The sequence below is a fragment of the Ambystoma mexicanum genome, chromosome 1p, assembly GCF_040938575.1.
Source record: "Ambystoma mexicanum isolate Mex_15411 chromosome 1p, UKY_AmexF1_1, whole genome shotgun sequence".
NCBI classification, from domain to species: Eukaryota; Metazoa; Chordata; class Amphibia; order Caudata; family Ambystomatidae; genus Ambystoma; species Ambystoma mexicanum.
Window position 1 is genome coordinate 80,684,021 of NC_090921.1, and position 72,089 is coordinate 80,756,109.

General features: G+C 44.9%; 1 protein-coding gene across 1 annotated transcript; it reads left to right on the forward strand.

The window, feature by feature from the left end:
- Positions 1-7,454: 7,454 nt before the first annotated feature.
- LOC138566363 (msx2-interacting protein-like) lies at positions 7,455-37,397 on the forward strand. Its single transcript, XM_069643526.1, has 2 exons — positions 7,455-9,272; positions 36,669-37,397. The coding sequence occupies exons 1-2, from the start codon at positions 7,672-7,674 to the stop codon at positions 37,198-37,200; spliced, it is 2,133 nt and encodes a 710-aa protein (XP_069499627.1). The 5' UTR covers positions 7,455-7,671; the 3' UTR covers positions 37,201-37,397.
- Positions 37,398-72,089: the final 34,692 nt, after the last annotated feature.

Consider the following 72,089-nt stretch of genomic DNA (forward strand, 5'->3'; position numbering starts at 1 on the left):
GACTCAAATTCTGAGAACCACCAAAATTCCCAAATAACCAAAGTGAAAAACAGTGGTATTATTGGCATCCTGATCCAGCTTGGATTGCCGCCACTCACTGCATGCTGCTGCTGCCATCCTGCTACCCTGATGACCTATATTATCCACTGACCAGAATTGCCAGTCCAGAAGTGCTACCCGGTAACCAGTCCCTGCCCAGCTGATCCTGTCCCGCTGATTTTGTCCAGGTGTCCTTTGTTGGACCAGATCTGTGTGGTGACCAGAACCGCTGACTGTCCAGAATCCAAAAACTAAAAAGTGGACTGTGAGTATCAATAGAAACCCATAGTCTACCTTGACTTGCCTTGTCCTCATCCCACTCTCTAGGTCATCCTATCCTTATCCTGATAGACTTGTAATATTATCAAAAATCATTCTTACAACCCCACCATTGATTTCTAGTGCTCGCACCAGCTCTTTTAGTAATTTTGTCTTGTAAAATCCTAAACTATTAATCCTATTTCTAGTGATCGGACTGGTTCTGCCAGGGCGGGCGCTGGGGAACTCGGGTTGAATTTGCGAATAAACCTTGGAGCTTACTGTGTCCCTCTTTGGTATCCTAGCCTGAATGCTCTATTGTAGAGTAAAACTGTTCTTGTCAAAACTGATTTCCTTTCCTTTGTCACCACTCCATTTTACTCAAAACACACCTTTCTAGATCTTGCATAACTCACTCAATTTACCAGCCAGAGACTGGTACACCCAACACAATCGACACTGCGATTTACACTATTTCACACGTTTTTATTAAAAACCGTTTTGGTAAATTCATGCGGGAATTGCAAAGTTTGCTAATTTTCCAACCTGTCATTTGCTGCAAACATGTTTTAAAACCTGCCACTCATTTTCGAACTGTATGCTCTTGGTTATACATTGCTTGTGGTTTTTTTACTTCTACATGGTTGCTGTAGTGAGGAATAATATTAGTTTCAAAGTTTTTATACATATTCATTCATTTATTCATCCATTTCCGAGTCTCATTTTTAGCATTGCCAGGGTTTGAAATCCGTTTTTCTCTCTTGTTTGGGGAGGGAAGGTCCGATTTCAATTCTGTTTTCCATGTGTCATTCCTGATTACCTGCTGCTTCTGTTTATCCACTCAAATTGATTATTTGTGGGTTGAGGGACCATTGCAGGTGGGAATTCTAACTCAAGTGCTATCTTGCCTGAAGTAAAAAAGGGCTCCTATTCCCTGGTGTTTTGCAGATGTGTCAATAGAAGGTTAACTAAGTGCATTGCTTAAATTCCTATTGTTCTTATCACCCCATTGGTGAATGCTGCCCCATATTAAAAATTGTATGATTCTTTTGAATTTTTAAAATTAAATAAATATTATATTTTACCAACCAGCCTGGCTCATGGTCCATTGTGGACCCGGGTATTTGAAAAGGGTGTGTGATATGAGTGGTGTACCATCTCAATAATGAATCTAACATAAAAACATAAGCATTTCAATTGTGCACTGCATACTAGGCTGAGACTAAGGTGTGCGTCGCCTGATTGAAATCCTTAACAAATTGAGGTAGGAGGAGGTGAAATAAGGCCATTGCCTAGCAAAGTACAAGCTGTAAAAAAATGGGCAAACCCTACTACTTAAACCCAACTTAGAGCCTTCTTAGGTCTCAGTGGTTATTATAGGCACTTCATAGAGAACTATGTGAACATAGCTTCTCCCTTGAATGTGGTCTCCTCACCCAACTTCCCCAAAAAGGTCAGGTGGAATGAGGAGTGCACTAGAAAGCCCTTTGTCAAGCTCCAGTCTTAAGAGCTCCTGACTAACCTTCACTGTGCAAACAGATGCTTTCAATACAGGTATAGGTGCAGTTCTGAGTCAGCTGGATGAGAAAGGTAGGGCACACCCAAACTGTTTCATCAACAGGAAGCTGAAGGAACCTGAGACAATGCGGGCAACCATTGAACGAGAGTGTTTTGCCATTGTGTGGTCTCCGAAGAAGTTTAGACCATGCTTGTATGGATCTACTTTTGTGTTTCAGACAGACCCACCAACCCTTGAGATGGTTAATGCAGATGAAAGGGGAAAATCCTAAATTGTTAAAATGGTCAATCAGCCTACAGGGGTTTGATTTTACCATTGAACACAGGTCAGGGATTAATCACCAAAATGCTGATGGTCTCTCCAGGATGTATGACCGACTGGAGTAAGGAGATTCATCCAGGGGTGGGTTAAATCCTCCTGTCCCTTAGTCTGGGGGGACGAGTGTTAGGGAGAATTCTCATAAATGTGCTAATTCCCTTCAGCGTAGAGACCCCCAGCAACTTTGCTGAATTTTGAGGACTTGATTTTTTTTACCTGGAGAGAGTGTGCACCTTTTTTCCCACTCTCTCATGTATTTTGATGTGTGTTTTACTTGAGTGTTCTTTGATTATGCAGATTTAGACAACTTCATAGGCATCATCTTTTCATGTGTGTTACACAGCACTGTCAGTGTAGTAACACGGGGAAGCCTTTCTAGGCTGTCCCAAGGTTTAAATACCTTCTCTGGGATAAACTACTGTTTCCCAGAGAATGTAAAGTTAAATTGACTTTACTAGTCTTTTTAAATTCCTAGACCCAGCACACACTATCTTACAATAGAGTGCTGGAGGGGTTAACTAGTATCCCCTGTGTCTAGAAACTCATTTAGCAGTCAAATGCTACCCTTTTCTATCGAAATGGCTGGTGGCAGTGGTTTTACAACAAACTACCATGATTTTTCGCGACCGCGAACACCAGTAGCATTAAATCGCGGGAGCCATGTTTTTCAAGATGGCACCTAAGCCTCCTTTGTTTAAATAGGTCCCGGTATTCTTTTTTCACCATTTCTTTTTTTAAAGGTCCTTCTGGAGTTTGTCTCTGCGCGCCAAGCTAGGTTTGGTCCCTTTGTTTCTATGCCTTTGGCGGGCTTCAGGACTGAAGATCTCCTCTGGCACCTGAGTGTCTGGGGTGGCAGGAAGTGAGGGAGGTGCCTGAAACTCCCTGTGCTTAGTCTCCTAGAAGACCCAAATGCACTCTGGCGTGATTGGCTGGCTGACTGTCTGGCAAGGACAGCCACCCTGCTGGGTGAGTGGCAGCTAGGCTGGAATGAATCTGCGAAAACTGTTTAAAAGGTGAGTCTCTTGGCTTGGAAGGCAGAGTCGACCACTGGAACGAAAGAACCGAAGACGAGCTGGAAGAGGACGGCTGCTGCAACTACTGGATTGTTTTTTTTTTTCTGGTGGAGCCCTGCTGCAGGTCCGAATCATCAAGTTCATCTGCACAGAGAAGACCAATCAACTTGTAAGCCACCTGGATACCATTCTCGAAGCTGGTTAGGATTAACCAAGGGGAAGGATACCAGCTTGTGTGCTTGAAGAACAGCAACCGGAATCAGAGATTTGGAAATTTACCAGCTTTTGACCCGTCCCTGTGCAGTGCAGGAGTCGCCCAACGTCCTCCCTCTTGTCCCCACAATTGAGGCTCAGGAACAGCGAGATTTGCAGGAACTGCCAGGAACAGAAGTCTTCAGCTGCATCTTTTTCTTCAATATAATGTACTGTGAAAACCTGACTGAGAGAACTTACCTCTCACCGCAAAAGTTTGTGGAACTTTGGCAACTTGCAAGCCTAGTCAGCTTGTGACCCGACATATGAACCTTTCTTCCGTGAACTACTTCTAAGAACTGTGGCAAAGACTTTTCCGTTTAAATACCAGAACCGTTTTTACTTATACAAGACATTAGCCCATTTACTTTGGCCTACCTATTGCATTAAATCAACTCCTCTGGTGAACTCAAACTACTTGCACTGTTTTAGAGTAACTGTGGTATTCGTTTTATCTTCTGCCCTTTTGCTCCTCCTTCAATGCTATTTTGCTCTGACTTCAAGGGAGCTCAACTGCTTAGTAATCAGTATTGTAGTAGCATTTCTATGTGATATTGGTTGCCTCATTTAGTGAATGCTTTATAAATGATCTTGTAATAATATAATAAGTGTTTTTACCAAGAAATCTTAAGTATAAGTGTCTATCTGAATACTTGCCATTGTAGACCTTTGTGTAACACCCTTACAAGCTTACATTCCCTCTTGAGATCAGCCTGGCTGGTCAGCTCGCTACCAAAAACTGTGTGGTACAGACTTATACTAAAGGTTGGTTTTGCTTACACCTGTAATCTTAGTTGTGTGTAATGGTCCCAAAGGGTACTGCATACAAACTCTGCCTAATACACGGAAACAAGACGGTGGATTAAGGATGTGTGTAGACCTTAGGGAGCCGAATTCCAATATTTGGGTTGATCGTCATCTGCTCCCCATCATCAATGAATTACTTTTGACAATGTGACACGCTGAGTGGTTTTCCACTTTTGATCTGTCATCGGCCTATCACCAGATTAACCTGCATGAGGAATCGCGACCATTGACTTCATTTGTGACACCTTTTGGGGCATACAGGTTTCGTCGTATGCCATTCGGGTTAGAATCTGCGTCTGCAGTTTTTCAGCGTTTGATGCAGGAACTGTTTGGGAGTGAGCTACTTTCAAGATGACAATTTGCTGTTGGGTAAGAACAAAAGGGAACATGACGAGAGGGTGCATCGGGTCATGCTAATTCTGCAGCAGAGTGTTTTGACAGTGAAGTTATCAAAGTGTCAGGTGGGGGTGCCCAGTGTGACGTATTTAGGGCACACACTTGATGCTGGTGGCATAAAGCCTAGAGAAGGCTTGGTTAGAGTTATGAGGGAGGCTCCGTCCCCCAGTGAATAAGGATCAACTCAGGTCGTTTTGGGGAATGACTGAGTACTACGTCAAGTTTTTACCTTGGTATGCGGAGAAGACTGTGTGCATGCGTGCTTTGTTGAAGAATACCAGGTTTGAATGGTCTCAGGAGTGCCAAGCTGAATTTGTTTAAGGAAGATGTGGATAGGGCACCATCTTTGAAGTCATTTGACCCGAAGAAAAGGATGGTGCTCACTGTGGATGCCAGTGATGTCGGCTTAGGGGAAGTTTTGGAGCAGTGGCGGGATGGTGTGTGCAAGCTTATTGCATTTGCGTCTAGGGCGCTTAGGGATGTTGAGAAACGATATGCAGTAACTGAGAGGGAGGCGTTTGCTGCTTCTTGGGCTTCAAAGCATTTAGGACCTTTCTGTGGGGTATTCCATACGTCATCAGGACAGACCACATACTGCTTGTATATGTGCTCACCACCAAGGGTGTGGCATCGGTGTCCCCTAGGATTGCGAGGTCGATGGTGGACCTGCAAGAATTTAATTTCAGGGTGGAGTACTTACCAGGCAAAAGGAATGTGGTAGCAGATTGTCTATCACGATTGCCGGTGGAGCAGAGTGGTGCACCCGCAACCAGTGTACCCTGTGGATGTTTCCAATGAGGTATGGTCCAAGGTGGCGGTGGACATTATGGGTCCCATGGAGTGTTTGGAAGGGGGTTTGAGATTTGTGGTTGTGTTGGTTGACTATACCTCTCAGTGGGTTGAGGCTGCTGCTTTTGAGTCAGCAACCACTGATAAGGTGACTGGTTTCCTTAAAAGGATATTTGATAGGGAAGGTGTACCCGCAAGTATGGTCACAGACAACAGGGTGCAGTTTGTGTCCCAGCAAATGCAGGATTATCAGGCAGCTTTGTACAATCCGTGCGCCAATGGATTGTGGAAAGAATTAATGGTTTTGTGAGGGGGCCATTCAGCTGGCCATCGCCAACGGGTTGTGTTGGCAGGAGGTGGTTTCAGAGGCTTTGACGGCATATGGGCAGACACCTTCGATGTTTACGGGCAAATCACTGTGTGAACTCATGAGGGGTAGGACGGATGGGTCAAGGTTGAGGACGGCTGCTCTTGGTGGGGGTGTGATCACAGAGGTGAACATATCGGAGGTGCTGCAAAGGGTGCATGCTCACCAGGATCGTGTGAGAGCACAGCAGAGCGGGAAAAGACCCATTAAGGTTGAGGTGGGTGATTGTGTTTGTGTGAAAAACCCTGGGTGGGGACAGGATATGTGGTTCTTGATGACGGGACAAGGTGGAGCAAGAGAAGGGTTTTTGTATTAGGGTGTACTGCTGTGACACCATCAGTTCAGTGTGTTCTGATTTGGAATCTCAATTAAGTGATTTCTCTGTGGAACAGCATGTGGGTGGGACCACAGGAAAGTTGGAAATGGGACGTAATGAGGTATCTGCTGGTGACAGTCGTGAGGATGGACTGAGTGTGGCATCTGAGGAATGTGTTCCTCCAGCATCGGGTAGGAATGGGGGACGTCCATTGAGGGAGCGTGTGCCTCCTGTCAGAATGGATTATGTTTGGGAGGGTAGTAGGAAATAATACGTGTGTGTGGGTTCATTTCAACAGCGTACGTGTGTGTTATTGCTGCAGTGTGCGTGTGAGCTTTTCACGTACATTCTTTGCTCTAATCTGTTTTACCTAATGTTCCCCCTTTTCTCCCATCAACACAAATGTGTGTTATTTCAGTTAAAAAGTGCACCTATTGTTCCATTTATTACCCATTTTTCTGTTGTTGCTTATTTCGGTATGTGCTAAGGGGGGGGTGCACTCTGGAATGCTGGCTCGCGTTGCTACGCGGTCAGCATTCCAGGTGCTGTTGTACGGTTGGGAGAAGGGCTGATTGGCGGTGTGACCACGGGGTCTGTCCTAGTGAAATAAAGGACTTCTGTGATTTTTTCACCTCCCTGAGCACCTTTACATCATGGAGGCCGGACTGGCCGACCCCCATAACACATACGTTTTTAAGCTTTTGTCAGGCACTGCTATTAGATGGCAAGGTACTCGCACCATTCTGCACCTGCTAACAGCAATGGGTAGTTAAGCAAGCCCCTTTCCCATGCCTACACGAAAGTCCAAACGCTTGGCGTTGCCAATGCTTGTTTTATTAGATGGTGCAGCCAACCCCCCAACAACAGCTCCACACCTCAACATCAAATACGAAAAAGCGTTGCTATGTTCCACAGATTCCGAAACTTACTAAGGACAAGTTAAGCGTTATCAGACACGTTCGGTTTTTATTGGAGATGCATTTGTGGTTGAGATTTTACAAACCGTGTCATTTACCGGATACACAACGCTGATCGTATTAATCATGTTAAGAGGTATAATGTTTATATATTGGCACACGGTCTGTTCAAATCTCCAGGAATAAATGCCGATTGACTTCATCATACACTGCTTCGAAAACAATCATAAGTGGTATATTTTTTAAGATGACCGGTCCATTTGCACACTTCCGCCACAATTTCGAAATTCCGTTCACAACGTCGCCGCCTTCTGCGCATGCGCCACTCATCACGCACTTACGCATAGGGTCTCGTTTTCACTTCCGTTCGCCGCCTTCTGCGCATGCGCCACTGACAAACATCATCACGCACTTACGAACAGGGTCTCGTTTTCACTTCCGCTCGCCGCCTTCTGCGCATGCGCCACTGACAAACATCATCACGCACTTAGGAACAGGGTCTCGTTTTTACTTCCGCTTTTGCGCGGAGCCAATCAATACATGTGCGGACATTTTGTGGCGAACCGGGGGGACCGAGGGCTGTATTTTGTGAGCAAGAAAGGAAGCATAAGCTCCGCTCATCCATAATTGTGCCGACACACGCATCATATAACCCCACAACAACCGCCGCAAAGCCAGAGATGGGAGACCGTGCTCCGCCCATGGGTTTTTTCGAAGGCGGCCGCCCGCCCCGGGGCTTTGACGATCGCTTTCCCCGTGGCCGCGAAATGGCGGGCTTCGGGGACCGGCCACACGGACCCAAACCGCTCATGTCCCTTAGAGGTGGAGGGCCCGAGCCTGGAATGAACGGGGCCTTTGGCCCGGGTCCTCGTGGCAGGCCAATGGGCCCACACGATGGTCCTAGAGAGCCCTTTCCAGGTCGACCTTTTGGGCCCCGGAGTCCCAGCCCGCGGGGCCGCTTTGACCCTAGAGAGCCTGGTAGACCCGGACCTCCAGTTGTCCGGGACATGGTAGAGTATATTAAAGACCGCATTGCGCATGAAGTGGAAGTGCGTAGGCCTGACCTGATAGAGGACACCAGAAGAGACTTCCCCATGGACATGGAGGGTAGAAGGGGAGATTTTCCCAGGGACATGGAGGAAAGACGTGGGGACTTTCCCAGAGAAATGGAGGCAAGGCCCCGGGGAGACTTTCCCAGAGAAATGGAGGGAAGGGCACGAGGGGATTTTCCTATGGATAGTAGGCCGAGAGGTGACTTTCCCATGGAAGGGAGGATGCGAGGGGAATTTCCAATGGAGGGGAGGCCGCGTGGTGATTTTCCTAGGGAGATGGAAGGGCGACCCGGGATGGATATTCCTAAAGATCTTGATGCTAGGCGAGGAGATTTTGGGAGGGAGCTGGAGTCGCGGCCTCGTGGGGACATGCTGAGGGAGATGGAGCCTAGGCGGGGAGACTTTGCAAGGGGGCCAGGCTTTCCAAGAGAGAAGGAAGCTGTGCTCAGGGGTGACTTTACAAGGGAGATGGATCCTAGGCGTGGCGAGTTACCTAGGGATATGGATGCAATGCGGGGTGACTTCGGCAGGACAATCGAGGGAAGGCATGGGGATCCAGAAGGGAGGGGTTCAGAATGGCTGAACGAGCTTGAGGGCCGCCGGTCAGACTGGGCCAAGGACATAGATGGCGGGCGGGCCGATTTGACGAAGGACTTGGATAGGTGCCCAGAATGGCCGAGGGAGGCCGGGGGCCGGCGGGATTGGGACAAGGAGCTAATAGCCCGGAGGGCTCAGTTGCAGAAGGAGATGGAGGGCAGGCGTGGGGCGGATTGGCTGCAGCCTAGGAGCAGGAGCCGGTCCCCATTGAGGCATCCTCACCCCTCCCCAATGGGGGTGAATCCAAGCCAGCGCCCTGCTCAGGCTTCAAAGGCCTTCGAGAGCCGCATGCGTGCTCCAGACAAACCCCTACAGACACACGGCCTCAAAGTGCAGAACTTCCCCGTTGATGTGCCCGACGAGGTCCTCCAGCAGACCCTCTTCCAGAAGTTCCGCAAGTACGGCTTTGTAAGCACTGTGGAAGTGCACGGCCAGGGCGAGGCGCGCTACGCCCTGGTCTTCTTCTACCACCAGCAGGATCAGGTCGACGCGCTAATAAAGGGCCGCCGAGATGAGCTCTTAGGCGGGCAGGTGAAGATCACGCCCTATATAGGAAGAGAGTCGAAGAGTAGCAGCCGCCCCCTGAATGACTGGGATGAGAAAACCGACGAATTTCATCCCAAAGCTAGCAGGTTGTTCATTCCTTCTTTCTCCATCCTTTTTATTCTGTTCACGCTGCCCTGTCTCGTTAGCACTGTTATTTTCTTTGCCTGACAGGAACACTGGTTAATGCTTCAATTCCACATCAAATATGAACCTGTTTAATGGTGTGTGATGCAGCTGTGAACAAAATAACATAAAAGGAGTTCATCCATATGTCCTGTAGCTCGGTGCTCCAATTGTATATAATCTTGAGGTCCAGGGTGTGCCCACTGCCCATCTCCAAGCCCTTTCTGGTACCAGGAGTGACACCTGCTGTTGGTTAATGTGGCACTGCAGTGTCTAGCTCAGTATGGACTGTGTTGGCATAGCACAGTAAATGCCTGTCCGTTTCTGCCCGTAATCCTGCTAAACGGATGTACAGAAGCTGGAGTGGTGTGTGGCCCCCAATGGACTGGTCATATTACCAATGGCTGTTAATTTCCTCTTAAAAGATGGGGTCACATTTCTTGTGAAGGTGGTATTGCAATTTATTACTTTTGTAAAAATCCACCATGGCATTGTCCTCTGCTTAAACCATGAGATGCACACTTTTTAACTGTCCATTATATACAGTTCATTATGGTTTCAATGTCTTCTAATCGTCGTGTACAGAAAGTTAATGCCACATAGGTATGTTTGCATGGCACACGTTTTCCTCTAGAGCCCAATGTAGGTCCTGGTATTGGTTGGTGGTGCTGTACAGGTAGGTAGAGGGTTTCCTTTCCCTCCATGCTTTCATTGTCTGCCCAAAACGATGGAATATAATACTGTTGCAGTTCCTTTGAGAGTTCAGTTCTCCTTCCTTTGCCGATCACATGTGCTTCGCTCACCCCCATAGGGTGCACCTAGCTTTACATTGATGGCGTTTAAAGGTTAGTTGCTAGTACAAGCTACTTTGTGCTCTGTTCCTGGCCCGACAAGCGCAGCGTCGAAAGCTTTAATAAACTTGAGCTAGTCACGATGGCCCTCGCAGGTAGAGCCGGTAAACTGGTGTAGGGTGTGCCCACACACCGTGACCCAGGATTCTGGTCCCCTAACTCCCACAGATGGACAGAGTAGTCTTGGGGTCTATGTGGTTGCAGGACCTCTGTCGGTCATTGGAGATGCTAACGAGAGCTCGATTCCTGTTGCTTTGCAGTGCCATTTACTGGCACTTGGAAGTGGCCTCTGGCTGGGGTGCAAGCTATGTTTCAAGTACAAGTATTGAGAAAGGGCTGGTTGTCGGTCATGTAGGGTCTTCGGCACTACTAAGCAGCGAGTGTCGAACACTTGTCACAATACCTACCACTACTGCATTTGATTTCATCTGATTTGCAGGACATGACCCACTGACCTGTTGTCGTAAATGTCCTTTTGAAATCTGATGACCCTAGATAGGTGGGTCTTGGCCAGCCCTCTAAAGCACTACAGTTGGCATTTCAAAGTATCGTCTTTTTGGAGTATGTCGGCCCTTTCGGTGTATACATGTCCCTGCCATCTCCTAGAAATACAAAACCCACCCTGACTTACCCTCCTGTGGACCAACTGACATCGCCCGACTCATAGGCATGCATCGACGTGCTAAACGGGTCGCTTTTTACTTTTAAAGGCTACTTGGGTTGCTTCTCGTCTTCTGTGCTGCATGATGGCTTTGCATTCCCAGAACAATACCCTGTATGTTCCTTTCCCTTTGGAAGCCCCTATTTTATCGATATCCCTTTGAACTATGTGGTTATAGGAGGTAACTTGAAATTTGGCTTTGCAATGCCTTATTGAAGTGCTTTGACTCAGTAACAGAGTCATACACATGACCATACTATGCTCCAGCCTGGCCAACGCGGTATAATGATGAGCCTCTGGTAGTTTTAGATCTGGAACCTCCTCCTTGCTCAAACACAGCACACTTGCCGGCCATTGGTGCCCAATTCCCTCGTGTGTATCCTCCGACACTGCACATCTCCTGGATTATCATTTAGCCTGGCTTGTGAATCCATTGAAGGTAGTTCATCCAGGGGACTGGGACTGTTGAAACCGGAGAATTTGAATGATTGATGTGGTCCTTGAAAGCTGTCACTTTGCGAATGAATTTTCTTGACCTTTAACCAAGGCTTCCTCAGAAGTTCGTTTATATAATCTTTCCTTTGTTGAACCACATCTTTGCTATAGGCTGTCCTTCACTTTCTTTGCCCACCATCTTCCTGGCATTCACATCTTATCCTCTAACTGCCAAGGTAGCAGGACCGTAAGTTTGTTGGTCCTTTTGTACTCCCAAGGTAGTTTTGACTTCCTTGTTGCCGCATAGTTGGCTTTCAAACCGAAAGCACAGCCATATTTTTTGGGGGGTTCTGAGGAGTTGATCGTCCCGTTTGACTGCCATTTTTTTCTACTGTGCATTCAGCGCGTGAATGCGGGTGACATACAGACTTTCCATGTAGATGGAACGTATTCCCACGATATGTGTGCAATCCCTACACTGCCCTGTCCCGTTTATCCACATTTTACGGTAATTTCTTCAATATTTGCCGGCCAATTAAAACTTGCATTACAGCATTTAAATGACATCAAATTCAAAATTGCTGTATCCATGCTTCGGTATGGTAGTGAAGGGGTACCTGCGGAATGTAAGCCTGTGTCTTGTGCACTAGCTTATGGACATTTCAGAGTTGCACCATAGCAGCAGTCCTGCAGGAACTAACTTGCTGCTTTATCTGATGAGGACCATCATTTAATTGCATTTGAATTACTACATTTTGACTTATGGCTCGTTTAAAACCCTCATTGGAGAGTGGAATTACTTAATAACATTACTTCCAAAGTAAACTGATAGTGTGGTAGAGAGGAGTCTAACCAACTTGGGAAATCTTAGATTGTTTGTTAGGCACCTGATGGAACAGTTGACAGATGCCAAGGAACCCACTTTTCATTTGACTTTGGACCAGGATCACTGTCAGAATCGCGTGCCAAAGCTTCTAGTTGATAAGATCATGGGGGTCATAACTTGAAACATGTGGAGAGCTGCAGGTTCCAGACCCCTGGATTAGATGGATGTTCTTTAGCAGAGATTTCGGAACCACGTGTGGCGAGCAGTTTTGTGCTGACTCATCAGCATATGGCTAGTATGCCTTTTAGGCAGGCACCATGCTTTTTTTGTTTTGTTCCAATGTCACGTGTGACTGACCTGCTTAGAATGTATCTTGACCCTAAAGATCTAACCAGTTCACAGCATCTGTCTGCTGCAATCGGGCCTCTGCTCGTGGTTATACTAGTTCTAGTCTACTGCGGCAGGGCCAATTGGGCTGCCGCTCAGAGCTAGAACCTTGTCAGGGGGGCCCTCTGCACTGGTACGTTCAGGGCGAACAGCATGATAAGGAAATCGTGGTACAAAATCTGCATCGAAGTTCCACCAAGTCTTTAGTTACTAACCTCTAGCCTGCCTGTTAAGTGAGAACAGTTGCCAATATTTCTAGTAAATTTCTTGCCGTGGTGCAAGTTGTAGTGTTTTTCTCATCAATGCATACTTGTCATGGCTTTCCTTCACACGGAGTGGGGTGCTTTTCACAGCTTTGTCTTGTGGGCTGTACTGTGATGACCAGCTTATGCCCAGGTTATTGGAGCAGTGTCTGGTACTAATTCCTAACTTTCCTCGTATGATTGTGAACCTTTTAAAGGAACCTGTGAACCTTTTAAAGGAACCTATCTGGATTGCCTGACTTGCGCCTACCACATGGGTGGGTGTATGTGGTACATGGTTTCATTTGAGTGCACCTCTAGTGGACCTAGGGTGGTCTGCTTGCGCCATCAGGCTTTGACATGCGTCACACCTTTTTCAGGATTCTGCAGCACAGTGGATTTGGACAGACTTGCCGAACGCTGATGCTTGGGGTTTTCTACCGCACCCAGATCGCGGTTGCACTGGTAGTTGGGGCTATACATGTCTATTGCCTTGTATCATGGTTTCCTCCGGCCCCCTCAAGTACAATGGCTAGCTAATTTGTAATGGAAGCCCACAACCACATCTGCTAGAAACAGTGATCGGTTACTTTCAGAGTGGCATTCTAGGCAGAATCGCTATACTTGCAGTGTGCAGAATCCTCGTTGCCTCTGTGAAGCCGCCTTCAATGCACAGCTGGTACTTCATTTCAAGCACGGAGCCAGGCTGCGAGAAACTACCTTTCTGCCCCTGATGGGAGAGGTCGTCATTCCTTCGTGGTGTCCATACACAGGTAAGACAGTTTAGTCTGCCCGCTGTCCATAATGGTGTGGTTAATAGGCGTCTGTAAACCAAAATTCCACAACACTGCAGAGACTACCCCCTTCACTTGGTCTGTCCAACTATGCCACCTGCCTAGAGAGTCCAAAACTTATACTTTTGTCTTCTTCCCATACCCTGCTATCCAAACACAACCCACATTTCCTGCGTTTTTGTTTAAGAACTAGAACTATAGGTCTGAGAATGTCAGTATTCAAATACTCTAGTCCTTAGCCCTGGTATATATTCCTACCCGTGGCCCGTTACCACCCAGTATGTTACGTCCAACACTGCGGCTGCCCCATCTGTAGTTACTATAGCCAATTGGCAAACAATGAGCTTCTGGGGCATTTTCTTCCAGTCGGGCATCCGTTTTAGGCCAACAAAACAGCCTGTCTTTTAGAATGGTATGTTTACGGAACTTCGAATAGAGTTGCTACAAATTAGTTTTCAAATGCAAAATGCACTTTGACTAACGTGAGTAAACGCTGGCTATACCTCCAACAGAGGGCCCGACACATTTATTGGTTTTATTATAATGGATGTGGTGTTTTAACGGAAAAAATTCTTTATGAAAATATTTCACAATAAAAAAAGTCAGGAGTCTGCAACCTGTGGCTCTCCTCTTTTTAAAGTAAGCCTCCCATATGGTCTCACCATTGACTGGGCTGGTTATATAGATGATGGGAATTTTAGTCCAAAACATCTGGAGAGCAAAGGGTTGCATACCAATGCTCTTCACCTACGTTGCTGTCTTGATAGTTGCCGATAGTTCCGTCAGGATCCTATTGTGTGGAATGGTAGTTTGAAAGCTATTGGTTACTATGGTTTTTAGTTTGAATGTTTAATGCGCCTTTGAACCTAATCATTTGCACTTCGTAATGGGCCAGCGGCTGTCACCAGTTACTGACATTTGATGATGGTGCCAATTAGAAATATACTTTATAGGAATCGGCTTTTACTGAGGAAGGGGCTCATAAAATGTACTTGGACAGTGACGCAGAGGCCACCCAGCAGGGTGAAGTCTGCGGGGAAAAGTTGCAGTTATTGGGCTCACACGGGGTGTTGTGCAACAGCAGGAGGAAGGTGGTGAAGCCTGCATAGGGGGGTATACCAACACCGAAGTGGCTGAGAAGCAGGTGAGCAAGACCTATGGTGTTTGAGACCGTTTAGTGACAAGTGAGTCTGCTGGTGCATAGGCAAATTCCGCTTCAGACGTTTACCAGCCCCCCCCTCCACTATGCAAAATAACTGTAAGCGCCAGTTAGTAGTAGGACCCATTGTACCAGGTGCTGATACCAGCACTAACAGGGGGTGGCCCCATAGCCCTGTAAAAATCACGGGGAGGCATACATCTTAATTGAAGAGAACCAGTTCCTTGGGACCAATCACAGCCTTTGGGAGATTAAGGACCCGGCCGATAAGGCAAGGAACCATCCATTGTTGCTGCCGAAATGTGGATCAGCGACCTGTAGCCCTGAGTATTGGGGGAGGCAGGAGGGGGCCATTTATGTGAATGCCACAGCTGAGATTGACACAGTGGAGGGTCAGCTCTCGGGTCACCCCAGTGCTTTAGGCAGTCGAAATGTATGGGCGAAGATAATGGAGGGTGTCGAGTGTAACCACAGGGCTTTGACCTATTGAGGCTTTGGCTAGCAATAAGCTCCTGGCATTGATAGCCAGGGCACAGATCTCAGCTTGGTATGGCATGATAACCAACAAAGTGAAGGGGGGGGGGTCACACTGGGTTTTAATCTCCATAAGGCAGCCAAACTGGCAACAATGGGGAAAGCAGGGAACCTCTGTGTACTTGTTCTGTACAGTGTGTGGTTGCCTCTCCATAATTAGAGGATATTGCACACTGCACTACCCAGGTGAGATTGTCTTTGACTTCCTACACATAGAATTCTGGGACTACAGAGTGGCCAGTGGCATTATGTTGATAGGTGGCTTAAGATCTAATTGCATTATTGTATTTGGCGCACACACCGAGCCCAACAATGCCTGTAACATAAAAAACGTGTCTCAACAAGTTTTGTAATCGGGTGCCACTGCAGTACCAGTGGAAGGGGAGAACGGGCAGGTCCAGCGATTTCGGGGAACCTGAAACTTTGCAGAATGGAGGAGAATGTAACGGACATATATGCCCGTTGATCAATAGCTGGGGCTTGAGACTGTAACAGTCACATCGATCTATGCTCTATGGAAGGATATAATATGTTTGTCATCTGTTTTGAATTTAATTATGTGTATCGATGTACTTTTTATTGTTGAAATAAAGTGATAAATGTTTCAGGAAAATGCACTCAATGCCTATTATTGCCTCTTAAATGGTCAAGATACCGTTATAAATCTTGTCAAACCTAAAATAGTACATATATTTTTAACCGGAAATGGTTACTTTTGAATGGCTTCTTAATTCCCTATATATTTCTGATATTGGGGAGCATATTCCCTGTGTTATAACCTGGGATTGATCCAGGGGGATATGCTGTCTATTAAGAGAAATATATGAAGAACCAATTACTTCCCTGGGAATGATGGATGTTCCTCCTACATAATTCCTCATATTTAATATCTCCTTCCAGCCTCAGCTGCTTCTGAAATGTTTCTCGGTGGAGGGTGCTGTCCTCCGTCAGTGTAATATAGCTTGCGCCAAACCAATTACTTCAGTTCCAGCATTTTCCTCTCCTCAAAAGCAGACCTTTGCAAAGTCGAAATGACCAGTGAAAGAGGTGGGCTTAATGGAAATTCATCTGAGGGGCGGGATGGAATACGTGGGAGGAACATCCAATCGAAAGAACATTACCACGGGTAAGTAATTTGTTCTTCGAATGGTTTGTCATCCTTATTCTTAATCTTTGATAACACTCCCGAAGCAGTCCGATGTAGGCAGTGGAACACTAATTTATCTATTAACGCAGTGCAAGACCACTTTCCCAAATGTTGCCGACTCGTCCTGACGCAGATTCCAGGCAATAATGTTTTGCAAATGTATGCAGAGAGGACCAAGTGGCGGGGGCACAGATGTCCTGTCCTGATACTCCCCTTTGTCAGGCTGATTCGTGGCCGCACCCTTAGTTGAGCTCATCTGTAAGCCAACAGGAACATCTTTACTTGCTGAACTGTAGCACTCTGATATGCAAAGTATAATCCAGTGGTTGATGGTTTGCTTGGTCACAACCAGTCCATGCTTATGACCCAGGCAACCCACTTGTCATCTTGCCTAACCTTTCGCAGCCTGGAGAGCCTTCTTAGGATGAAGACTATGAAGTCTCCTTGGAGGGATGTAGTGGTGGGTAAAAAGTAGGACGCAGAATGTTTCGAGTTGGTTGAACTTTTTAAACTTAGGTAGAACGGTAGGACTGACTTAAAACAAAGCCTGCAATTTCAGACTACATGCTGATGTAGTGGCCGTTAAGAAAAATGTTTTGATGGTCGACCCCCTTGGAGGACATGCGTGTAGTGGCACAACCGTGTCCAGCAACCAGATTTCAGCAAACCGTTACATGTCACTCATAGGGCGTACATGACCATTTCAGAAGTTCCTAGGAGCAGCAATGCGCGAGCGACTCGGCAGAGATGTTATATATATTTTCGTCATGCCTGGTGACTCAAAATGGAGCAACCATGAAGAAAATCAGCACACAGTTCAGGTCCCACACTGGTATAATTAAAGGGACCTGTGGGAACACGTTAGAAGGCCCCTTAGATCTTAAAGTAGGATCCCTGTTCTGGCGAGCGCTTAAAAATAGACGGCACTACTATGTAGCCTTTCATAGTGGCAACCTGAAGTTCCCGATGGACAAAATCGAGCTGAAGGGACTACACCACTGATGTTGCAAGCAAAAGGATCCACATTATTTGCTCTGCACCCGATGCAAAACATATTTCAACGCCAGCAGTACAGAGACTTTGTTGCTGGTCTTCTAGCCGAAAACGGCACTTTCATTGTCTTCGGGAGGTTCCAATCTCTGTATCTCAACCTCTCAGAAACCAGGCGTAAAGGTTGAGCCATGATCTCTGGGGGAAGAATGAGACCACCCTTTTGAGGGAACAAGTTATCTTTAGGAAGGAGTAATTGGATGGTAGATGGTCCAGATACCACACCCTCCTAGCCCAATCAGGATCATGGATTTTCCGAACTTCCTTAACCTCCCGATGACGCGAGGAATGATGCGCACTGGAGGCAATGAGTACAGGAGCTTAAAGTTCCAGTCCACTACAAACACATGTACCAAAGCTGCTTTGGGGAAATTCCATGGAGCAACACAGATCACACATCCCGCTGACATCCGCCGCGAACAGATGCACCTGAGGGGTTCCCCAAAGGGTGAAGAGCTCTTGAAGTAAGGAGTCAGTAAATACTGTAATCTTCAGCCATGGTCAGCGAAAAGGCCTCCCCCACACTACCCGTCCCCTTCAGACACGTCCCCATAGGCCCACCACCGGAGATCTGCGCAACCTTCGGGGCTTGAAGGTCTGTCTTCCTGTCAACTGTGCCCGTTGGAATCTGTGCGCCCACTGCAGGGATCTCCTCCTCAGATGGGCATCTGGCAACAGGAAAATGCAGGATGCCATGAGACTGAGCAACCACAGAAAATCAAGGTCGGTAGAAGTTGGGCATTCTGAAACTTCATGACCATCTGCTGAATGTGCTGAGCCCTCACCTTGGGTGGTGAGGCTTTTCCTGGGGAAGCATCCAGGACTGCTTCAATGAATTGCAGCTTTTGAGAAGGTGTCATGTGGGACTTATTGAAATTGAGGGAGAAGCCTAGTCTGTAGTGGCAGGTGATCTGAGATGTCCCAGGGCCTGTTCAGAGAAACGGGTCCTGATCCGCCGATTGTCCAGGTGTGGGTAGATGTGAAATGCCCCCCTCGACTTACTGGCACTACCACCACCAACTTTGTGAGAACCCTCGGGGTGGAGCTGACCGCCCCCCCTTGCCTCCCCATGGCAGAGCCTGAAACAGAAAATGGCAACTGCCAGTGGTGAACTTTGCTTCCTAACTGTGCTTGTGATGTATAGGCATATGAAAGTAAGCATCCCAAAGATCCAATGTTAACATCCACTTCTGGAGCTGGAGGGCCTGAAGGATTTGAGTGACCATTTTGAACATTTCCTTCTTGAGGAACTTGTTCGAGCATCTCAAGTCCCCTTCTACTTGGTCCAGAGAATCAAAAAACATACTTCTTCCAGACTACTCAGATCCTCCTACAGTCGCTGCCTTCTCATCCCGAGATTCAGATGGAGAAGTGCTGGGGATCTAGCTTCCTGTTGGTGGTAGCTAACCTCTAGAACAATTTACCACTTCATCTTCAATGCCAATTAACCAACCAACTAACAACTTCACCCTCTGCATACACCTCTCAAACTCTAACCAAACACAACAATCTGCACAAACTTCACTACAACAACAAAACAAAGCACACATGAGCCACCACAACAGAACACAACGTCTCCCAACAGTATAACGCCCCAAGCCCAGCCAACGGAATCCCGGCCGATGCCGCCAACAGCACATCACTGCTCTCTTGCACTTCTCCAGCTCATCCCCCCCCTAACTTCCCCTGCCCCTCCTTTCATTCAGAGCGCCAGGGGACCACTCTGGTAGTGATAATGCGCGGTACAAATCCTTTAACATCTTCGAGCCCATCTACCATCTCTGTTCTGAAAAAGGTTCTTTACCACTGATGTATGTGCCTACAATCTTATGTCTGTAGAAGCGCCTAGATGCCAGATGGCTTTGTGCGCTTCTATAAATGGAGAAATAAATCCCAAATGGGTCTTTTTTGAGATAAGAAAATAGGGGCATACCAAAGGGGCCATTTCATATATTGATCATGATTTGAGCTAAACTCATGTATTGGATGATACCTAACTTAATATTTAGATAGAAGATGCAAGCTACAATACAGCTGCTGCCTTCAAAAATGTGTTTGGGCACATGCAACAGGTTTGTTGGGCCCCTCCAACAAAGATATATTTTGTTGAGAAAATATTTCGGGTAACATGTACTGCTGTTTTTTACAGGATTTATACTAACAGTATGTCTTTCTCATTGTCGGTTTGTGCACCCTGAGGCCTATGGGCATGTGGTGCATAAGAAATAAATGTTCATGGGGATTGAGCGCACACCCCAGGAACATTTTGGCTGTATATTTCAGTTTGAAAGCTATATTACTTGCAAGGATCAATTGCAATTTTGAAAGCAGCCCTGCAGCTTGGTTGGTTTGCCCGCTGCTGTATGCCCACTCATTGGTTTTGTACTTCGCACATTACAGGTTCAGTAGTTTAGCCTGGGACAGTTTGAAAGGCTAAAATGTTACTGTCCCTTCTGGACTTAATGCATGGAAGTTGTGAAAGTGTAGGAGATTACTACTATCTCCAAATCCTCAAGTTACTGGTTATGGGAGCCGCAACCATGTTGAATGCGGTTGATTTGTTTTAGGGGTAGATCTTAATATGGCATCTTTATAGGCTGACTGGTCTTGCATGTTTACAATTGCCATTCGCTTGGACCTGTGTTTGCTGTTGATTAGGCTGGGTGCTTGCCCCAGTCCACATTGGGTCCGGCTGTAAGTGAATGGCCTGAATGCACCGTGCGCCTGATTGGTTGCCTGCCTGCATGAATGCCCTTCTGATTGATTGGTTGACTGAGCTTGGCTCAGCAGTGTGAATGAGGGCCAGATCTGTATATCTGGGGAATTCTCGCTTACCAAATTGTTCAGAACAGTGTTGCCAATTTGGGGGCCCTTCTGCTATATTTTGAGAAATGACAGCCCCTAGTGACTTTGTGGTGTAACAGCGGCTAGCGAGAAATCTAGTCACTCTTTTCTATTGGTTTGAAGACTTGCGTCATTTACGCAAGTTTCCAAACCAATAGATAAGTGTAAGTCTCCAAAACAATAGAAGTAATGTTACGTTGGCCCACAGTGCTGTGGGCCTCATTTGGAAATTGTGAAAGGCTCCTAGAAAACGTTATTGGCATGGTTTTAAAGTTACTGTGGACGATGTAAATCTGTGAATTGGGTGAGAAAGAAGCTAACAGGGGGCTTGCGCACGGAAGGCACTGGATCTATGCTGTCTAGCAATGACTTGCTTCTATGTTATGTTGGCATTTAAATAGTGCTCTATATATCATTGGTATGACCTCAAAGCGCTGGTAGGTTGACCGCCCTCGGGATGCCCTCTGGAACCGTAGTTCTGGTCAGTAGAGGGGTGGAGTCTTAGGGTGCGTGGGTGCACCAGATGTGTGCAGCTGATGTAATTTCCTAGTGGAAACTGCATCCTAACGTTAGGTGTGGTGCTGAAGAGATTAGTTGGATGTGTGCAGTCTGGTGGATGGACACCCAGACTGCGCTCTGGCTGCGTTGGGCCTGAAGGACGCATATGTGAGCAACAAGGCTGGAATGTGCTCGGCTAGCTGCGTTTTATTAGGGTGATCCGGTGTATGTGACCAGCTAGGCCAAATTAATCAGGGGTATAGTTGTATTCTAGTTGTATGATGGTGTATAGTAGAGTAAGTGTAGTGATGGGATATGATTCTCTTTAAAGCGCTCTAGACCAGGCACGTGAACAGGGTGGCAGGGACCACAGCGACACACAGACACTGACAGGGGGCTGGGTTTACAGCGACAGGGGGGGTGCAGGTATATAGCAACAGCATGGGAACGGGAAAGCAGGGTACACAGTGATACACGGGGGCATGTTAACATTTACATTCGCATTTCTATCTAGATGTGATTCGGGGTAATGTTTGTAACTCCACCCAAGTGTGGGGCAGGCTAACATTTGCAATTCTATCTAGAATCGCCTCAAGCGATGTTCACGATTTAATTTAAGTGAAGCACCTGCTTCCACCCACAAGTCCAAGTGTGGGACATGCTAACTTTTCTATCTAGAAGTGACTCATGTTTCCGACTTCACCCGGGAGTGGCACATGCTGAAATTCACATTTCTATCCAGATGTGACTATGGGAAGTGCTCATGATGATTTCATCTAAGTGTGAAGGAAGCACCTTGGAGGGAAGACATTAGATCAGATGTGGACAAGTACTACAATAGTAGAAACGTGAGTCGGGAAGCTCATTTCGGTGTTCTAACAGAGTGCGGCATTGCTAACATTCACAGTCCCATCTGGTCTGGCGCAGGGCAATGTCCACAATACCAACCGAGCTCGGCATTGCTAACATGGGTCTGGGCAGGCTAATGTTTACAATTCTTACCAGGTGTGGCATTGCAAACATTCACAATTCTGAGTTAAGGTAATGTTGAGTGGTAGGATTTTCTGGCGTATAGTGATTGCTCTACTCCCCACACATGCCACACTTACTCGCTCGGTTGCTACTGGATGACGGCTGATCCCTGGCTTCACTGGCTACCCCTGCGGACACCTGCTGACACTTTCTGGGGCCGCCTCTGTTGGAGCTGCCCTTTGCCTTGGGGTCCTTAGCCGCAGGGGTTGCCGGGCAGAGTGCTGCCCTGGAGAGTCCTTGTTGAGGGAGCGGTGCAGATGGGGGTGGGCGGGAGCAAGAGAAAGCAGGGAGAGGAACCACACGCCAAGTGTGCTGTTAGGCACACTGGGACTGCATTTTTGTTTTAAAATGAGGTAGCGTCAGGAGACTTGCCTTGTGCACGGTCTCTGGGAATCGGTGATGGCATGTTGCATGGCTGGGTGGTGGTGCTCTTGGAGCTTGTTCTACTTTAATAGTAATGTTATGTTATTTGGCATTTATATAGCCTCTGTATATCATTGGTATGACATCAAAGCACTTGTGGGTTGAACGCCCTCGGGGACTGTAGTCCAGGTCAGTCAAGAGAGGGTATCTTTGGGTGCACTCAGTATGTGTGCAGCTGATGTGATGGAGGCTGATGGTAGCTGCATCCTAGCATTGGGTAGCATTAGGTGTGGTGGTAGAAATGTGTGCTGTCGTTAGGTTGGTTCCGAGACTGGGTTCTGGCTGCATTAGGCCTGTGTATGAGGCTTGTGTGCAGATAGGCCGATTTTTCGTGGGTATACCTGTGTTCTAGCAGGATGTTTAGGTGTTCATGGAGTATTCTTATGTGAGCAGCTAGGCCGAAATGGATTGAGGGGTGTAGCAGCGCTCTGTTGTGTGTTGGTGTAGAGTAGAGGGTGATCGTAGTGATAGGAGGGATGAGTGGCTGGAGTGGAGGTTTTATTCTTAAGAACCCTCTGTTCCAGATTTCATTTACGCGTTTTGAGGTTGCTGTATTCACAAGTCTAAATGTGGCAATGGCTAACATTCACAATCCTGTCTTAGATGGGATGCAAGCTAATATTCACGATTATATCTAAATGTGGCGCAGGCCAATATTTACAATTCTGTCTCGATGTGGCACGGGCTAATAATATGCAGTGCTCACAATTCTATCTAAATGTGTTAATGGCTAACATTTACGATCTTGTCTAGATGTGACGCAGGCCAACATTTAGAATCCTTTCCTTGGTATTATTTAAGCGAATATTCAGTTCTAATTAAATGTGGCGATGTCTGATAATGCGCAATCTAGATGTGGCACTGGTTGACATTCACAATATACTCTAGAAGTGACGGGAGCCAATAATCACCATTATCTCTGTTGCATTGGCTAACATTCACAATCCTATCTAGAAGTACATTGTACCACAGTTCTATGTTGGTAATTCTGCTTGCATTTGTTCTGCTGCCCATATTTGCATATTGCATTTGGTACACAGTCCAGCAAACGATGCGTGAGTTGCAGTAAATATGCACATTTTTTGAGTTCTGCACTGATAAGAGCGAGTCTGAGGTTGGTAGGTAAGGTGGTGACTCAGTCAATACTCACGGAAGGCGATGTTCTATGGCTGTAGAAGGAGTCAGCAACTGCACAAAGAAACAAAGGTGCTGGCTGCCCCAGAAGGTTGTACATCAGCAATAGCAACCATGCCCCCGGCAATCACCCAAATGCAAATTAGGCAATGCTGTCATTTAGCTACTTCTAGCTACTTTTTGGACAGCCAATAGCTACTTTCCTTACTGAGGATTTGGCAACACAGTTCAGTGGTAAGAAGTTGAACTTATTCTTGAAGGTTTGCTGCTGCTCCCCATCGACGAAAGCTGTCATGTCTGTCCAGGACTGATCCAAGAGAGGACCTGTTTAGGAGATCTCTCCCCGAGCTATGAGCGAACATCATGCAGAAGCTCATCAAGGCATCCTGGAAGTAGTCCCAAAAGGTTGTTGACCGGAGACCGGGTCGAAACATTGAAGTGAAGCACCAAGGACATCGAGCCGTCGACGTCAATTCAGAGGATTTCCATGACCGATGCAAGCCCATTGAGTCGTGTTGCCCAGAAGCAGGGGCGGCTTGATGCCGTGCTGCTCGACGACCGGAGCCACAGTGCTCCACCATTGACAAATATTTAAACCAAGGGCTCCCTTGCCATCACAGGCAACCGCTTTGTCTTGCCGGAGAAAGTCTAGGTCGCCGACGGCCAGGGAAAATCTGCTGAAGGGTTTCCTGCCACCCGAAGTCCACGCAGAGTGGTCGAGTCACGATCGCCGACGCCTGTGTCGGCTGCTGGGCATACGCTCGTCAAAGTCTTCTTTGCAGCACCAAACGTCATTGAGGTTCACTGCATGCCTCGTCTACACAGGACGTCCGCGATCGATCTAGCACCACGAAATTGGAAGCTGCTGTCTGGAAGGTGTTTGCATTTTCTTCGCAGAATCTCAACGACTGTGGCTGCGCTTTAAAGGGAGTCCACTCACAAGGAATCCACTGACGAGCCGTCAAACTCTAATTCGGGTACATTGGGGTAGTCATTTTTTTTTTTATCCAGCCAACAAGCCTATTTACACATAAATGGAGTCTGCTTGTTAATACACTTATTACAGGTTGCCCAGGTTGGGGTGCTCACTAAGAACTGCAGCAAGCGAACCATTCTGCCATTGTTTAACACAGCTTGTCTTCCTTCCTATGTCCTATACTGATGCGCATTACTGTTTGATTTGTATGCCATCCGTATTTGGTGCATTTTAAAGGATTCAGAAGAGTGGTCCCACATAGATATTGTATATAATTTGCCATATTAGATTTACCAAAGTACAATTAATTGTGTAAATACCTTGAAACATTTATATATAAAGAACTGTTGGCATATAACAGTGTGTGGACATTCTTTTGTGGGGGGCTTGGGCTACAGTGTACTCAAGAACTAGCCTGCATCGCCGCCTGAGAGCTAATGCCGTTACAGCAGTGCCTGGCCAAGTGCCTTTCCCATGCCTACACAAACCCAAATTGTTGGCTTTGCCAATGCTTGTTTTGATTTTGCAAGTTATTGTACAAACCCACCACCAGATGGCCCAAGCATGTGACTGAGATACTAGCCACAAAGATGGCTTGATACGTTATGTTCACAATTAATAAAGTTCTGTGGCACTATAAAATGTCTAATTGGAACATAAAACTGTTTTATCAGAATCAAAATTCCTGACATTTGCTAGCTTAATTGCTGATCCAGATGAGGTGCATATCTGGCACTTTTACGCACTGAATTCTTGTGAATAAGGCGCCTCTTTTCCTATTCGTATCCATTATAGGATATTCTTGGCAGCACCCACATAAATCATGGAGTTCACTGCTGACATCTAACTGGGTTGAGTCATGCTAAACACTTCCCAGCGTTTGTTATTTCATGTAGTGCATACTTGAGTAATATGTACTAAGTGTTTGTGTGCTAAAACGTTTACCTTGACTACCACTTGAGGCCAATTGTTATCCCAAATCAGAATCCCTGAATGTCTGTTTTGAAAATTGCTTTGACGCTTTAGGAAGCTTCATTAGAATTGGCATTCTTATTAAGCCTGATTTTTGAAGATTGGTCTAGTACAGTGATGGTGTGTTGCAGCTAGGCCTGCCTTTTTATCACCGCTATTTTAATTGGTTTTTACTAGAGGCCGCTCTTATTTTTTCGGGTTTACTAATGATTTGCATAGGCATTTCATACTGTTTTCTCTTCATCTCTCAAGCACATCAGTGGCATTAGGTTTTTTGATGCAGTTTTAGTTTTAAGAGCCTCTGAGCAAGCAGCTGTTCGCCATATCATATTACGTAAGGCTTTTGTTGTCAAATTAGGTATTTTTGGTATAGTGTTAAAATATTGCACGTGTCATTGTGTGTATGCATGAAAGTACACATTCACTTGTTAGTCACACCAGAGCGAGCAAGGAACAAGTTACTTTTACTGCGCCCACCGAGCAAATATAATTCATACATATAGTGAGGGTGAAAATCTACCAGCATACTTTGGAATTTTCATATAATTCTAATGGGACATTGGCAGCCCCCACCCCCTCAAATCAGGACTAGCTATTTGCTTAAATGAGACCAGGTGAACACTTCCCAATACAGCAGTACATATTTTTATACATATTTTTAGTCTGGTTGACGGCACTAGTACTTCTAACCAGCTCTGCAATATATTTAACACTGTATTCTAGCTGGTCAGCCGAGCTACCATATGGGACAATGCACTATTCACAGCAGAGCTAAAGCACATTTAACGGCATCATAGCCAGCCGCCTTAGCAGCGCTGCTGTGTTTTGGAACAGTACCTACATTGTCGAACAGTGGCAATGTAATGATGCAGTGCAAACGTGTTTGCAGTTTCAGGATGTAGCTAAAGCACTAAAGAGAAAGTGTTGGCTCCCCCCCACACCCCATCTCCTGAGGTAGTTGTATGCACACTGGTTGACAGTGCGAGGAAGAATTGCCTTGGTAGGCTTCCATTCTACTGGTTCTCCAATGTCTACCAAATCTATGTAGGTTAGCTCATTGAAAGACATGGAGCTTGGGATGAGCCAGTTATGTCAGATAAGCCATGCATGGGACTACAGATGCCCCAAGCCTTTCAGACAAGTTAGTTTCCTGACCTAAGCCTGTCGGGAAACCTAGTTCAGTGGGTTGATAAATCTGTGAGTTCCAAACCTGTCAATAGCTCGATGTGATCATGCTCAGTGATGTGTTGAGGATGGAGATAAAAGGTTTGAATTGTAGCAGAACTGGTTTAGAACTCGCACATCTCATCAGAGCTGCCATACTTGGCATTCAGTGCAGGTATAGCATTGCATAGAAACGCATTCACCATCTGCAATTTGCAGCCTAACTTCCAAAGGTAAATGTGCATACATTTAAAAGGAACCATCCCCTAATTTTCAGCTTATCACATTATTACTATGTCAAATTCCAAATAGAGACAGAGAAATTACTGACCTAGGAGACACAGGAAAACAAATGGCTGAAGTTGGGGCAGGCAGAACAGAGAAAATGATGGGAAGGAAGGTAGCAGACTAATAAAATGTGGGAGGAATTAATGTGAATGAGAGGCACTAGGGTTACAACAATGGGGAAACAACTTAGCAACAGGAAGGGTAGACCCAAAACATGAGGAAGAGGCCATGAAACGTGGGTAAAGAGGAAGCAAGTCAAGAGGGGAAAGGCATAGTAGTGATGCTGGTAGAGAAAGGGACTTTAAGTACCCAACTAGTTGGTAAATGGTTCTGTAGCTATAGTAAATGAGTCCTGTGTCCTAATGTCATGAAGATGCAGCTGGCTAACACGTACCTACAAGTTATTGTGTGGGCTTTTTTCCACAAGTGTAATCTAAATACGACTATACTGTTTCTCCAAACATTTAACTTTATGCACACATTGGATGGATGTCCAATACATTTTACTCTTCAAATCTCAAAATGGGGAGCACCATTCTCCCACTTCAAAATCCTATCTGGAGCACTGGCTCCAGGATATATGTGCATCAGTAGTGTTGGGCGGGAGGGCACCTCCCACTCTGCTAGCGTGGAACACCAAGCGGGAGAGCAACACCCGCAACCTTGGCCTTCACGCTAGTGGGTCTGAGCGGAAGCAAGAGTTGGGGGCGTGGCCTTCTGGGGCCATAAAACAGGAGATGCACGAGCAGGAGTGAAACACCCACACCCATAGCCCTTGTAATGAATCTAATGGAGTCATCACTTCTCTCCCACAGGTAGCCTCTCCCCAAGTGGCCACTTACCTGATCTTGACCCTGACTGTGGCTATATGAAGGAGGATCATATGAGGGAGGTGGCCCTCGAGGGCAGCCCTACAGATGAGGGGAGCATTAACCACTTATACTCCCTAAAAATAGGCAACTGGTCCCCAAAAATGATACTCCCAACAAAAAATGGGGAATGAACACGTAGGACCTTGTGCTCCTGCTTTCAACCAAACCGCCCCATAGATGTGTTTGGACCAGTAGTGCACATTGTACCACAGGAAGAAGCTATTGCTGCCTGATTGGAACATCCTTTTAATATAATTACTAGGTGCAAAGGACTCATTGTTACATTTTTCATTTTGCAATTAAAACCGCTTATAAAATACTTAGATTGGGAATTGGGTTTACATGTTGACTCCCTAAAAATGTTTACTCCCAACACAACTTAAAAAATAGGGTGCAAAATACTACACTTCAGAATCATCTGGAGCACTGATGTAAGGGTCAATACCAAATGTTTTGAACTCCCTTGATAGTTTTACTGTTGCCAGCCTGGTCTCTGGCCCAATTGCTGCAGCCTTTTTATTGGCAAATCATTTGCCCATTTATTGCAGTGTAGCAATGCATACATGGCTATCTGTTTTCTGTACTGGAAGCCCAGGGTTTCATGGTTCTATTTTTGCTGTTCACGGTTTTGCTTTTATTACTGCTGAGTGAAATGGGATCTACCCCTGGGGTAACCTCTCCCTATATGACCTGGGGATGGCAGCCGTTGCCTGGTCCTGACCCTGGGGGTGGCTATGAGGGAGGACCACCTGAGGGGGATAACGTCGATGAAGGAAGCTAAATACCTCCTTCCCTTTTTAGGGATGTTTCCTCTATTCCACATGTCTTAATGCCATATTGCCACACTATTCCTCAACCTTTTATTAGATCTGCTCTCAGTATTCCCCCAAAACCCCACAAAGAATAGTATATTGTCAACTGGGACAAGGATAAGCGGGGTGCAGAAATCATTCCCAATGAAAAGTCTAGTATTGACGTCCTCAACGTCATTCAAGAAATACTCCTATGACTGGGACAAGAAAGAACAGAGTAATGAAGGTTACTAAGACCAGGCGTCCAACAGGGACCACCCACTATAAAGAGCAACACTGCAAGAGCGCAGCATCTAACAGGACACACACTGAACCAACAGGTGGAGTTAGATGAAAGGGTAGGCACGCACGAAGCAACCGTTACCGGGTTGCCTGCACGCTTATGTCGCTCCATGAAAAGAGTGAAAGGAACTAAAGTGATGGGACACAAGGGACACCTGATAAGCCCAGGAAAAAGATTGGTTACTGACCAAGTGTGCTGCTTCATGAAAAATGGACAAAGACCAAGGGAAGGTGTGAATGGGTTGTTGAACACCCCTCCCCCACGCAAGTGATGTGAGCAAGGGGCAAATGACTAGTTCCTGGCAGAAGGTGAAGAGCGTATTTAAAGAGGAAGGTCCATGCCCCTGCTCTTGTGTGATTTAACTCAAAAGGCATGTGCCCTTGGTGGGGGGGGGGGGGGGAATAAACCTGATGAGGAAGATATCTGGGGCAGAGGGGGGGCCTGCAAGCTAGGGGACTCACATTTAAATGGTTATACAGTGGAAAAAGTCCATAGGAAGATGCATGCTGTTGGGTTTTGCAGCATACTAAATGTGAGGAGAACCTGGGGAAGGGAGCCATTTCCCCGTGATCTGTGAATGCGCCAAGAGGGAGTGAGCCTCTTGAGTTCTGAGAACTGAACTTTGTTATATTAGTAAAAGGAATCTGGGGAAGGGAGCCATTTCCTGGAACTTTGAAAGTTTGTGTTTTATCCTGCAGTTAATTTTAGAGTGAGGGCCAGAATAGGATTTCAGACAACTTTTGTTTGGACAGCTTGACACAGGACATACCCATTTGTTTGAGTTGGGGAAATCCCAAACCTAGTAGGTTATGCCCTAGCGATATCTCTTTAACACAAAGGAATGGCCGTGGGAGCAATTTTTACACCAACCGTGTTTAAAGAAAGAGAAAAATCGAGACTCAATGAATACACATGCATGCAAGGCTTATGTATGCTCTTCAGGTTAATGTTTTAATTCTTAATTTGTTTCATTTGACCTTAATGTTAAAACTCTGGACAGCTGTAAACTACCTTCTTCGTGTTTTGCACTCTAAACAGGGCAAGTCTGTTTTTAGCAATAAAATCGTCCAGAACCTGTTGCTCTAGATTATATACACAACTGGGCAGTGGGGACGTTTTATGATCACAAAGATGCATACACTAAAGTCTATGGGTTTCTCATGTATGAAAAAAAAAACACACGAGAAACTATTTTCCATCATTTTCGGTGCCAAGTAGAGAACCGCGAATTGGGTGTAATATAATTATATAGTATCATTGAAAATTGAACTACATAAAAATTAAGCTGTGCTTAATAACAACCAAGGCAAGTAATCACATTCTTATCTTGGTTTCAAAACATGTTCCCTAAGAAGCCGATACTTTTCCAAATGTTATGTCTGCAAGACCCCTGGCAAACAAACTCCGATATATGTATGCCCAGGGGCCTTATTGTTGAAAGAGGGTTCACTAAATCTTGCCACTGACCCAGGTAGATACACATAATGATAGGGTACATCTGCCACATACGTTATACCAAAAGGGTGGCACAATGAATATATTGCAGATTTTATTTGGATATAGACACCTCGAATGTAGGCCAATAAAGTTAAATGCCATTAATACTGAGTGTGTTCGATCCACTTTTCATCCCATGTTTTATATTAAGTGCTTTAAAAGCTGCTCTTTCTCAAAAGTGGAGTTGATAACCGTAGCAATTGTTTTGTTTTATTCCTTAATAGACATGTGCTGCACCAGTGCAATCAAGGACATTCCTTTGAGAAACTAGGACAGTCAGAACGTCTGTCTAGCTTTATCTCCTTTCCTCTGATGTGCCATACAAAAACGACATTTAAAGAATAAGATATTGACCTGAAGAGCATCCGATAGGCCTTGTGTGCCTGTGAAATTAATGGAGTCTGTCACTCCCTAAGATTAACACCGCAAGTTTGCAGAGTGTAAATTTCTCTCAATCAAATGTCAGGTTAGGAAATGCCTCTAGATTAGGGATAGTGAGGCATTTTCCATCCCCTTTTGTTTTATTTTGTAACCACAACCATGCCTATGTCTAAATCTCATTCCTGGCTCCTCACGCTTCCTTGGCCTAATCGGGGAAGTCCTGTCTCTTGCATGTCAACCTTCGCCCAACCGTCAGCTTTGGTTGGGGTTGTCACTTTTGTGGTGCTTGTGCAAAAACCCTTTTGTGGCTGCTTCACATCCGGTAGCTCTTGTTGGTCCTTCGACACCCCTTCTACGACCCAAGCTTCCTATCGCACATACAAGAAGACATGGCAAAGCCTTTGAGACATCCTCTTTAACAAAATTGTTTCTATCCCTATACTTGGGGACAAAAGGATTTATCAGGTCCTCCTCAAACTACACCCCAGCTGTGAGCATGGGAGGTCTACTAAATTGTTGGTTTCCTTGCATCCCACTGCTGTGGCAATGGGTACAGTTGGTCCCGTTCTCTTGGCAGGTAGGTGCCCCCCTTTTTCTTAATGTGAAACAAGGCTATAAATACCTCTTTGGGGTCGAACGTTGCTCTGCCTTTGGCATGCTCAATCGTTTGTAGAGGCCCTCTTGGGACATCCAGATGCCCAAATCCAGTTACTGTTTCATGCATCTTAGCTGGTCCATTATTAAGCTCTGACAAAATGACTGCTCTGCAGGAGCACATGGGAACAAGTAGTGTAAAATCCTCCTCAGCACCCACTACTAATGATACTGCAGTGATCCCATCGTAAAGGTGAAATGCAACCTGATGCTTGGTATAAGTGTAGAATACTCTTCGGGAGGTGTGATATAATACCATTGCAACAAAAACCGTACAGTGGTAACAAAATGTCAACTAAAGGTCCTTTTAAAAATCGGAATTAAAACACTGACCCTCTAAAGGAAACCGTACACAGACTTGAGGAGCAGAGGGGGCACTTGGTGACCATGGCCATTGCAAATACCTTCTAGTCTTAGTTTGAGACTGTTGAGCGAGAATACTTGATGCTGATCTGCAGTTAGTCATGTTCCAGTGGAGTCTGCCTTGAGGTGCGGATTGATGGTTAGTCCGTAGGTTCCCAACAGTTTGAGACAATGCTCAGGAATGGTCTGTAGCTTCCCTAGTGCGGTAAGGCAGTGGTAGTGCAGTGGAGTAGAGTTGCTGCCAGGCCGTCCGAAGCGGTTAAGCAGTTTGAAATTTGCAGAGTGCCAAAAGCAATACCACAGGTCCTGTTGCATTTTGAAGTGAATTGAGTGGTCAAGCCTGCTCGAAGAGGTATTGGGGTGGGAAAAGGGGTTCAGAGGCGCAAGGTCTCCAGTGACAAGGTGGAGGGGGTCCTTTGTTCCAGACTTACTCTTTAAGATTGGCACCTGTAGGGTGTCTCGCAGCGGTTGCAAGGCATAAAAACAGCAGTGTCTCATAGCAATATGCTATGCAATTCTCTAGGTTTGCTCATTTAAATTGACACTTGTGTAGCAAAGCTAGTTATTTAAATTACCTTGTTGAATGAAAACACAGCTCACCCTACATTCCTCTTGCCCCCGGGTCTCTCTCAACCCTCTTGTATTCGGTGTTTACATAACTTTATTTGGCCATTGGGCCATCAAAGTACACATCTGATCAACATAGTCATAAAACAGCAGATCAATGCAAAAAGGGAAAGGGGGAGAGAGAAAAGACACCAATGATCTGACTCTAGAGTCTCAGCCACAATTGCCCCCAGAGAGCATCGGCCAAGGGATGTCAGATTTGCCCCAGTTAGGGAAGCTTTAAATGTTACAAGTCTTAGTGGGTCATAAGTCTTGTGATGCGTACGGGTTGTAATTCCACTCCTAGGTTGATGATAAGCCCTCACATTACTCCCATAACCCAAATAGCCAGACTATGGTCCCAAATGTCCAGCTTAATGTTGTCATCAGAGTTCTTGTCCTTACTTGGAATTCTTACATCCTTCCCCTAGAGACAAGGGCACAACCTCTAGTGGTCCGCAGTCAGTGAAGGCATTTATTTAACAGGGCATCCCTTGGCTCAAGCTTGTTTACTTCCAGTTTAGGTACCTTGGAAATATATTGTGGGGCCTCTATGCCCACCTTGGATTGGATGAATGAACATTCTCCTTTTCTTACATGGGCTACATGCTCTTATCTCCTCCCTTCTAGGGCTATCTATGCCCATTTTGTACAAGCCAGGGCCACCGGTAGAGAAAGTATTGACCTGGGGTTAGACACCCTGCTGCACTTCTGTGTCTTGGGCTCACGGGGGGAGGGGTGGTGATGGAGAGTGATCTTCCAGATACCAATTATTTATGGGCATTTTTCACTTCACAATGTATTAGATGCAGGGCTGCCTGTCCTATATTACAAAATGGGGTGGGCAGGGGCGCCTCCTGTGAACTCCCTCGCCCCTGGCCCCCAATCGGTACTATCGGCAGTTTTCTGCTAGCTGCCAGCTCGGCAAGAACTGGACTACACTTACACGGCAGCAGTCCTCCTCTGATGGATTGGAGATTGTCTATGCCATGATTAGATCCATGTGTTGGGGGTTTATAGGGTTTAGAATCCTGTGGGGCTGTGACCCCTAGAGTCACAGAGGATGGGAACACATAGACAGTGATGCAGTAAGGGGGCCCATAGCGGGTACAGTGGCCAATCTTGGACTGGGGGTCACAGCAGGACTGGACGACAGGACATTACAGGCAGGTGGTGCCGGAACTGATGTAGCGAACTCATTCGCTGTTGCAATTGGAGAGCCTCGGGTGACAAGTGCTGGGTAAACAGAGGGTGCTAGGATGGATATGGAAGGGGTCGTAGTGCAGGGGGGTGCCTGCTAGGTCTGGGAGCTGGTGGGTATTAATACTAACAGGACCCAGAGTAATATCTGTGGCCGTATCCATGGGATCCCTCCAGTTGTAATAGTACCAGGGTTGCTTTTGTTTAGAGCAATATGCCAGTTTGCAACACTGAGGTTCTCAGCAGGTGCGTCTGGCGTTCCCAACCCCTAAGGGCGAGGTCGGCGCTAGCAGCCATGGTTAGCTCTCTCAGCTGGCGGTGCCTCCTCCCAACCAAGTTTTGTGCTGGGATTATTGCACTGGTTGTTCATTGATAGCCAGATGAGCGCAGAAAAGATGCATTGGGAAAGGGAGATTGGTGAGGGCTCCATGGCCAGGATCCAAGGGGCTGACATACCAGGCAAGTGCCCACTGCACTTTCTCACAAGTCTTTGTCACAGTTGGCCTCACCTCAGGATTTCCGGATCTTCAGGAAGTGAACTTGGGTCAACCCCACCCCTGCGGCGCAAAACACGCGCCTCTCTGCTGCCAGGGCTGGTGGTGGTGCCTGGATGCATCTTTAGTATGCTCTACTCCTAGCTCTTCGCGGAAGCACCCCAGTGTGGAGCGAACACGCCGCAGACTTGTGCCCCTCTACACTGCAAGTTCAAAGGTGCTAATGGGGAGAGAGTGCAACAGTAATCGTATCCTCCACTCGGAAAGGTGCTAAAGACCTGTGTGGGAGTGCTGGGCCAAACCATTGTCCATTCATGCAGAAAACCTTTACATTTTGCAGACTCATCTCAATGACTTCAGTGGTACATACATGTTGCTCATTTTATGTCTTGGTAACAAATAACTTCTGGTGACATTAAAAATATGAGTACAACATTGCTAATGAAATAGGTTTGTTTGCTAATCAAATATTGTAATGAGCAACTCTGCTAATCCATTTTTTAAAACTATTTATGCCTTGCGGTTCTGATGCAAAGGCATAAGAGGGGCATTAACACGCAGCCATGTCAAATGTGACCACATCCCAATGACTAATTGTGTAATCCCAGTAGCCACTATGCCATAACCCTGCATAGCATGTATGTATAATTTAACGTGCCTCTAGTCTGTTAAGCGTTTGATTGGAACCAGAGGTGCAGATGATTAAAATGCCACCCTTGCCTGATGGAACTTTGTTCCAACAGCTGTCACAAATGCACGTTCCCTTGCTGAAGCGGTCAGGCAGCCACAGCGAAAGTACAGGAGTGCGCTAGAATTTTGGCATGTAGCATTAATGAAAGGGGGTCTTTGCATATATCTCCCTTTCAGCTACTGAGATTTTAACGTCGAGGCTTTCACAACCTTGCATATGATATTAGTCCCCCTCTCTCCAGAGAGACCGTTGCACGTTTTCAGAGGTAAATATTTTGGGTTGGATTGCCTGGGTGCACTGCTTCAGCTTTTCCTTTGCATAAGTCGTGCTGTGAATAAAAGCAGATTTCCCCTCAGTGAATATATGGAAAGTGGTTGGTTAATTCATGCCCTTCAGTGTTTTTTCTCTAGTCCTCTGAGTTTTAACTACTGTTAAATTTGGTCCGGCAAACCCTGTCTGTGTGCCTGCTGTAAATGTTTTCTATCTTACTGAAATCTCACTGCCCTCGGGCTGGATGAAGCCCTGGAGCGTAAATCTCGGGAAATGCTTAATCTGACCAGTTTATGTACATAGTTGCCTTGTTACCCGCCCTTAAGTGTACGTCTGTGATGGTTCCAGATTGGAGTTTAACCCCTGGCTTGTTATGCTGCAGCTTACAAGTAGTTTATTCCTGGGTTGGCCATACAACTCTTGCACCCCATGTCTCATGCTTGTCGCGTAAGCTGTCTGCTTTGCAAGTGGACTTGCGCAAAGCATTGTTGTAACCCAAACTTCATTGTCTTTACATAAGGGGCCTATTGCTCTGTAGGTTTAATGACAGTCTGAATGGGTGTCTAATTGCAGAGCCTCATTGTAGTGTTTTAAGGGATTGGTGCTCAGGCCCTCTGGTCCTGCACGCTGCTGTTTCCCATCGGCTCCTGCAGCATAGGCCAAGCTGAGTCTGTTCTTCAAACCTTTTGAAACGATCCACTGTTCTACTTTGGTGGATCCTACTTGGTTCTACTCAAATGCATGATTTATAATGCAATTTTGAAGCTGATCTATTTTACAAAGGGTCTTCTGTTGCCTTAAGTAACCATATATAGGAAATAAGCTAACGGCCTGGCTTCTTGTTCGAGAACTGGATACCTGATGCTAATTAGCAGATAGATCCAATGTGTAGGGGCTGCAGAAGGTCATAGTTGGAGATAATTTGTAGGGCTCGTGTTACATTCATGCACCTACAATTTATCTTTTAGTAAAATACCAGTGCCTCCGGGGCTGTTCCCAACTTAATGACTAGCATTAATTGCTAAGGATGATGCCACAAGTTTTTTTGCTCCTTGGTAGTTGATGTGTAACATTAGTTTTTTCTCAGTGGGAGAAACTCCTGTTCATTGGCTGGCTTTGTACTATAGAGGTTGATTGAACCTACTTTAAACTGATTAATATTTTGGCAGTGACGCAGTGTTTTTGCAAGCCAAGGTTCTTTCGGCTAACCATCCTAAGCTTTTTGTTTTTACAAGGCCATGAATTTCATGAAATAAATGCCACCTTTTCTCAGGTTTGCTTTTATAGGCAGTGTAACATTGATATGCACATATTCAAGTGACTATCTTGACAACCCATCCTTTCCCTGAGACCTGAGCTGCACTACCAAACCCTGGGTGACTCGTGCCCCTCACTCCCTCCCCACTCCCCCCACTCTTCTGGAAAAAATATTAATAGTTTAGTAAACCATTCAGGGCTGAAGAGCTTGAAGTTCAGATTGGAGTATTTGGTAATTATAAGCAAGTACTTCGAGTCCTAGCTCTGTAGGTGCCCAATTGTGAAACTTGTGTGGTCTTGATATTGTTTCTGTGACCAGTTTCCACTACTCTGCAATATATTAGTATTGCTGTTCTCACGTGACCACACACTTAAACCCCAGCTTCTATGTAACCCTCGGCCCACCTTGATCCTTTGTCCTGTTTGGGGGGTGGGGAGGGTTTGGCAGCATACAGCCTGTTTTCCGGGTTAGAAATCACTTATCACGTTGTGACCCAGCGTATGATTGGAAAACAATCTTTAATTATTACTAATTTGTATGCCGCTTTGGTTCTCTTCGCAGGACTTTGTTGATTATTAACCTTGATCGAACCATAACCCCAGAGAAGCTTGGCAGCATCTGTGAGCGCTTTGGTGATGTGCTGGATGTGGAGATGAGCCGACCAGCAGAGGAGGAGCCCACCCGCTCAGCCTTTGTTGAATTCTGCGACATGCATAGTGTCTGCCGGGCTGGGAAAGGCCTTGATGGGGAGGTGATTGGTAAATACCGCGTGAAAACAGAGTTTGGAAAAAGCATAATAACGAGTTGTGTGTGGCTTGATGGCCTTCCCCCTGATGTGACCCAGGAGTATCTCATGCAACGCTTCAGCCGCTATGGGCAAGTGGCCAAGGCCGTCTATGATCGTCTACGAGGCAGGGCTCTGGTCCTCTACACTCGCAAAGAAGATGCAGTAACTGCTGTGCAGGAGACAAAGGGTGCCCAGATTTCCGGTTGGCGCCTGAAGGTGGACTTTGCCAGTGACCGCGTCCGATTGACATTCTGTCGTGACATGGAAGAGTCTGGCCAAGATACAGGGGACTTCCTATTTGTTTAGTTAAAAGCGTTTTTTCATTGAGCAACTAAGCTGTAAATTCTGTACAATTAGTTTGTAATGTATGTTTGTGCTTCTTTCATCACACATGCAACTTCTGTTTGTTATGCATTGTTGGAACTTTTTTTAAGCTGGTGTTAGTCGGTAGATGCAAACCAGTGTCTTTGGCTATCGTACAATATAAAGTTGAGGACTTTAAATGACTTGTGTTCTGTGTTTCAATTTGCATGATTTGGTGTCCTCTTCAAAAAGGTACTTTACGTGACACAAGCTTGACAAAACATAGTACCAGCTCCAATATTCAAACATAGCCTCTTTTTCCTAGATCCTCGGCATTACAAAAGGGCCAACCCTGGCAGAGAAGCAGGGTTCTTTTCTGGCAGGTACGTGAAGCCAGCACTGACCCACGGGTTCTACAGGCCTAAACTATGCTCTGCATTCAGGTGTGGTGATGGTTGTGCATAGGTCATGGGGAGGTGGTGGGGAGAGTCTCCAAGGAGGATTGTTTGCCAGGGCATGTGGTTGGTGTTGTGGGGAGTTAAGCTGATTGACAAATGGGTGGTGGGGAGGCTACATTGGGGGGGATAGTGAGGGGCCATTCAATGGTCTGAGGATTAGAGGGCTATGGATACATTTGTAATATTTATGGCTGCATTATCCTGTGTACCTGTCAGCTTTATATGGGTTTTCTGTTGAAACAGTAATTATAGGGGAGAATGTTGGGTCCAGCTACCTGTGAGACAGTCGGGCAAGGTTTGGGTAGGGTTAACGGTTAGGGCTGTGGCAATAGTCGGGGCGGTGAAGGAGAGGGTTGTGTGTAGTGAATGGTCATGGGAGATTGGGGGCAGGAGTAGGCGTTAAAAGGCAAAGCTACAACTCTATACTTTGGCCTCTTGCATGGTCCCATTTCACTAGCCCACCTTACTGCAATCAGTGTTTTCTATTCGGTCCATTGTATTTCCAATGTACATCAAATGTATCTGAGTTGGCAAATGAGGGGAAACTGGAAACGCCACTCATGTTAAGTGTTATGGGAGTTAAGAATGTCTGTGCCAGAGAAGGCTGCTTGACATTAAGGATCCAAGCAACCCATTAATCTTAGTATGTTAATTGGTTGACTAAGATGCCTCATACCTTACAGTAACATGTGCCTGGCTTAATGTCCTTTTGGAATTTTAGGCTCCGGAGAGCAGAGCCATGGGTGGGCACCAAGTGGTCTTCACTCTCGCACCAGCCCCATAAGCTTGTCCAAAATTACCACTTCCCCACCAACCTTGCCCTTTGAAAGACTCAAGAGTAGGTCAATTGGTGCATGTAAAATGTGCTACATACCTTAAATGCATGTCCAGACAGGTAAAAGCAATCTTAGAAGTCCAGTGTGAGAAAACACAGGGCAAGTGGACATTGACTTGGGGCCAATGCAGTCAGGCTCTAATTTCTTTGAAATGTCTAACACTGCTGCTGGATGTGGTGCTGCCTCAGGGATGGAGTCGAACACCTAGAAGTGAATTATTGGTGTGGCCTGAGAGGCTCAGAAATGGGGTAAGTATTTATAGGTGCAGTCAAACTCCAGATTAAGGTGAATGAGATGGTGCTAGTTATGAAAGCGGAAGGGACCTGCTTGCTGCATAACATCTCTCCACAGGAAGATCTGTGTCCACTATACTGTGAATTGCATATTTCTATGACTTGGATTGAGGTGTCGCCTCTTGTTCGGCTTGGCCTGCATGCGGTCTCCTTTCTTTACTTGGGGTGATCTGATATTCTATTAATGCATTTTTTAATTCTACCAAGACCACATTTACTGATAGCAATCCCCCCCTAAAAAGTTGGTCCTTTAACTTAATGATGGGATGTCAATATTCATGTTGTGCAATTCCAGTCTCTTTGTATACAAAAGAGAACTTGCCTGCAGGAATGTCTCCAATTACCTAAACAAAAACAAACCTCTTAATAAATCAAAGCTATAGAGATTTCTAGAGCACATGTAAAATAACAGCTTCCTGCTTTAGTTCCTAAATTAATGCACAAGCAGCTGCTATTAGGTTACTAAATGTATCGCCCCTCTTTAATGTTTTATGCAGTAAGAAACCCATGCACGTGCCAGTGCAATTTTGATCTGTACTGTCCACATTATGAATAAGAAGCGGAGAGCAGAGGCGGAACGTTTGTAAGAGCGCAACATTTTTAATAAAATCGCAAAAATGCTTGCATTCATGCACCAACATGATTTACCCATATTACATGTAATAAGGTTACTCACTTTTCTGAACAAACATGTTTATTTTTCCACATTGAGTTTGATGTTTTGACATTGATTCACATATACCCAGTAACATGTGTAAGATTTTTAAAGATCTATTTTTAGGCAGAAATATGCATTTATATTGTAAGTGTTGCTTGTTCCTGGTAATCCAACACTGACAATATGCATTACAATTTGTATACATTTATTAAATCGTGGAATGTTTCATTTTCTGCACTATCAATTGTTTGCTGTAAAGAAAATCAACATCACAATTGGGTCTCCTTTTGTGGTATGCTCACACGTACATGTTGGCTTCTAGTACATTTTTGTACGTAATATACAAACCATGGAGTTTTGCATTGATACTCAACTTCTTTTCTAGGGTAGTTGTGCTTTCATTTTAGAGTGTACAGAATATTGGTTTATTTATTTGTTCAGATATGAAATTGTGGTTTTTCTGAAAGTATAACAATTCTTCCCCCCCTTCCTTTTCCCTTCCCAACAGAAGCTCTAGTCTATGTAGTACAGGGACTGCTGGATGTGGACCTGCTAAACTGCCTTGCTGTACCCAATTACAAGCACATAGCAATAATCAGTTCATGCCCCTGGTATCACAAAAGGCTGTGTATGTGATCTGCAGAATGAGACAATCCAAAAACACAACGTAAACAAAGTCCACTTCACATAGCCAGTATGAGTGCCTTATCCAAAGTTGGGTGCACATTGTCACAGATTTTGAACTAGATAATGAGACAAAAGACTTCTTAACCAAAGCCTTAGTTTCGGTATTCATATTGTATGCCATATGCAGGCTCAAGGACAAATCACAGGTTTGTGTTTCTTTGTTTCTGGAACTCATAACCTAAGGACCACATTGATACCCTCGCTCCGGCCCTTGCCGACTTCTGCAACCACTCCTCAGGATCCTTCCCCTCCCCTCTTAAGCACTCCCTTGTGCATCCTCTCCTCAAGAAACCCACAGCGGATCCCTCTTGTCCGGCCAACTATCGCCCAATTTCCATTACCCCCTTCTTAGGCAAACTCTGTGAAAAGCTGGCCATCTCTCAGCTAAACCTTCATTCTGATTCTGTTGGCTGTCTCCATGACCATCAGTCTGGCTTCAGATCTGGCAGAAGCACAGAAACTGCTCTCCTGAGCATCCGTGAAGATCTGCTTTCCAACCTTGACTCTAGCATTCCCTCTGTTCTCATCCTACTTGATCTCTCCTCTGCCTTCGACACGGTCAACCATACCATCCTGCTCAACCGTCTCCGGGATAACCTGGGCATCACCGATCAGGCTCTGGCCTGGCTGACCTTTTTCCTCTCTGACCCTCCCAGGTCCAACTTGGGTCCTTCCTATCATCTGTCTTCCTCTCCACCTGTGGTGTTCCCCAGGGGGTCTAACCTCTCGCCCTGGCTTTTCAACCAATACCTGGCAACTCCCCCCACTGTATTGCCATTTTCTGCTCAGACTTCCAGTGCTACGCAGACAACACTCGACTAATTTTCAGGCTGCCCTCGGCCACCTCCTCTACCTCTCATCACTGATTGCCTAAGTGCCATCCAAGATTGGTGTGCCATCAACGATCTTTGTCTTAATGCCAGCAAGACAGAGATCCTCCTCATTGGCATACCATCACCTTCCTTTCCCCTCACACTCTTGCTGGCCTCCCTTGGCCCCCTCCTATCCCCACCTGCGAGGCCAAGAACCTTGGTGTCACCTTTGATTCCACACACTCCTCCGCCCACACCGCTGATGTATCAAAAAAGTCAAACCTCCTACTGCACCTCCTCAGAGGTATTCTTCCTTTCCTCTCATTCCCCCAGAAGCTCACTGTCTCCCAAGCTCTGGTTCTCTCTAAGTTGGACTCTTGCAACAGCCTCTTTCTTAATCTACCTGCCTCTACTCTCCGCCCTTTACAACCTATCCAGAACAGGATTGCGAGCCTTGGCCTCAAGCCCTGGGATTGTATCTCTCCAGCTCTGAAATCTCTTCACTGACTCCCAGTGGATGCAAGGATTACATTCAAAACACACTGCATTGTCCACAAGGCTTTCTGGGGCCTGGGTCCAACATACCTTCAGCTATCCCGCTGCAAATAACCCCCCCCCCCCCCCCATCTCTAGCACTTCGCTCCTCTAACTCCCTCAGGGTCAGTCGTTTCTCAAAGAAACGAGCAGGGGTAGATCTGTCTTCGGCTGGGGCCTCCCTCTGGAACAGCCTCCCTGCCACTCTAAAACTTGAGGAGAACCATCTCCCGTGCCGGAAGCACCTCAAAACCTTCCTCTTTGCTTCTGCCTTCTCCTCCCCTCTGTTGATTCTACTCTCCCTCGGCACCATGCACCTGGCCACCCTCTGTCCTCTGGGCCCAAGTACCTGCTCATCTTGCCACCCTCACGCACACCCTCCGGGCCACCCCCTGCACTGGGGTCTGTATCGGTACCCATACAGCCCTCCCCTTTTCTTCCTGCACTTTCAGGCCTACACGGCCTGCTGCCATAAACCCAGCACTTGCTGGCTGTACTCCCATTGTTGCCTTTTTATTTATTTTATTATTTTTGTTTTTTCCTTCTCGCTCCGCACTCTCCTTTTGTTCCCCCTTACATGCACTTCTCCCTCTACCTTGCACTTGCACGTTCTCAATGTCACTGGGCCTAGTAAGATTGTTGTTTTTGTTCTCCCCTGTTCCCTTTCCCTGCCTTGTCGCGCTCTGAAACACTTGTGTATGAGCGCGATAGAAATAAAATATCAATCCCAAATCTGCCCAGATTTTAGTGGCCATTCTTGCCAGTGTTTTGTAAATGCCTAGTGAACTTCATGGCCCCATTGCAGTAGAATAGCTGAACTGTTTTTCGAGAATTAAATGTCAGCAGTTCGGCTGCCCTTTGATGCTTCCATGTAAATCTTATGCCTCGCTAGTCCTATGAAGAGACTTGTTATAGCTTCATATATACAATGCAAACATTGACTCCTAGAGTCTTTTGTTGCTTGGGTGGAAGACCAGGGCTTTGGTCCTTACTGTAGTTTATTTTCGAGGCGATGATCTTGGGTTTCTCATTAAAGTTTTTTTTTTTTTTTGTACAGACCTCAAGGTGTTGCTGTGTTAAAAAGATAATGCACACATGATCCTAGTTTCAATAATTTTGCCATGTTTTATAGTGGTCAGAAAGCAAAACGCTTTTCACACATTTTGCAGTAGTCTCCAGTGACTTTCTTCCACCGGTGCCTAGTCTTTTTGTGGGCCGACTGGTTTAGGACCCTAAGTCTGCTTCAGGCTTCCTCTGGATAAAGCATTGGGGGAATCCTTCCATCTGACTGCGCACGTCTGCATTTATCATTTTGACCAGGGATTGCCCATCTGCCGAACCTTTTATGGGTTTAGAGACCTACATTTTGCCACACTAGCGTTTGATTTTTACGCTTTCATTTCTTTTAGTTCATGCTCGCGGTTAGGAATCCCTTCTTGGAAAGTTCAAACATATTTAAAGATGTGACAAGGGGTGGTTCTGTGCAATTAAATGAATATTTCTCTAAGCATTTGATAGGACATGATTTTCAGAGTCCCACAAAGAAATCTGTGCTCAGACCTATGCATCATGTAACATAAAAATGTAGTTATTAGAATTACATCTATTTGGTTCCATTTAGTTTGATTTTATAGGCTTTTCTGGTACATAATTGTCGCAGAATGATTGTGTAATGTGCATTTTGTCTTCTGTGCAGAGCTCAAATAATTTAAACTGACTTATGTCAGGTTGATATTTTATTGGCGATGTCGGAATGGGTTAAAGTTGAAGTCCTTTGATCGATTGAGAGACTGCCTCCTATGACTGATAGTGATAAAATAAGATCCACCTCGAAGACCATGGAAATGTATTTTGCAAATCTATTTTCCAACTTTTAGAAATTAATGCTGCTGAGATGAATGGATTGTTTTTTTTTTTTAAAACTGTTTATTAATGGTCAACACAGATTCAACTTATTGCACATTGCATTTCACAGTACATTTCTCACATTATTAGATATATATTTCACCCATTACATTTCCATTACATGGAGGTTTCCTCATCCGAGGCCATTTTACATAGGTATATCCGGAACGGGGCCCATATGTCTTTAGGGCGATGACTTGATGTTAGTCAATGTATATTGTTCCTCACATTCATTTACGTAGGTTAGGTCAGAGAAAATGCTCAATCTTAGGTGGAAAAGGGTTTGTCCAACACTTGAATATACACCTTTTTGCTACTGCACAGGAGACATTGAACAGTCTCCTGGTTGTTTTGGTCTGTTTACCAATATCTCCGAATGGGTATTTTTGCGGGGATAGCGACACTGGGATCTGTTTTATCACTAATGTTCTCTGTTTCTGCCACTAATTTCCAAAATGTAGCAACCAAGGGACATTCCCAATACATGTGGTATGACCCTGCCTGGGCTGTTTCGCATTCAGGGTATTCCCCCGATTTGTCCTGTTGAGAATTTAGCCATCTTGGCTGGGGTATAGTGTAGCCTGTTTAGGACCTTGAATTGAATCAGCCGAAGGCCTGCGTTCAATGATACAGATTTTGTAAGCATGCAGTATTTGGCCCATTTGTCATCTGTGATGATTGTATTCAGGTCCTCCCATTTAGTTTTGACTGTTTATTGTAGGGATGTGTGTTTGTACTAGTGAGTAACTTAGAGACTCCCAATCCTGTACCAGATGTCGCTGCCTGTATGCACGGATGTGAGGGTGGTTCATTTGGAAAGAGTGGCCATCGTGCATTAAATGCCGACTTCATCCTGTGATACCGAAGGGTTTTAACTGGTCCCCACCCAACTCCCCCACCAAATTCTTCTCTGGTCATAAATTTCACATTGGAGAACATGTCTCGCATTCTGACTTCTTTATTTGGGCCCCAGTGTCTCTGTATTTTATTGAATGTGGGTGGTATGCCAGGATATTTCCAAAGAAGCACATCCTGGTCATGTGGGGTATCTATCTTTCTTTTATTGTATAGTGTTATCCATGCACGGACCGTGGTTCCCACTGGGTCATAGGGACAGGAATCTTTGTGTGTGAGGTTGAATATAATGGAGCGGCGGTCTATGGGGGACGCAGTGAATTTCTCAAGCCATATATGGGGTGAGCGGTCTTCCAGGTGGTACCAGTGTTTTGCGAATTGCGCTTGCGTTGCCAAGTAATATAATTCAAAATCCGGTGCCGTCAGTCCCCCTGTGCTATAGGGTTCGGTCAATTATTCCCACTTCATTCGAGGGTGTTTCCGTCCCAGACAAACGCCACTACCATTGATCTTATTTTATCAAAAAAGGTTCTGCCTGGCCATATTGGTATGTTTACAAACAGGTAGAGCAGCTTGGGGAGGTCCACCGTCTTGAGTGTGGCCACCCGGCCATTCAGGCATATGGGCAGCTTAGCCCAAGTCTGGAACCTAACACTGAGCGCCTGTATAATTTGGTTGTAATTATCTGTGTACAATGTCTGCCTATCTGGGGATATCATTATACCTAAATACCGTATATGACCAGTTGCCATTCGTATCCCCCCTATCTCCATGTTTTAGTCTGACCATTATAGCCATAGGTACAATGGTTAGTGCAAACAATATTGGGGAGAATGGGCAGCCCCTCTGCCCAGCTCAAATAGGTCAGAAATTATATTGTTCGTAAGGACTCTCGCGCCTGTTTTTGTGTAGAGCAATTTAACATATTTGACAAAATTGGGGCCTATTCCGAATGTTCTGAGTACCTCTAGGAGATAAATCCATGACACCGAATCAAATGCTTTTCGGCATCTAGGGATACCGCTACTGCCTGAGCTTCTGGGTTTATTTGTGCCATTATTGAACATAGCCTATTTAAGTTCAATGCTGTGGATCTTGTGGGAATGAATCCATTCTGATCGGGGTGGATCAGTGTTGGCATGTTCAGTAATAACCTGTTCGCAAGTCCCTTGGCATCTACATTTGAGTGACAGTGGTCTATACGATGACATGTCCTGTGGTGGGCGGCAGGGTTTTGGTAAAACGGTTATGATTGCTTCCCTCATTGAGTCAGGAAGTTTATTTAGCTCCAGTGCCTCCTCCCATACTTGGGACCAGTTCTTTTCCAAATTCTTTATATAGTTCAATTCCCAACCCATCCGATCCTGGGGCCTTCCCCGAACTTAATGCTTTTATCGCCTCAGTGATTTCTTCCTCAGTAATCTGGCTTTCGAGGGTTATTTTAGCTTCTAATGAGTGTTGGGAATTCCAGGTCATTTAGGTATGTTTGTATCTCTGGTATCGATTTCTTATCATTATTTGAATAGAAGTTCTGGTAGAACTTCGAAAATTTGTGGTTTATGGCCCTTTCCCTCCCGTTACCACCTCACCATCCCTGTCTTGGATACTTGAGATTGGGTTATGTTGGCGATCTGCTCTGATGAGGTTGGCTAGGGACCTTCCCGCCTTATTACTTTCCCCATACCTGCGTGCTCGGGTTGGGGCTGCTATGTATTGTACTTCCCTTTTGGCCAGCCTGTCAAAGTCCTTAAGTCTATGTATCTCCGCTAGGGTGTCTGTTTTCCGGGTCTCATTATAGGAGTTTTCCAAATTACGGAGTTGTGTTTCTGTCTGTCAGCTCGCGTCTCACTGACCTTAGCAGTCCCGTGGTTTTGGAGATCAATGCCCCCCCCTCACCCAGGCCTTTAATGTCTCCCAGAGTGTCGAGTATTTGTCTACCATTCCCATATTGTTAAAGAAATTCTTCCATTTCCTATGTGTAGGGATTCAGCCACATTGGGATCTTTTAAGGATGTTCGCAGGCATTCTCCATCTTTTTTGGGGCATTCCTGAGCATTAACTCTGGTGCTATCGGGGAGTGGTATGACAGTGTTTGGGGATGTATCTCGCAGCTCTCAAGTGCGCCCAGTAGATCCTCAGACAGGAGCCAGTAATCGATCTGCGATTCCCAGTCGTGTACAGTCGAATAGTATGTGTATTCTTTTGTACATGAATGCAGTGCCCGCCATGCATTATGCAATGGCAGTTGTGGCATTATCTGTCCTATTGCAGCAGATGCCTTGGTTTGCGTTCTTCTTAATTTAGAAGATCTATCTAAGACAGGTTGAAGTCTACGCCCCATATGATACTAGAGGTATCCAGTGTTGCCGGTATTTCCAAAATATTTAGATAAGTCTGGGTCATCTATATTTGGACCATATGTATTGACTAGTGCCACTGATTTTTCTGCAATATCTCCCCATAATATTACATATCTACCCTGGGGGTCTATTCTGTGCCCTTTAGTCTGGAATCCCAGTGCCGGATGTAAGAGTGTTATAACTCCCCTGGCTTGGGTGGAGTATTCAGTGTGGAATCTCTGCTTGCCCCAAGAGGCAAGTATGTTTGCGTTATTGGGCCCTTGTGTATGTGTTTCTTGTAGCATCACTACATGAGGGGAGCTGACTTTTCTAGTCTTTGAGGGATTATTTATGCCTCGAACATTCCATGACAGAAGTTTAATCTTCAATCCATTCCCCATGTTAGCGTTACTCATCTTTGTATCTGTTCATTAAAATGTTTCTGTGAAAGTACTGTTTAGCATGCTCAGTGTAATTATCTGCAGGACCACTATTGAAACAACTTTTGTAACTTCTTAACAGTTCAATGAACATTCCGTCCCTCCCCATCCCACCTGCCACCCCCATCATCTGCCCCAACTTGATGTGCCTTACAAATTCTTGGAGATCTCCTGGGGTTGCCATGTTGTTGCCACATGGCCGCTGGCTCTAGGGTCACATCCCGGCTTTCTTGTTCACGTGCATTGCTCCCCGCATAAGTCTAGATCGTAAAATTCCATCATTGTGTAGGGTATTTGCGCAGTTCGTTCGAATCACTTGACCTTGTCAGTCTGCTACAGGCGGGGGTCTGCCGTTTTGATCAGGTCTGCGGCCCTCAGGGGTATATGAGCCTCGACATAGGCCATGGCTGCTCCTGGGGTTTCAAAGACGTTTGCTCTCCCCCCATGTTGGATTCTCATTTTAGCTGGAAATATCAATGCATATTGGGCCTGCCGTGCTCTTAGCCTCTTTACTGGTTCATATGATCTTTGGTTGGCCTGAACTCCAGCTGCTAAGTCTGGGTATATGTGGATACGGTTCTCCTCGTATTGCAGTGTACCTTGTTCCCTGGCCTTCCTAAGTATTGCATCCCTGTCTCTGTAGTTGAGGAGACGTGCTATAATCGTGCGGGGTGGTGCCCCGGGTTTCAGCATTGGGGCCAGCGTGCGGTGTGCTCTTTCCACTAGGAAGTGTTCGGAGAAGGCCTCAGTTCCAAAAGAGTCTTTAGGAGTGATTCAGCTTGTTGCTCCATTGCTCCTTTGCCGAATTATTCGGAAACGCCGACAATCGTTATATTTCTTCTGGATCGTGATTCAAGGTCCTCACACTTAGTTTGTATCTTGGTAAAATCTGTTTTCAGTTGTGCGATATCTCGGTCATGGTTAGCACTGGTATCTTCGTTGATGCTGATTCTGCCTTCCGCTTCCGTGATTCTCGAGCTTTGTCCACTCTTGCTTTTAGTGACCTGATAGTGGAAACTATATTGAGCTTGACATTTATTGCAAGGAATCCATTTTGAACTATGATGGTCAGTCTGTCAACTGTCTTCGCTTTCTGGTTGAAGGATGTTGTCGATGTTGCTGGGTCTGCAGCCTGGCTGTTGGTGAATGAGTCCATTGCACCTTCCTTCCTGGCCCCTGCCCCTTTTGACATATTTCCGGGTGTTGGCGTACCACTTATCCAGTTTCTCTCAATCTACAGATTTAAGGTTTCCCGCGAGTTTAGGGTATTTTCCCCACCAGTCGTGCTTGGAGGTATAGTGGTTGTTTAATGAATTTCTGGGTTTGAATCCCAAGGCTGATCGCCCCTCTCAGGGCTATTTAGGGAGTGTTCGGTGGTCGTCTTTAGGTTATGAAGCGCTGTTGCGCTTCACAAAGAATCGTGCTATGCTTTTCTTGAGTATGCCTTGTGTCCGTTAAAGTGCTGTTTTCTTGCTGCTGGTAAGTATACTGTTACAGATCCCTGCAGTAGTCCATCACATTATCCGCCCCTTGTAGGATCAGTTCCTCTGGCTTGCAAGTGTGGATTAAACAAATTCATGTGCTGTAGTGTTATACAGACTTTTCCTGTGGCTCAATTAATTGTTTTCGGCCGTTGTCTTGCTTCCTATGCTTTATGAAAGGATTTGGAATGCAGGGGTGCACAGCTAATTCCGATTTACACAAAAATATGTATATTTGAACTTTCAGATATATCGCTCTAGTAAAATGTAATGAGATTCTAATTGTTTCAGGTGCAAGCGGGAAAACATCACAAGGCCACTTGGGACATGGCAATTGTCAAAAAAACAGCACTGTGTATTGCTACCCAGTAGGCCCAAATACACTCCTAATGGAACAGGAAGTCCCAATCAACATTCATTGATACTTTGGTAGACTTTAACCTATGGAGGCTTTAGATATATATTTATCTACTCATGGATACTCTGATTCAATACAATCAGTTAACATTTGTTATGTCGCAAATCTTTCATTAGATAAATACATGATATTCTTCATTCAATAGACTCGGCCTCAAACTTAATTCTCAGAGAATCTTTTAATTCTCTAGTTTTACAACAATACAAGTGATAAATTTCAACATTATTGTCTTTCATGACAATATCAAAAAAAAATTACACTTCAAACAAAGGGTTGATACTTCAAACGAATAAAAAGCATAGCAATAACAACAGTTTTGTGTTTTGTTAGTAAAAAGTGTTAGACACAATTGTCTCTTGGAGTGGTTGGCTCCCTCCAGGGAAACCCTTTTTAGATTTAGACAATCGACCAACGCGTTTCGGATCAAAGAGCCATCTTCAGGGTGGGGGTTTCTCTGTTCTATATATGGTGTGCTACAAGGAGTAGTGCATTCCTAATTCTGGTCCTGTGGGTAATTCAAAGGGACGTTCATTAAGTTAACTCGCAAGAATAAAGACAAGTGAGGCTAAACGTAAGATGCAGGGAGGCTAAAGTTACTGACCTATCAGCGAGGGCAGGAGAGATCCAGAATTTGACCTATTATGGAAACAATCACAAATAGGAAACCAGGGTAAGTAACCTCAAAAGGAGTCGGGTTTAACTTTAGTCAGAAGAAATGTAATTAAAGCAGCACTGCTGCCCTCGCCCAGTCTTCAGATGGCAATCATGGGAGACTGGGAGGCGGCCAGGCTCCGTACGGCAGGAACCCTACAATTGAATAAGTGATATTTACTGCGAATTTAAGTTCTGTTCAACGATACCAATATAGATTCAGGTGGTGGACAATAGTCCAATGTATGCCCGCCAGCGTACGACATGCATAGAGGTGCAGCCTGCCTATATAGTAATCTCATATAGGTGAATGCCTTCACTCACCGTGTCACAAAGTTTATCCAACCGCGCCGACTGCTGTACTGAAAGCAGCACGGCTGCGGGGAGCATTCAAGGTTGTCTCGGCAACCCCGCGCATGCGCAAGGGGAGGCCGCATGGTGACCATCTTGGTGTGGGATCCCCGGCTCAAACATCTGTTGTCATAGAGATAGGGATTTCGTGCAATTATGCAATTAGTTCGGTTCGCGTGTCTGCGCTAACCTCTACACTGCATAAAATGATCATCATGAAGGATTCAGGTAAACCTGGACAACTATATGTTAATTGTGAACAAGAAGGAAGACTAGTGTGCCTGTGGGCACAGCTGCGGTATGAAGAAGCCGCGGGCTGCCCCCATGGCGCACCAGTCATTAAGTTCCCTCTAGGTAGGGTTTCCCGGGGACTGCGCCAAGGCCATTAGTCAGCGGTGTCAAGTATGTTTGCGTGTGTGATCCAAGGAGTTAACCCGTTGCATGTAAACTCACACAACGCTCTTCTGGGCACAGTGTTTCAAATAATGGTGTCTACCATATGTTATGTAACTTCAACATACAAACATGCTACCAATGAGGCTTTCGTGACCCATAATTAAATACTGCATTATTAAAACCTAGCAATTTTGACTACCTGAATATTTAGATCAAAGATTACATTGAAGTACTTCAAGACTCACACCAACAACTTGTCAACATATCTCATATCAGATTCCAAATTCATTCTAAGCTCCGCACAGACAAAGAGCATACATTTAACACTGGTGCTGCATCCGTATGGCCTAGCCCACATTCGCCATATATGATGGCAACGCTCATAATAATGAGAATCCAGATAACAAAATGTAATTGCATTTACATGGAATGACATCATGCGGGTATTAGAAAAATCACATACGCAATCTAGTCAGCAGATCTAAGGGGTGAAGATTCAGATAGATGAAGTTAAAATCAATGTCAGCCACAACGTGAAAAAAGTTTTTACAGCATGTAGAATTAACATTGCAGATTCACACAAAACACATTAAGTCGAATTCAATGTTCATGCCTCGAGGGCTTAGTGAGTCCAAGAGCTCAATCCATAGGAGCTCCCTCTGTGCCAACTTTCGTTGTAAATCTCCCCCTCTGCTTCCAGCTGTTACCTGCTCTAAAATAACACATTTCAACTGTGCTACAGTATGGTGTTTTTCTGCAAAATGGGCTGAGACTGGTGACTTCTGGTTCCTAGTACGGATATTGGACTTATGTTCGGTCCATCTCGTTTTCACCTTCCTAGTTGTCATTCCAACATAGTAAAGCCCACATTGGTATTTCAATGCGTATATGACATTCTGGGCATCGCAGGTACAAGAATGTTTTAGCAGTATGGGTTTTCCTGGGTGGGGATGTGAGATGGAATTTCCTTTAATGATATTGCTGCAGTGTTGACAGTTGTGGCACAGAGTCGTGCCTTTAAACTGAGTCGATCTCCCTGAAGGTGGAATCTCGGCTTTCACTAGACTCTTCCGTAGCGATTTGCTATTTCTGTATGCAAATGTTGGGAGCTCGGGAAACAGGTGTTGTAGTTGTGGGTTCAACTGTAGCATTGGCCAGTGTTTCTTTATAGTTTTTTTGATTCTCATGCTTTGCACAGAATATGTGGTGACCTAGACCAGTTGTTCACCAGGTTTCTGTGGCTTTGGTACCAGCAAGGTCTCTCAATTTGCTATTTCTAACTTTCCCTGCTACACTCGTAATCAGGGAAGAATCGTAACCTCTTTCAGTGAATTTGGTATCCAGTGTGGATGATTGGCGTTCATACTCGGTGTTCTCTGAGATGTTTCTTCTGTACCTTAGGAATTGACTGAGTGGTACACTGTCTACTGTTCTCTTAGGGTGGAAGCTCGTTGCCAATAAAAGGCTGTTCCTGTCAGTCTCTTTAGTCTAAATCCTGGTTTCCAATTTAGCCTTGGCTGCATGGATTTCCACATCCAAGAAACAAATATTCGAGTTACTGGTCTCTGTGGTAAATTTAATCTGGGGATTCATCTCATTCATCATCTGGAAGAAGTTACCCAATTCGTCACGTGGGCCTGTCCAAATCCCAAAAATGTCATCAATATACCTGACGTATGGTGATAGGTCTCATCCATCTTGGTGATGTGAGGACGTGCTCATGTTCTAAGTAATACATGAATGCATTCGCATGATGATCGTTTTATTCAGTGTAGAGCCGAAACACGAACTGAACTAATTGCACGAAATCCCTGTCTCTATGACCACGGATGTTTGAGTCGGGGATCCCACACCAAGATGGTCACTGTGCGGCCTCCCCGTGCGTATGCGTGGGGTTGCCGAGACCAGCTTGAACGCTCCCCGCGCCCATGCTGATTTCAGTACAGCAGTCGGCGCGGTTGGATAAACTTTGTGACACGGTGAGTGAAGGCATTCACCTAAATGAGATTACGATATATATGGCAGGCTGCACCTCTATGCATGTCGTACGCTGGCGGGCATACATTGGACTATTGTCCACCGCCTGAATCTATATTGGTATCGTTGAACAGAACTTAAATTTGCAGTAAATATCACTTATTCAATTGTAGGGTTCCCGCTGTACTGAGCCTAGCCACCTCCCAGTCTCCCATGATTGCCATCTGAAGACTGGGTGAGTGCAGCGGTGCTGCTTTAATTACATTTCTTCTGACTAAAGTTGAGGTTACTTACCCTGGCTTCCTATTTGTGATTGTTTCCATAATAGGTCAAATTCTGGATCTCTCCGGCCCTCGATGAGAGGTCAGTAACTTTAGGCTCCCTGTATCTTACGTTTAGCCTCACTTTGTCTTTATTCTTGCGAGTTAACTAAATGAGTGTCCCTTTGAATTACCCACAGGACCAGAATTAGGAATGCACTTCTCCTTGTAGCACACCATAGGAACAGAGAAACCCCCACCCGGAAGATGGATCTTTGATCCGAAACGCATTGGTTGATTGTCTAAATCTAAAAAGGGTTTCCCTGGAGGGCGCAAACCACTCCAAGAGACAATTGCGTCTAACACACTTTTTACTAACAAACACAAAACTGTTTTGTTATTGCTATGCTTTCTATTCGTTTGAAGTATCAACCCTTTGTTTGAAGTGTCAATGTTTTTTTGATATTGTCATGAAAGACAATGTTGAAATGTATCACTTGTATTGTTATAAAACTAGAGAATTAAAAGATTTTCTGAGAATTAAGTTTGAGGCCGAGTCTATTGAATGAAGAATATCATGTATTTATTCCTATGCTTTATCCACTTGTTTGTTGTAATGTTCCTTAGATAGTCCACAACGTTTATTTGTACAGCAATAGGAGTTCACATGCCCTTTGCAATCGTGCTGGTTCCCTAGGGACGGGGTCCTTATTGTCTGTGCCTTTTTAACTCGCTGTTTATACTTTGCTTAGGGGATTTGGAACCAGAGGTTGTGTTTGTTCCTGACACTTGTCCACGAGTGGATTGCGCTCTTCCCCGTACTATATCCATCTCAAGGGTATTGCTACCTTGTCTTAAAGGGCTGGAAGCCTCCAGTTCACGTGGTAGCTAAGAGGGTGTTTTAAAATCAATCGACCTAGTAGGCTTTGGGGTCCTGGAAATATTGCACAACCTCTGCCATTTGGCTGAAAAAACATGAAGCTCCCTGTAGACAGTGGATATTAGTGCAAAGCAATTCTTGCCAGCAAGGGTGAGACTGGTCCCCCCGGTTTCCACAGAATCCCCTTCCGGTGTCTACAGGAAGCTGAATGAACGGAAAGTAGAAGAGGCGGTTGATCCCCAGAGTCGGAAGTTGAAAACACGAATGGTAAGTAAAAATGGAGTGACTGAGGTGGCAAAAGTGTGAATGGGCAGTGGGTGAAGAAAGTGATAAGGGGGAAAAACGAGTAACTGAGGGAGGTTGGAGTAAAGTAACTTGAACGATGAGCATTGATTATGGAGTAATTGACTAGAGAAGAGGCCAAGCAATTAAGAGGTATCGTGAGGAGAGGCCATGATGAAGAGTGTGCCCATTTTTCCTGTGTTTCAAAGAACATAACAGAAGGAGTCCTTCCTAGAGCCCTATAGATGGATGCCGTAGACTACGGACTTGGTTAAAAATAAAGCGGGTGATTCACATCCAAATCGGGGTATTTATTTAGGGGTAGGATAAGTCTTGAAGAGAAGACTGGGATATATGTGACTGGTCGAGAATGTCCGTTTGTTTTATGTGTCTGTATATGGTGAGAAAACAATAGAGGAATTGATAAACGTGAAGAGAAAAACAAGAGATATGAGAATTATTTATTTAGTGGAAATTGAATTGCTGGTGTTTAGTGAAAAAGTAGATTACAGTAAAAAACGTGATATAGTGTGTTTGGAGCCTGCGACGATTGATGTGCGCTCAAATTGTGTTTTTCTGAAACTTAATTTTAATCTGCAAGTAGATATTACTCCACTTATGTACCTTTGCAAACAGTTGCTGAAACACACACACCCAAGCTTAGACAGTATAGTGTGGAATGGGTTAAAGGGACGGCAGACAAAATGTTCATGCCATGGCCACAAGAGGGATCCTTATGGAAGGCAGTTCTGCAGCATATGACATATTTGCATGCTGCAAATACAGGAAAAACGTTAGAGAAGCGAGCTTAGAGCTCTGAAAAATGTAATGGGAGGAAAGAGAAGAGCCACCTCCTGAAGACTGAATGAATATATGCAAAGTGAGGAGAGGAGTCTTCTGCTCCACCCGCCGCGCCTGAAGCAGACGGAGATAGTAAGAAAGATGATGGGTTATACCCATTAAGAGAGCTTAAGGTAGCGAGGGTGCAGCGGGCATATGAGTCGCCTGTGCAAAGCAGCGATGAGTGCCCAGAGAAAAATACTGTGAGATATAATAGCTATGGTCCCAAGGGACAAGGAGAGACATGATAAGGAGAGAAGTGAACGTCTAAGTACATCCTTAGAGATAGGACAAGAAATAAAGAGCTGGAAAGGAGAGAAAAAAAAAAGACTGAGTTATGCAGAGTGAATCGATGGGTGGTTAGATTTTGCTCATGCTCTATGGTAAGAGCATCGAGGACGTAAGGCAAAGGGAAGATTGAGAAGAACAAGATAAAAAGAGGAGATTGAAAGAAGACAGCTAAAAGGAAGGCTAGACAAAGACTGGAACAGTTGTATCAAGAGGAGCAGCTGAGAAAGCAGGAAAGGGCAGAGGAACAGAAAGTATCACAATAGACGGGGCAATCGAAGAATGAGAGGGAGGAAGAGGAACACAAATTAAGGGATAAAAGAATGAGGATGAAAATATGAGGAGATGCGAATGGCAAATGAAAGGAGAGCTATGAAAAGAAAAGAGCAAATGAGTAAGAGAAGAAGCAAGGAAACAAAGAGTTTGATGAATTATAAAGAGGAGAAGGAGAGCATGCGATCTTGAATGTGTGGAAGAGGAATTAATAGATCCTAATCCAGCATGGGAAGACATAGAAGAGTTCTTCCCAGCACACCAGCCAATAGTAGGTCCGTCTAGAGGAAATCTAGAGGATGAGTTTGACTCTAGAAGCACTGGGGATGCTATCGATAAAGTCTATCATGATATGAGGACTAAAAGTGCTGCAGGGGAAGGGCAAACGTGATCGACTTGAGAGTGCGCAGTTGTATGACGAAGAGACAGGGAAATCTTTTTTTTTAAATTTTTAAAAAAATTTTATTAGTTCATTACAAACTTTTAAAATACAAATTTTCCACAATAAAAGACAAAGAAAAAGAGAAAAAAGAAAAGAAGATGCATCAGAGCAATCGTCCCGATTTGTCAAAAATCATGCTATTTCAAATGGTCCAAAAAGCTAATACTAGCATAAACAAAAAAGGTAAATGGGCACGACAGCGTATATTTATCAGATGAGATGGGAGCCCTTCATCTGGCGTCGCACATTATTTCCCATCGTTGCTTAAACACTTTTCCAAGTTCTCCAAAAAGAATGTTAGTGCAAAAGTTACTCCACACTATTTCTGAGCTTTGACATGTTGCTAAGACGTTTACTTTTTTAAGGATGGCTTGTCTTATTCTGCTAAACTTTGGGCATAACAGGACGAGATGTTTTAATGTTTTTGTCTTTTTTGCAGAAACGGCATTCATTGTCAGTTATTATGGATTTGTTCCAGATGTTTATTTTTTCCTTGGTTCGATATAGATTTAGTCGGAACATCATAAAAGCTCTTCTTTTGTGGTTGGAGGGAAAGATTTCCAAATATTTAGGGAGTTTCAAGCATTGTAGTGCTTCTATAGGAGCATTCTTCATGCAACGATGCACCTGTTCCGAAGTTTCAGACCAGTCTTGGTCCCATAGTTTTTTTTTGGATGTTATTTGGGTTGTTAATGTATATAGATCCGATGCCGGATCGCTTCAAATTTTTGCACATGATTCTTTCCACGTCGCCAGTATAGACATTGTTCGCTCCACCCCACCAGAGTTTAGGATTTGGAACTGCGGATAGCTGTCAGCTCCCATGATTTTCCAATATAAAGCTAAAGTGCTCCATTGTATTTGGGCATTTATCGAGACCAACCCAAGTTCATACCGAAGGCACGCAATCGGAGCTCCTTTTGGCAGTCGCAAAATCTTGGACCAAAAAGTGTTTTCACACCAAGGCCAGATGGTATGTGAGGACAGGGAAATCTTCCATGAGGAGAAGGCATGCAATGGATAAGGAAGTAAGATGGTCAGATCTAGACCTAGCCAAGTCTTGGGTGTCAAAATTATTGACGCAGTTATTTCCACCTAAAGGGCGATCCCATGGTGAGAGGGGCGACCCGCCACCGTTAGCAGGTTATTATGTGATAGGTTATTTATAATGTGCTTAATACCTAGAGGTTTCTAAGCATGGACCTGGGGATCAAACCTGCTGTGCTCCATGTTGTCTTGCTTCCAAGCTAAGCACGTTGCCACTGAGCTATCCTCCCGAGACAAGGTCACTACCAGGAAGGAAGCGGAGCAGAACCATTGTCCTTGCTTTGAACAGACCGACGATGGGGGGGATGATTGTGAGTTTGGGGTTTCAGTTTCCCTTGTTAGAGAAAAGAGGAGCCAGGCCACAGTGTATACATTGGCCAGAGATGCATAAGGATAATTTAAGGTGTAAACTCCCTTGCTTTACTTCTGGCATTGGTAAATGGATACATAGAGAAATACATTAGCTATAGGGGACATAAAGGTCTCCTGATTGGCATCCTTGGAGAAGGGGCTGATTCGTTGGTCAAGAGAAGGGTTTTCTAGTGATGGAGCGCCGTTCAATAACTGTAGGGCAGCGGTCTTGAAAGCGCTTAGAGTACTGTATCCGGACATGTCCGGCATGGGAGCTATAATGGCAAAAAAGATGCAGGAAGGGGAGGATCCTCCTTGTTTACATTCAGAATTTCCTAGAGCAGTTGGCTTTGGAGACACATGAGGCTTGGGGGTGAAATCCATACCTGTATTTTATAATATATTGTGTCAAGGGCTGCCAGAAGCAGTACAAAAGCAGCTCAAGAAATTATAGTGGGCATGGAAGCAAAGCCATGGTCGGAGATGCATCTGACCATCGTGATTTATTGCCGACTTTTGCATGAGAAGAATCGTAAGAAAGACAATGCTAGGAAAGACGAAGAGGCAAAGTTAGTGCAGAAAAAGCTATCAAAGTATGCCATTGAAGGGGCAATGTTGACTAGTGGAGATGGGTCAGGTTCACAGTAAACATGCCACAGGTGAATAACCTAGATCAAACAATAATGGATTTGCACCCCAAGGAAGGGGAGGCTTTCGAGGTAGAGGCTTCCAAAATAATCTGGGGAAACATCCAAAATAACCAAAGTGGGTTTCAAAGCACACAAAAGGATAGTCGAGGCATGCAGGAGGGGCAAGTTAGGAGACCTCCTCCCATAAATTGGACGTGGTATGTCAGGGCACTTTGCTCACACATGTGGAAGTCAAGGGTTTGTGCAGAATGGGCAATTTTCAAGAGGGGGTGGTGTACAGTAAACCTTCCTGGATATTCGCAGCAGAATGGAGATGAGTTTGCTCAGAATCAGACAGTGCAGCAGATACAAGCGCCAAGAATGTAACAAGATTTTCAAACACAGAAGGCAACAATGAATCCGCCACTCGGGCAGTCACCCATGCAGATACAGCAGAGCACAAGCACGAGTCAGATAATGACTCCTAGAACTGGGGGTGTCACTGTTGAAGGAGGAAATCCTTTCACGGGTACAGGGATGAGAATGTATCCACAATAGGACAGCTCACTGGGAGACGATGTTTTTGATATCATCTGTTGACATCCAGTCCTCGAGAAACTGAAGGTTGATGTCAATATAGGAGGCAAATCTTTTTTGTTTTTAGTAGACACGGGTGCAACGCTCTCATGTATACGAGAGGGGAAAATGTTCGATATCTGGAAATGCCATGAATACTTAAGGTTTCACAGGAGCTACAAGCAGAGTTCCTTTTACTGAAGAATTGCCAGTCTCTATATGAGTGTAACATGTTTGTGCCATTGTTAAGGCAGACACCTGTCAATATATTTCGAGATTTAATGACCAAGTCGAACATGACAATTTCGTTCACCGATAAAGGCATAGTGTGTTCAACAGGTATGCATTATTTGAACGTGAGTGAGTTTATTATGGCATTTGCAGGTAATTTGGCCATGCAAGGAGTACCATTGGAACCAGAGGTTTTTCACTATGGGGTATGCGTTCTGTTGACATGGCTGCCAGGTTTAGTGGGCAGAACTATGAGAATACCTGATGAATTCTGATTTAGGCCAAAGATACCTATGGGTGAAGAGAAAGGGCAAATCTTTCCTTTAGAATTACAAGCAGCCATAGTGCGAGGAGAAATCGCTTTGCTTGTTGAGAATGATTAGGAAGGCAGACAATGGTGTACAGTGATTGCGACTGGGGAAGGTTATAGATTGACTGACGTCACTGATGAGGACATGTTTGGAGACCATCAGATGACGAAGTAGTATTTGAGATGAGCATAACTTATTGGGTAAGAGCAATTAAACGTGAGGTTCCTCAGAAAATGATATTGGCACAAACACACCAGAGTATTTTGATGAAGACATGGCGAAAGTGCCAGTTTCATTATGGACAACAGGCCCCTATGGCGTAGGCCTATTGAAGGGAGTTTGAGAGGTGAAGATTAAATTGAAAACAGGAGCAATTTTACCTTGAGCACAACAGTATCCCATGTCTCGAGAGGCAGATGAAGGTATTTCTAAGATGATATCTTCTATGATGGAACAGGGCATCTTAGTGACATCAGAGTCACTGTGTAATACTGTAATTTATCCGATTAAAAAAGGTAAAGGGCGGTCATGGCATTTAATTCAAGATTTAAGACTGATTAACCAGATTGTAGAGGCTGAGTTCCTTAGTTCCTAATCCTGCAACAATCTTATGTAATATCCCTGTTAAAGCACGATATTTCACTGTGATTGATTTGAAAAATGTGTTTTTCTCAATCCCATTATATAAGGAATCGCAAGATCTGACGTCCTTTACATTCAGACAAAGCCGTCTGAAAAGCGCTCGCTTACCCCAGGGGGTAGTGTTGAGTCCATCGATTTTTCAGTAGAGTCCTACAGATGGACTTAAGGAATATAGATTTGAAGTGTTGTGTTGCAATATGTGGATGACTTTGTTCTGTAGCACCTCAGAGGAAGAGTGCAGATGCGATTCAGTTTCATTGATGGTTATTCTTGCAGAATGATAAGTAGAAATTACAGTATTGTCAAAAGGAAGTATTCATATAGGTCAGCTAATTTCGCATGAAGGAAAGAAAGTTACTCCTGAGATGGATGAGGCTATTTTGAAAACAGTCAAGTCACTCACGATAAAGCACATGCAGAGATTTTTGGGACTGTGCAACTATGTAAGAGCATGGGTCTTGGATTACAGTTCATACATAAGGCCATTGTGGCAAACTCTGAAGAAAGCACAGGCAACTCAGGAGAAAATAGTTTGGACTGAGGAAATGGAAGAAGGGTTGGATCAATTGAAAAAGGCAATTTGCACAGCTCCAGTTTTAGGGATTCCCAATTATGCTGAGGAATTCTTTTTGTTCTTGCACACGAATGTCATGCACACTGCTAATTAGGGCACCTCAGTCATGCACTCAGTAACTCAGGATACCTCTTCCAGACACACGGCACATACGTCTGATTACAGGGTGCAGACACGCCCTACCCAGCTGCGGCATGGTGTCCAAAAGGCACGCAGGTATGGTTGCTCAAGGACCCTGTTTGCTCCATCAATCCAGAGGCAGATGCAGTGGCGGCTCTGACCACGTTGGCGGTTGCCATGTGGATCGTGCACTACACACCTCACACGACAGCAGGTTCACGTGACACGATTCTGCTCACAGACCTGTTCACGTCACGGTGCTTCCATGGCAACGGCTTAAAGGAATGGCTGCAATCTGGAACAGCGCTTCTCAGCAGTGTTTATTCATGCGAGTGCCGTTTCTTGACTCCAGCACAGCGAACTTTGGATTTTGGACCTTGCTACGTTGTTTGGATTCCCTTTGCCTGATCCCTAATCACAGCGCACTCTCCTGCTGGATACATCAAACTGCTCCTTTTCTGCTGAACCTCTCGGACTGCCTTTGGAATAATAATTTTACTACAGCGTTTTTCCTATGTCCTGAACATTTCCGGTCCCAACCCTTATTTCCTGTTCGTTTGGATTACTTCTGATACCACGTTGTCCCCGCCAACCTCCTTGGGACTACCATCACTGAACTGTGGTATATGGTGACAAACCAGCAGTGCCTCTACGCCCCATTGCCAGCAGCTTTCTCCTACACATGCAATACACCAACCTGGGGAACAATCCTTGCACCAAATAGGTGAGACCAATTCATCCACCTCCCTAGGTACACATCTTCCCAGCAGCCCTCTTGTAGGTGCCTTGTTATTGTATACACCTAAGTAGAACTGCCTTTTGTGTTTGTTGCCGCCTATAACTTGACTGCCTGTTTCCCTTCGAGCTACCTGGGAACCTGGTGCTCTTGTTCCAGTCACCTGTGACCCCAATAACTAGTCAGTGGGTTATTCGTATCTCCCTGACTGGTGCTTGGGGACGGAGGTATTCCTAGTCTACATGACTCCTGACCGAATGGCACTGTTATGACAGCAGTACTCGCACCGAGAACCACCTTGGGGTACAAGCCTCTTGCATATTACAGTGGGATTTTAGACCCAGTAATGAGGGGTCACTTTCTGTGCAAACAGTCTTTGGCAGCCGCTGCATTCACCATTGAGATGGCTGCTAGCATAGTAATGGGATGTTCCATGACGTTGTTTGTTGAACATGCATTGTTTGCCATTTTGGAAAAGCCTAAAGGTACATTGACTTGTCAAAGGTCTTCTGCATATTAGGTGGTCATATCAAATCTGGTGATTAAAATAGTCTGTAAAATTGTGAACCCTGCCATGTTTGTAGCAGAACCACTGGCAGAGGACGAGCATGCGCATGATTGCTCAAATAATGAGGAATTCTATGATGAACACCCGAGGGTGAAGGAAAATGCATTGGCAGCTGGGGAAATTCTGTTTATTGATGGTTCTTCAAGAATCTAACAGGATGATGGACAAAGATATCCAGGTGCCGCTGTGGTGGAACACATGGCCAATGGCGAGTTTAAAGTACTGACAAGTGCACGACTATTGTCTCACTTTTCGGCACAGGCTGTAGAATTAGCGGCGCTGATTATCGCGCTCGAGAGACACGCAGACCAAGAAGTAACAGTGTACAGCGACTCAGACTTATTAAAGCACTACAACTCCCAGTAGCCATCGCAGTAGTTAAATGCGCAGCACACATAAAATGGCAGACTTTATCTCACACGGAAATCAAAAAGCAGATTAGGAAGCAAAGCAAGTTGCATGTACAGAAATTATCTCTTTTGATATGCCTGATGTGAATGAAAGCGTGGTGGTGGTGGTGGTGGTGGTGGTGGTGGTGGTGGTGGTGGTGGTGGTGGTGGTGATGATGATGATGATGATGTGTGTCTAAATGTTATAATAACTTGTCTAGGACTCAATTGGCAGAGATTCAAGGGGATGCACCTCAAGATGAGAAAGACTTGTGGACACGGAGAGGGTGTTCTTTAAACCCCTCTGAAGCATTGTGGCGACAAGACAGCACTGGTAAACTGGTGATGCCTTAAGCCTTATTAAGGGTTGTGTTGGAGCAGCTACACTACCCTACAAACGTTACTAGGGAGAGCCTCACCGCAACTATTGTGGAGGCTGGTTCGTTCTGAATATAGTAGAACATGTTACATTTTATGCAGTAAATTGTATCGTATGTCAAAAGTTTACTGCTGTACAAACATTGCGCACAATTAGAGGAGTTATCTAAGACCTAATGGACTCTTTTAGCATTTGCATATCGACTATGACGACATGCTGCAAGTATGTAATGTATACAGATATATGATTGTAGTGGTTTGTCCTTTTTTGAGGTGGATTGAAGCTGGACAGTGTACACACCGAGACTCCACCTGTGCAGCAAAATGTTTAGTATGGGAAGTATTTCCTAGATGGGGAATATGTGAAGTATTGAGATCAGATAATGACCCTCATTTTGTTAAGGAAGTCTTTGAGCAAATAAGCTCATTAGCCGCAGTCGAATGGGACCTGTGAGAGACTTAATGGCATGCGTAAAGAGAGAATAGCCAAATTGAAACTTATTCTGAAGAAAGGATGGTTGCATTATCTACCCCTGGGATTGTGTGCGTTTATAAATCAACCAGCATCCGACCACCATTTTACACCACAGGAAATAGTGACAGGGAGGCAAATGAGGATACCACTCACACCTCCGTAGAACTAGAGGTGATGCCCAGACAACAGCGGAATTGTTAGGAAAGGAGTTACGTGGTTATCTTTCATGCGTCACCCCAGGTATTTCTGTCATTTCAGATCAGCTCAAGCGGAAGTGGTGTGGGGCAGCTCAGAACACAGAAGGAGATGTTACAGCAACTGGAATTGAAAAGTTATGTCTTCCCAAACTTTTCCCTGGTGATGTGGTCCTAATCTGCAACATCACTAGGAGGTGGCACGTGCCTCCGTTTAACGGCCCCTTCATAGTAGCAGACGTCGCACCATCTGCAGTCAAAGTGCAAGGCAGACGTGCTTGTATTTTTCTTGGAGATGTGAAAATCTATGCTGGAGAACCCTCTTCACTCCCACCCCTTTTGGAAGCAAGCATCGGGGAAGAACCACAGCACGTGCAGACTAGGCCTATGGCGAGGAAGAAGGTTGCAGAAGCTGTTAAATAAAGAGTATATTGGACTGCGGCCTATTTCGGGGCACTCATTTCAGTCACTAAACAAGGAGCTAAGGGAATATATTTGTTCTTAAAGCCACAGGAATGTATTGATATTGGACTGAGAAACGTTTAAGTCTTGATCATATAGGAGAGAATGCCAGATTTGGAGTTCCTTTTCGACGACTGGAAGAGGGAACAGTTCCCCAATTCCTTTCTCACTGAATTTCTTTTTGTAGGTGCCCATGGTGGTGCCCAATGACATTTCACAAATCGTTCTTGCAGTTTTTCAGTTCCTTTTGCGTGCATACCCTTTGCTTGTGGGAGAACTACTAGCGTTCATCTGTTCCTGCAAGATACTAAGAATGGTCCAATCGGGAGGAGATTGCTTACAGCTATCATTGAGCAAATCATTCAGCTTTCTGAGTACAGTGGGGAAAATGCAAATGCCACTATCAACGGATAATGCACATTGATTGGTCAGTTTAGTTTTCTATTATTTGATTGAGGAATGCCTGCATTTCATTGGGAGACAAACTGATGTCCAAACATTCCTGAGGGATCCGAGGAATAATGCTGCACTTAATGAAATATTAAGAGACATCATCACGAAGGTGCATCAGTACTCTAAGAGAGCACTGAGAACTTAATGAGACTTTCGAGGGAGAAGATCCAAAAGTCTACTGGTTAAGGAACTTTGTTTCATGCTGAAGAAGAATCTTCATGTCTTCTGGTAAGAGGCCAATTTGTGGTCTTCAGTGGGGACTTTTGTTCATCATTGTATAGCCAGCTGAACGAGGGAACGTTTGGAGACAACTCAGCGGCTTCCAGAAATAGTGCATGATGTTGCCTAATTAAAGGTTATTTTTCCTTCCTTAAAAAAGAGTAAAAATGGGCAGCATCAGTAGCAACATTATTATGGCAGATTGCGACAGACGTCCACCATGTGCAAAAAGATATTGTTGTAAATGGTCTTGTTTGTATATAATTTACACTTGTATTTTGTTCATAATGATACTGCTCTCATTCACAGTATGCACTGCTTACTACATAGATACAAATGGAGCAATGATTCCTGTGTATCCTATGCATGAGAAGGGTACAGATGTGCCAACTACTAAGCAACCAAGACCCTATGTAATCATTCCTATTCCAGTAGATGGAGTAAAACTGCCTGGGTCTATGAAGAATATAACCAGACATCTTTCTTTTGAAAAAAGTGTTGTGGGGATTGTTCTTGAGCACCAGAAACAGGCTCAAAATGAGAAACAAAGGAAGTGATTGTTTAGGTGTGAACCTGCACAAGTGGTACATGTAAAAACACCCAGTCCACTGACAAATGTTCCTATGATTGGTCCAGTAAGAAAATGTTATGCTGACATGGTTCATGAGATAATTATAAAGGCTCATAAGAGAAACTCTAGGGAGGATGACCATGAGCTAAATGATTACCTGGATAGTACAGCACACTTGGGGAATAACATATGAAAGAAGTGGGTAGAAGGACCTCAAAGGAGGAATGCTTTGTATATGCACGCCTACCCTATAGCATGGGGAAGTCTAAGATCGTCATAGCTATTGAAATAGACGTCCAGACAGGCCATTGCATATGACACCTGGCATTCTGTTGTACAAGAGGCCAATTCATGGGTTGAACAGCTTAGCTAAAATGGGCAACTAAATGGACAGATCAAGGTGAAGTAGACTATGGGCCTCATTATACGGATGGCGGAGAACCATGGCGCTATTAGCTATTTACTATTAGTAAAATACCGGCACCGCCTTGGCGGAAATGGGAATTACCGCCCCATTCCAAGGTTGGCGGGCGGTAATTCCCCCTTCCACCATTGCCCTTCCCCATTCCCATTTTTGCCCCATAGGGCATAATGGGAATGGGGAAGGAGCTAATTACGGTACGGCAAATTGCGGTACCGTAATTAGCTCCCTGGGTCCCTTTGCGGGTTGGTTTTTAACGCCTGCAAAAAGCAGCCGTTAAATCCCCCAACACGCAAAGGGACCTCGTAGTAAGGCGGTAAGGATTTACCGGTACCAGTATTTTACCGGTACCGGTAAATCCTTACCGCCATCGTGTAATGAGGCCCTATGTCTAAGATACAAAAACAAGGCTACAAAATCATACTAAGAATCACGTGATCAGATAAGAAAAATCTGGAGTGAAAGGAGCTGGAATCAGATGGGAGGTAAACAAAAGACTTGAGAGTCCAAGAAAATCTGCATCTGCAGAAGACATTCGTAAATGGAAAAACAGAGGACAGATGCAGATTTGGGGATCAGTGTTATCACCAGATGGTTGGGAAGAAGGTGTAGTGATCTACAGAGACTGGTTAATAATGGGTCACTACCAGCCAACTATTGAGAATGCACAAATGCTGTGTAAAACTTTATGGTCGAAATTGCTAAGTTACTGACTTGGGTCAAAGACAGAGGAGGACCCTTGTGGATAGTGCCTTTGTAGAGTGCAAAACTGTGCTTCAGAAACAATGGCACAAGAAAAGCTGGAGAGAATCGGAACTGTAGTCGAATTTTTGAGCCACAAGGAATGAGCATTGGGACAGCAGTGATTATGGATCACTATTGGGCTTGTCGATATAGAGTGTATAAGAAGCTATCCACAGACTGGGGAGGAGTATGCTCACTAGTGAATGTTCATGTTCCAGCATTGGTGATTCCTAAAAGGGATTTAAACCTTGACAGTGTCTCGAAAGCTGATGCTCACCTGAGGAAGAAGAGATCTGTGGAGCTAATTAATCGAATGAAGAGGGAGAACTATTTATCTGCCAAGTCAATAGAAGCTTTTGACTCCATTCCGTATGAGCATAGACTATTCAGCCAGACTTCGTCTGTATTCACATTGATCTTCATGCTGAGAATCCAGGTTGGAGCAAACACCAAATGGCTGCAGATTACCAGATGGGAATTGCTTCAGAAAACCAACACTACCATGAAGGGATTCAATGCTATTGGAGAAGAGATGAGAGCCATATGACTGATGACTCTTCAGTATAGATATGTCCTGTACATGATCGCAGCTCTGGATGTAGGTGTTTGTGCAAAAATCTGAGAATCATGTTGCATGTTCATACCTTCTCATGACGACAAGAATGGCACCTTGACAGAGCCAATAGAGATGCTAATGGAGTGTCATGCATGCTGGACGCTACGCTCGTAGAACAGCTAGACCGTTCTACTCCAAATGGAGGTTATTCGATACGTTACCGGGAAAACGACGTTTGCACTTTTCACGTCGCTAACTTCACGTGACTTTTGCTTCGTCACGTGAACTACGGTATTACGTATTTAAGCAGCGTAGAAACTTCACTCGCTGCTTCTGATCGAATCTATTGGCGTTGTGTAGCTGAACCTCTGATCTGCATCCTGGCATATTTCTACAGCTACTTTTGGGCCTTCAATAGCGTGTGTTCCGCCACACGCTGATTCCTGGAGCTATTCCTTCGCGTGATAATTCACACGCGCTCTCTGTCTTCAAGTGCGGCTGGCCAAGGCTGTGTGAATCCTGCCCGCGTGTAAAATCCACACGCGCTCTCTGTCTTCAAGTGCGGCTGGCCAAGGCTGCGTAAATCCTGCCCGCGTGTAAAATCCACACGCACTCTCTGTCTTCAAGTGCGGCTGGCCAAGGCTGCGTGAATCCTGCCCGCGTGTAAAATCCACACGCGCTCTCTGTCTTCAAGTGCGGCTGGCCAAGACTGCGTAAATCCTGCCCGCGTGTAAATCCACACGCGCTCTCTGTCTTCAAGTGCGGCTGGCCAAGGCTGCGTGAATCCTGCCCGCGTGTAAAATCCACACGCGCTCTCTGTCTTCAAGTGCGGCTGGCCAAGACTGCGTAAATCCTGCCCGCGTGTAAATCCACACGCGCACGTTGTCTTCACACGCGGCTGGCCCAGACTGCGCGAATCCTGCCCGCGTGTAAAATCCACACGCGCACGTTATCTTCAAACGTTATTTTCTTCGCGGCTGTTTATAACCGCGTGTACTTCTAACTCCTGCATCTGTGGAATTAACAGAAGGATTGATCCCTATAGTGGGAAGGAAGCCTTTCAAGGATTATTGGAAGGTGACATTGAACTGAACTTTGGACGCTATCCTGTGGTGAATTCAACCCGTATCTAGCGTGAGCCTCGTTCCGTTCGGGATAAGTCTCCCTTACTAATTTTCCCTTCCTTGTCGTTTGTTCTTCATTCAAATCCATCAAGAGACTTCTGGATTATTCTACCCAAATCTAAAGGTCAGTGTGAACATTCCTGTCATTATCTAATTCATCATACTCAGGTTGGAGCAGTTATTCATGATACTTTAATTTGTCCTAGGCTGGCTTTCTATACCTTACCCACGCCCTTTCCAGTGATCCATCGCTCTGTTTTATCAGCCAGAGGGTTGTATCATTTGGAAGGTCTTCAATTGACTTCACGACTATCAAATCGTGTGAACAGGGATCCGGAAGACCCTACCTCCTGTATCCTTTTGAGTATTGTATCCTTTTCAGTTAATACTTTGGTACATTCTGACATGGAGCTACACGTCCAGATGATATACGAAGTAGAAAACATTGCTGATGACAGCTGGTTTGGATCACTCTTGATTTCCACAGTGGATGGCAGACATGCTCAAGTTCCTTGGAGCCCTGATCATGTTGGTGTTACTCGGATTTTGTGTGATCAAGATAATTATCGCACAATGCAAGACGACAGCAAAGATAGCCATGGGGATGAAAATCATGATTGATGTTGAATCAGGATGGAATGCCAGAGACTTGATAAAATAAACGAAGAAATCAGAGACTTTGTGATGGCCAGTATCCATGCACCTGAGGGAATGAAGTTCCTGTATCTAAGGAATCATAAGTATGTGGGAAAGTGGATCTATTGCAGTCCAAGTGGACAGTGCATGCCTATGACTTGGAACACGGATGAGCATGTGAAATCAGTTGGATGCCTGAAGGGAGTCATAAAGATATGGATCCCAGAGAAGCATTTCTTCAGCAAGGATGTCTAGATACGAAGGATGATGGGAGAGTGGTGATGAATCGCCCACAGGGGGAGTGTAGAGAAGGAGTCAAGTACTCCTACCTCAACCACTTTGCCCATATTACCTATATGTTGGGAACCAGAGTGTGAAACACGCGCGGTACCAGTGAAAATACTGATATCGAAGAGAATCCTGGAGGCAAGGTTCCCATTGAGAAAGCCATACTTGCATACGAGACAGTATGATGGCCATTTGAATGAAATCCTGGAAGAAGCCGGATCAATAAATGGAAGAGAAGAATGGTGACGTCACACAGGGCCGAGCTGACGTACATGGAAGGGCTGCAGAGACAAGAGAATGCAGATAGTCTATAAGGCGAGAAAGTATCAAAGATAAGTAACATCTCAGGCTTGAGATGAAGAAACTTATGCTGCAGAAACGATGAAGATATCAAGTTATTTTACATGTGTACAGATGCAAAGAAAAGCAAACAGATGGAGTATTCTTGAGGCTAGCTTTATAGTGAATAGATTGCGGCATGCACAAATATATATATATATATATATATATATATATATTCAGTGAAAAAACTTTGTTAAAGGCACGTTATGGTTCCGAGTAAAACCGAAAACCCCCTGAAATTCGCCAGTTATGGTAAGCTAAGCAACCATAACTTGTGCCACCACCGTGCACTGCTAAGACTAACACCCAGGACATCAATGATGACATCACAAATGTCATTGATGACATCACTGATGACATCACATGTCTGTCTTTTCCTTTACTGATATATCTAGGCCAGTAACAGTCAGGAACTAAAAATTCACTGTACTATAGTACAAAGTACTCTATTTGTAGATTTATACTTCAAATATGTTCTTACAGTAATTCACTTAGGGTCCACTCAAAGCATATGAAACATATACAAAAGGGAAAACAGACTTGGAAGACAGCAATCAACACTCTCTTATAGTTCTGTTGTTTTTTGTATCACTGTACTATACTGGATATGCTCATATTTGTACACATTGTACTTACACTACTTTCCTTAGGGTCTAGTCACAATATGTGATAGTTATACATAGGGATGTAGTAGCTTTGAAGCAGAGCAATCATTTCTGTGCATGAAGATAATCAGTTAGGTTATGAAGATTGTCAGGCAATACTGCTGTTTTTTTGTTTACTCCACTTTCCCTGTATATACTCTATTTGTATGTGTTGTCTGTTTAGGTTTTGTGTGCAGTAATGCAATAATGTAGTAAGGTGGTATGATTGAGTACTTATTAAATGTATCACAGTATGCAAGACTCTAATAAGAAAGCATTTATAATTTTAGTATTTAACATGGCAAGATTATTAATATTGCATCTCCATCATGTCTGCTGCACACTATGCCTATGTTACTACATGTCTACCTTAGTATATTGGAAAAAACTTCATAATACAATGCTATTTGGATTAATGCATTACTTGATGCACTACGTACCTCATGATATTTATTCCAATGATCCTTGACACTTTTTATTAACATTACAATAAGAATCCCTTGTATAGACTTTTCATGAAAGGTAAATGCACATGTGATGTCATCTTTGATGTCCTGTGTGTTAGTCTTAGCAGTGCACTATGGTGGCGCGAGTTATGGTTGCTTAGCTTACCATAACTGGTGAATTTCAGTTTTCTTTTTTGATTTTACTTGGAACCATACCATCCCTTTAACAAAGTTCTTTCATTGAATTTCATAGGTTTTTATTAGTGCAAGTTAACCATAGTATCTATGAACATCTGAGTTCATTGCAGACCTTCCGGAGAGTGCACATGACCATATGCTGGCACGCGGCATGATGACGTGTCCGAGAACCCGTGCGCACTTCAAGATAAGATCTGTGCTTTGCGTACAGTTCGGAACTGCATTTTCTACTGATCTAGGATTTTTCTACTTCAAAATTTCCCTTACACAGCTCCAACACCTATTCCTACTCATCCATTACCAATCTAGTACACCGTACATACTTTTAGCAAAACTGCTATTTATCTTAAAATAGAATCAGCTATTGCCACCCGCCTCCCCCAATAGACACCACCACTGCTGTAATGAAGGAGCATGAGAAACACTGCCCTCTACCTTACAAATAACACACGCAACATTTTCCCCTGTCCACCTGCCCCTCCATATTAGTGTTTGGTGCCTCTTCCCTCATTTCCCTCCCCACCTTTCGTTCTAAGCACTCCTGCCAAAGAAAATGCATCCAAAAACAAAATAAATGTTTCTTTAGGAACCACCTTTCACAGTTAAAAAATAGAACTAAAAAAAAAGTATAGACTCATCTACTTTATATTTTGCTGTAAAGTATATAAGGCCTCATTATGAGGCTGGCGCTTATGTAATGAAGGGTGCCGGTACGGGACCAGCAGCCTTCATTACGAGACGCCCTATTATGAGGTTCCCTTGCGGGACCCGGTAAGGATGCCTGGTAAAACCAAGCGTCCTTAGCGGGTCCCGCAAGGGGACCAGGGAGCTAATAACAGCCCCGTTATTAGCTCCCTCCCGATTCCCATTGAGCACTATGGGGGCTCAAATGGGAATGGAATGGGTTGGGTTTTTCCAATGAGGATTTACCGGATCCTCCAAGGTTGGAGTGGCCCGGTAAGTCCTCATTTGAGGAACCCGGTACTGGAACCCGGTATGGAGGCAGCCATGCCCTTATTAAGGGCATGGCTACCCCCATACGCGTAATGAGGCCCAATAGACTCAAAAAGATTTTCCAACATTTTCATTTGCATTTTGTTATACTAATGGCAATATTGTGGCGTTCATCCTCCTTTTGGTGGATACCGGCCCAGCAGCTCAAGTTATCAGCCCAAGCGAAGCGATGGTGGATAACTAAGTCTCTGGACCATTATCCACCCGTTCCAGCCCCTGAAATGGGAGATGAAGGCCATTAGAAGCCTAGGTTCCCAAAACGGAAACCCGAGGTGCTAAAAAAGAGGATTTTGCTTCCTACACCGGGATGCCTATGGCGTCCCGGTGTAGGAAGGAAAATCCTTTTCCAACATGGCCACCACGGAAAGAGAAGGCAAGGGTTCCATACAAGGGCCCTCTTCTCTTTCCATGGCAGCCTGCAAAAGGCAAAAAGAGAACCCTATGACCATATTACCACAAACACATTTTTCTTCCCTTTCTGATCTGTCCTAATTTTGAATAACTTCACCACAAAGCCAGTCCCAAGTGGACATGGCCACTTTAATCCTATATTTTGTCCCTTGTGGTCATGGCCAGTAGCCAGATTGTCTGGATCATGACCTTATTCCATGAACCGGACAATCTGGCCACTGCCCATGGCCACATGCTACCCCTCAGTCACTTAAGGTATACCGCTATTTTTTGTAACTACATTGCACTTGTTAAATAATAAAACACTGGCACATTTGCAAAACCATACTTGTAGATCCTTCCAATGCGCCTTACGCAAGTTTGCTGGAAATCCGCCACGTTTTATTTTTTCAAAAGTGTCAAATGATTGCACATACAATCATCAAATAACCTAGCCACAATTCACAAAATCCATTCAGACTTTACGAAAACATTTATATCTAGATCTATTATCAGTTTGCCAAATTAAGTGTAGATTCGTCAAATGGCACCTCATTTATAAGCCATTACATTATTTTGGGACCCCCACCCCTCTGATTTTGCCCCCTCTGCACAAAATCCCACCAAACTTTGTAAACTCATTTGAAATCAGATCAGAAATATCCCATCCCATTCTCATCACCCCTCACCAGAGATTATTTCATAAATTTGACCAGTGCAATGCTCAGAAAATATTATTGTCCCGAGGGTTCAGCCATGTATTTTTATACATGCGTTGATCTATCGCAAACATTTCCAATGCACCTT

Bases quoted from the DNA above. Each gene is read 5' to 3' on its own strand.
- LOC138566363 (XM_069643526.1), top strand. From the start codon at position 7,672: ATGGGAGACCGTGCTCCGCCCATGGGTTTTTTCGAAGGCGGCCGCCCG. The intron at 9,273-36,668 runs GTTGTTCATTCC...TTCTCTTCGCAG, and splicing joins TTTCATCCCAAAGCTAGCAG to GACTTTGTTGATTATTAACC.